Below are 60,948 nucleotides of genomic sequence, written 5' to 3' on the forward strand. Positions count from 1 at the left end.
ATAAAAAGCCGGTGTTTTAAAATGTGTTCACCTCTCCGTGCTCTTCTTATGGGACTGAACAATACTGTTACTGTGTAAGAAGTTTTAGATCTTAGCTAAATGGATACCACTGTACGCAAAGGAGAACAAGTCATGAATTAAATATGTAATGGCCAATTTCAGCAAATGAAATTGTTTTCCTCAGCATGCAAGATATTTAAGGCATTACTTTTACACTGAGAAGATGACATAATGAGAAAGGACATCAGGTGCTTGGCTCTAACAGCCTGCGGCAGCAGGATCACATTTCCAGGTCGTCATCTGCTGTTCGTGATTAAAACACCCTCACTTTCAATCCAAGTACATTTATTACGCTCGAACTTTAAAACTGTTCAGTCTTTGTTTCAGCACGGCATGTGCAGTCTTTTCCATGTCTCCGCTCTTCCCACCTCGTGCAAGATGGCAGGACCACCTCAATCTGAAGTCATTTGATGCTGACCCTTAACACCATTAAAGATCTTCAAGTAATCCGCTTTGATGTTTGGCAGTTGATGTAATTGTGCTGTTAGGAGGCTAAATCCTCAATTTCCTCAATCTAGTTAACATTTTTAGGAACCACTGTGACTGCGTTTGACAACAAAGACAAGACAAAAAACAGTTTGTTTACCATCCACAGACATATCCTGACCATGTCCAGCTTTCTGACTTTACTCATTTGTCAATCATGTTGGATTCGTAACTGATTCACCTTTGTCTCAATGTGGTTTGGATCAAACTATCGGGCTGGACCTGATGTCTGTGGCGAGACACACACATTTTATAACAGGAGAGGTTTACTTGAAGTCAAGTCACTTCTCTATGCAGCTGCTCAACTGTGTGTCTTTTTTTCTGATCCTATGTAGACCTGTGCAGATGGGCTGCTTGTTTGTACAGCTGTCTAATTGAGCAACAGTGCAGCTGCCACTGCAACTGTCTCCAAACTGGAGAATTGATTGGGATCTTGTAATGATCAGGCTTCACTGTCTGCAGGAGCACAACACTCACCTCCTCAATTCCTCTTATCTGAGGAAGAGTTTAGGCTCAGAAACAACCGGCTGCTCAGTTTATACTCATCAAATACATAAAGCAGTGAAAATGTAAGATATCTCAGGAGCATTTGGGCGGGGGGGTTATCCACAGTGGTGCAAATAGTACAAAATATCAGGAATATATGACCCACATGAACAGCGACTTTAAAGTAAAATGTGAGAAAAAAGTAGTGTTAAATAACACAGGGAGGCAGCAAATCTCATGTCACACATTTAATACAAAAGACTTCACTTGAGTGGTGGTTTAAATGTCTTGTCTCTGCCGATAGCAGGTTTAACAGGTTAAAGTACTTTTTTTTGCATTTGCATCACCATAAATACTATGCATAACTCTTACTTATAATGGATGACAGCACTGCAGAGGTCAGGCTGAGTAAAAAGTAACTTTTTCAGGTGGCCGTGCACGCTAAGGAAAACACGCACACACATCGATTACATGCTTCTAAGGCGTCTGCAGACTGGAGAAAGTCTAAAAAGGTCAAAACTCCAGCAACACGTAGTAGTAGTGTATTGGACAACCTTATTGTGAAAGCATTTAATCAGGCTCCTCACATGACACGTTACCAGATGAAGACAAGAGGAAAGACGAAAACCAAAACAACAGCATTGCAAGGAAATCCACTTCTGTGGCAGCCAGCACAGCTTTTTTTTTTTTCAATGTGTTTTCAGCTCTGAGGGGCCCTTATTTGTCTAATGCACAAACCGAGAAGGTTGTAAAGCTTGTTAAGAAGGTTGCATACTCTCCTGTTTTCACCTTTTTACTTAACTTTACCTTCTTTTAACTTTTTCTCATCATCTGATGGCCCCGACACAACCAAACACTAATGCGTGGATGAATATGTTAATATAGAGAATTATACCCAATTTCACGTGTGAATGACAAATGTGACCATGAGAAGCTGAAGCACTTTAGGAGCAGCCCTTGGTTGCACAGTCTAAATATAGGCTCAAGGTTGCACATGAAAAGAAGTCAAAACAATGTCTTAAAGAGCTCGCACCAGTGAACTGGCTGTAAGTACATAAGCATGCTGTTCAGTGAGCCTGATTATGTGTTTCGTCAGGCCGTGTCCATTTTTGGGGGACGTAAATGAAGTCCCCCATAATGTAAATCATTAAGCCATGGTTCAGGATGCCAGCTGTGATTGCTCTGCATTTTCTTTTAAATAGGAAGTTGGTTTGCTTGATATGCTGGAGAATTTATAAAATGGACTATAAAGAACAGGATTCATTCAGAAAACTGTCCTTAACCTGGAGAAGAAAAGATTTTTTGCTTTAAAGGTGTGCTTTAACAACTTCTTTCACTTTCACCACAAAGATTCTGCGAGTACAACACGTGCGGACAATAAATGATAAAGCAGTTTTCTGAGCATCTGAACATCCTGAGACGCAGCCGCCGAGCTGTCTCAGAATCACCAGAGACATGATGCAGCTGAGCGTTATTCCTCTGCCTTTTTAATATTACTGCCTGATAATATTCATGCTTTGTTTGGAAACTTGTATGGGTCAAAATTTTATACACGCAGACCTATATGTGTAACTTATGCCAATGTAACATAATAAACATGCATAATTTTGTATTTAGCACTATAGGCATTTTTTTTTTCAAATCTGTAATTGCATGAAATGTTTAATAGTTTACTGACATCAGGAAATAAAAGTCTAACCAGTTTCATTTAAATGCTTATTTTACAGGATCTGCCAGTAGAGAGCAACAGAGTGCACTTTCCAAATCTCTAGACAACCAAAAGATCCCTAAAAATGTTTCACTTGTGGTAAAAAGTTGGCCAACTGAAATACATTATCTAAATATTTGGGCTACACTCCCAAAGTGACATAATAACTGGTCTGGAGAGATTCTCACTTCCTATTCTGATTTGATGTCCTAAAAACTAAAATAGTTTGTTAAGAAAACATGAACATTATCCTGGAAAATTAATCATTTTGGCGCCTCCTAGTGGAAGAATCGTGGAATAAATCTTTAGAGTCAAACGCACAGTCTTTCAGCAGATATCAGGCACTTACACAAAGTAATGTCGAGCATGAAATCAGTTGCAGTAAACCCATATGGCCCAAGTGGAGCAATTCTCAGTTCTGTTTTAACGTCTTTTACACACTTTACAAAGCCTCCAAAAAGTAATCTCTGCAAGGCTACACTTCCCATTTGAAATGATAAATCTTATGTCATAATAATCAAATTACTGACATGACTGGACAGAAATTCATTTTCATTCATCGGTATTCTAGACCAACTTTAAACTTATCTCGAAAGATAAACATAAGTGTCAGACTATGTTTTTAACTTATTTTTTTTTTGCCTGTTTTCTTTTGCTTACAGGAGCCGCCTCTAATGTTATGGTGTGTTGTCACTTTAGTGTCGTCACTGTGAGATAAATCATTGCTTGAGGGGCGTGTAAGTATGTAATGCCGTTATGAAAACTAATGAAATGAATTACGAAATAAAATTTCACAACAATTTTGCTAGCTGGTCTATTATTCAGAAACCGGTGATTGATTTAAGTGATTATTAACTCTGTGTTATTGTTGTTGTTTTAATTTACTTAATGCACCTTAGTGTCTCAATCCTTGAATATAACTTGGATATATCAGTTTTAAAAAGCTGCAAAATATCAATAAGGTTAGAGTAATGGAGGTTTCCTTGGTGTTACTGCCAGACTCACTGGCCACTTCATTAGGTACACTTGTTCAACTGCTTGTTAATGAAAATATGTAATCAGCCAATCTCTTGGCAGCAAATCAGTTCCCCCAGGCATGCAGACATGGTCAAGATAACATGCTTAAGTACAAACTGAGAATCAAAATGAGGAAGAGAGGTTATTTAAGTGACTGAATGTGGCATGGTACAGAAACTGTTGATCTGCTGGGATTTTCCCACAAGGCCATCTACACGTCTACATGGTCTTAAAAAGAGAAAATATCTCTTTATATCCCCAGCTCTGGAGAAAAATGCCTTGTTGATCCCAGAGGTCAGAGGAGAATGGCCAGACTGTTTTGTGCAGACAGGAACAAGAAAATAAGCAACCGTTTCAGTCGAGGTACGCAGAAGAGCATCTCTGAACATGCAGCACCTCAAGCCTTGAAGCAGATGGGCTACAGCAGCAGAAGACCACATCGGCCTCTTCTGTCAGCTGAAAACAGTAAACTGAAGCTACGAACTGGACAACTGAAGATTGGAAAAATGTTGCCTGGTCTGATGGGATTGTGGTGGTGGTGTAATAGTGTCGGGGATTGCTGCTTGCCACACCTTGGCCCTGTTAGTAACATATAAGCATTGTTTAAGCGCCATTTTTACTGTATAGCCAGTATTATACACCACAGTGTACCCATGTTCTGATGGCTGCTTCCAGCAGGATAACACACCATGTCGCCAAGCTCAAATCATCTCAAACTCGTTTCTTAAACATGACAAGGAGTTCTCTGCGCTCAAACGGCCTCCACAGTCACCGGATCTCAATCAGCAGCAACCGTGAGATGTTATCATGCTAATGTGGACTAATATTTCTGAGGAATGTTTTCAGTACTTTGTTAAATCTGTAGCATGAAGAATGAAAGCACCTCTGACCCCAAAAGGGAGCTGTGGTATTAGCAAGGTGTGCCTAATAAAGTGGCCAGTGGTTGTGCTACCACGCTGAATGGAATCACATGATGTCTAAGATGAGTTAACTCGACAGATATAAAATGCAAAAAGGAATTTTGCTCCTTGAGCAGCGCACAGTCACTGACAACCTCAGGACTTTAGCATGTAGACAAAACACGCAGTTCAACAGTGAAGCAAACGTAAACAAATGACAGCCTCACTGTCCTACGATGTCCCGGCTAAAGCATGTGGCAGCACAAAGTACAATGGTGATAACTGAGAGCCAAACATGCATAAATAAGAGAAGTGTAAATAAGGTAAAGTAAACATGTCATCTCTTCATGAATAATGCAGCCACTGTTACTGACAGCTTATAAAGAACTGAGCATGATCTGTCACCGGATTCATTTATGTGCTCTCATCTGTCAAATCTCTGACATAGATTTATATAACACTTACATTCTTCACATTGCTTTTTTTTTCTTTTTTTATTGAGGCTGTAAACCATTTGAGGCTGGATTTTGTTTGTGGGCCATGCCTTAAGGAAACTGAGCAAACTCTTATAATATGCTGCACAAAAAAAGCTCCAAAAAGCAATTGATGGTTTTAATATTGAATCTGTGATAGAGTGTAAAACAGCCATGTTCTAGCATTATAGCATTTTGTGGCTCTGTGACAGCTTTTAGCCTGTTGAAGCTCACTGTCATCAAAGGCAACACAGACTGAGCTATGTTAAAGGGGAACGCTGCCAATTTTACACATAGAACGAAATTTACTTGTCATGGGGAGGACTATTATGAGTATGTGTCAGGGCCTTTCCTAAGGCTAAGAAAACACGTGTGAAGCCAAGTTTATCTGAGAGTATTTTTTAATAAAGTTTGCAGTCGGCACACTCAAAGGCACCCAGTTTAAATGATGGGTGTGTATAGGGAAATGTTTCTACTGAAAGGATGCTATTGGTGGTGTATAGGAAATGTTGTCTTCTTCTTATGATGTACTGCAAGCCCACCAACTTAGCGCAACTGCTAATACTTTTATTGTCTGCGTCTTGCTTATTTTCAGCTGAACAGTGTCAGTTCATTGGACTCTGGCTACTGCCCTCCTTCTTAGTCTTCACGTGCAACAAATCTCCACTGAAACATTTGTTATTTAGAGCAGCACATCTCGTCTAAATTTAGCTATCCACTTATAAACACTGCACATAAGTAAACAATGATTTTTTTCTTCTTTTTTTGCAGGCCCTCCGTCTGAAGCAAGAGGTTGTCAGCGGTGATTAAATGCGAAGAAACTAAATATAAAAATGTTTTAGCTTTTGAGGACAGACTAACACACTAACTGACAGCTCTTCCTCCTCATTCTTCAAATTTTTTAGTTATCATTTTCATGCAGATGGCAGAAACGTTCCTTTAATACTGCTGTAGTAGTTACTAGAAATGGTGAGTATTTGTTCAATCACAGAAGAACGTATATTGCACTTTCTTAAAAGATGTCTTCACTCTTTTACTGACGGACTTCAGCAAGAGTTTGATGTAAAAGCCGGCATTGAGATATATTAATTCAATCATCCAATCACCTGAAAAGTGATTTTTGAAAGTGCCACTTTTTTATTGTACATGTTCCATATTTATCCATCTGTCCATGTACCCATTTAAGAGTATTTTCGGACATATTTGTGCTGCTAGCAGTAGGTTGCCTCCAGTTCAAAAAGAAACCAAAGTACAACAAAAGATAAATAAATCTAAACATACCACAGACTGGAAGCGCTGAAAGTCGTCACCAGAAGCACAAAGACGATCAGATAGTTCAAAGGGCAAGAAGCGGGACTATGAATACACAAAGGGATTGATTAGATAAAAGACACATGTAACAAGGAAAGCTGAAAGGAAAAACACAAAGGCAGGAAGTAAAACAATGCGGATGAAAGATGAGGGAATTTCAAAATAAAAGAGAAAGGCTAAACCTTGAAACTGAGACAAAATGAGTTTAAACATATGCTATGATAAAACTGAGTCAGAATACGTAAATAATAATAAAAAAGGGTGTAAAAAACTCTGTACTCTGGATTAACAGTAAGGCTGTGTGGATTCTATAAGAAGCCCCTAGCTGCTCATCTCTCTAATGAAGAGCACCCAGCATGCACTGAGGTCTGTTTTTTGGCCAGAACCATACATCTGGGTGACAGCCGTACGTTCAGAGCTGTCTCAAAAGCTGAAGTCAAAGCTTATGACACAAGGCAGACTGTTTACTGTTTTATATCATACCCTTATGCAGTAGCTTCATACCCTTATTCAGTAGCTGAATAATGATTAAAAACATTAAGCATCATGGGTTTATGCTATTATTAGGATTTGCAGGGGCAACATAGGAAAGGGGCTTGTCTGCTAATTGAAAGGTCGATGGTTTGATCCCCGGCTTCTTTAGCCTATGTGTCACAGTATCCTTGGGTAAGATACTGTACCACGAGTTGCCCCCAGTGCATCTGATATCCCTGTCTTAGTGTTAGTTACCAACATTGTAACTGACCAGTGACATTGTCTTAGCATTTGGTTAGCATCAGCCAAGAGGTTAGCTAATGCTCTCAAAAAATGATCACTAGCAAACCATCATGGGTAAGCTAAAATTGGCTAACTTGATAATATATATATATATATTTTATTTTTTAATAAAGAAAACATGTAAATACTCCCCCTCCCACACACGCACACACACACACACACACACACACACACACACACAGCAAAGTTATGACATCACAACAACATGATTGGTCAGTTAAGTTGCGATGTTGATCCTGGACCAACATTATTACGATGATGTAGGAACAAAGCCAACACGAGGGCATCAGATACACCATGTCGGCAACATAATTAGGCATAGAAAAAAGCACTTTGGTGAATGAAATGCTCAAATTGAGTAGAAAATGTCCTACACAAGTACCAGACCATATTATGGTCATGATATTCTTGTGTCGGGTGCCTTTAAGTACTTGAGTATTTTAAAGTTATTTAATAGAAATATTAAAGAAGGAATACACACAAAGCCTGAGAGACAGAAGAGGGAATGATTTGAAAGCCATTAGAAATCTGACTCTTCAGACCAACAGGCACAGTCACTACATTATATGACCTGTTGCAAATACACATTTCCATGCAGGGCATTGCAATTTTGCTGCTTTTCTGAATTCAGAGGAACTAGGCCACGCTCAGTGGGAGGTCGTGGGGTCACAGGCCTTTCGCGCTACCCTGAGGTATTGTTCTCTTTGAGGTTTCAGGATGAAGCAGACATTTGTTGCATATTTTTTTTTGTTTTTGCTTTTTAGTCCCTAAATATGCTTTGCTGCTGAGTTAGTGAAGCTTGCCAAAGAGGTGAGCGAATGAGTTTCACAAAATAAAACAGCTCATCAGGAACAAATATTGCCAAAAGTGTAAAATGTGAGAATAAAAGAATAAACATAAAAACATATTTGGATTTATTTTTTTAAGCAACACAATAAATTCTTTAAAGTTGTGATAGTTGGTCTTACTTTTTAAAAAATTATTTTAAACTACGTGGCACAATGTGTATCATATTAACCAAAAATGTAAAAAATCTCATGGTCGCTTAACATTTCATTATCAGCAACAACGTCAGTGTGATAATCTCTCATTACAGAGCCTTTTAATGAATTTAGATATGCATTAGTGTGTTTTGAGTGTGTTTTCAGACAGATTTGCATAGACTACAACTTCATTATGTGCATTCAAGCGTTTTAATAAAAGTTTTCCTGTGTATTAAAAATTGTAAATGTGTTTTCCCAGATTCAGCAGGGCGACATACTCATGCACAGCCACAGTATCTGCGGTTTGCATGTGCTACGTGCTTTGAATAAAGAAATGAAATAAATAAATAAATAAAGGTAAGGCTACCTGCAGCCAGCTCAGCGTTGGTTGGCCAGGGCTCTTTTTTCCTCTTTTCAAAGTTCCCACGGAAAGCAGAGGACCGCCCAGCGGCGCCGAGCGCACCTCTGATTGGCTGCGCGCAGCTCATTTGCATTAACGTCAGTAAAGGCTGTAGGTCAATCCTTGCGGGTGCTTTTATTGGATGTGCCGCTGTCAAGCAGTGCTGAAGAATTGGAAGGGCAAACGCCAGAAAAGGCAGAGAAAAGACAAACATTAAATCAGCATTATGTAGCTCGATCTTGCCTTACTTCCGCTCTCGACAACCTCAAATAATCCTGCCGTGCCCGATTTCGGATCTGAAACTTGTGGACACGGAGCGGTCCTTTTTTTTTTTTTTTTTTTTTTTTTGGGGAAAGATTTTTTTTCTCTCTCTCTCTCTCTCTGTGTGTGTCTCTCTCTCAGAGCGATCGCATTCTCCAGAGGTGGTACCTCACAACATTACTCTCTGACAGCCTTTACATCCTTTTTTCTTCTCTCCCTCCTCCTCCAGAATGACAGAAAATCGCGGAGCCTGCTAACACTCTTTACTGCACCCGGGTTTGGAGCTCTTATATCAGTCGGATCATCCTCAGCCGGCCAGCGGATGCCTGAATGGAGATTGCGAGCCATCCACCAAGATTTTTTCTCCGCGTCCTAAAATTGGTGATTTGGGGCTGATAAATGGAGTGTTGTGTCGGGCAGTATGCTTCACGAAGCTTGTTTGACACCGGAGCCACTGGCCAGAATAACGCTCTGCAGTGTGAATATTTCAGCCTGTTGATGATGAACCGCTCAGGACTGGAGCAAAGTGTCGTGAGAACCGGTTTATGGGCCCGTGTCTTGAGCTGAAGTGGGCAACCGGATTGTTGAAGAGAAGGAGAGGAGAGGACAGGGGAGAGAGAGAGAGAAGGCATCATTTTTGATGGCTCCGAGGTGGTGGTGGAGGACGACTACACATGAAACCTTGGCCGCAAAAAATGGATAAAACTATTGCATGAAAGCTGGCCGGGGAGGGGGGAACTGCATGGTGTGTCTTAGGCCTACTTGATAACACTGAAGTTGAAGGGGGGGGGGAGAAAAAAAATGAGAAAATGGTGATGTGGTACGAGGAAGGCGAGAAGAGGAGCCGGAGTGAGGGATAATAATAATAAAAAATAAAATAAATCCTCCATGGGGATCTGAGCAGCGGAAGAATAACGGAATCCAAGTTTTCGAGGACAAGACAGCTGCTTTGATTGAAGCTCTCCAATTAACTTCATGTGAAAAACAGAGGGAGGAAATCAGCTTCCTGGTCGGGGGTGGGGGTTAGAAAAATATATTATTCATGCCTTGTGTTAGAGCAATTGCAGAACCGGCTTTGCTGTGGCCTAGATGATATTTACATATATATTTATATATATGTAGCCTATATTTAAACAACAAAAAGTATGAACCTTAGGAGGAAGAGTGGACTTTAAGATTACAAAAAGAGGGCGAATGACACTCTTGTAGCCTCAAAGTAAAGCACTTGCGCAAAAAGGAAAAAAAAAGGCTGAAGTGGGTTGAAGCATGGGCTGTGCTTCAAGTATTCATATCTCTGATAGGGTGGTCTACCACAGTGGAAAAGAGTCCGAGGATTCCCACTCACCCCAGCAGACTAATACCACTCAGCATCAAGGAAATCCTGCCTCTGGACTACCCCTAAAACTCCCTAGCTGCAAGGTGAGGGACTCTACATTCATTTACATTTACACAGACACAGATCCACTATGTATGTATGTGTGTGAGAGAGTCAGTTGCTTGTGTATATGCATGTCTAAAGCTGTTCAACAAAAAACCTCTGCTCTATAAACTACAGTCTATTTACTTAAAAAAGGTTATTGAATAGAAATATTAAAGAAGGAATACACACAAATCCATGGAGACGGGAGAGGGGATGACTCTAAAGCCATTAGAAATCTGACTCTTCAGACCAACAGGCATAGTCACTACAATATATGACCTGTTGCAAATACACATTTCCATGCAGGGCATTGCAATTTTGCTGCTTTTCTGAATTCAGAGGAAATAGGCCACCCTCAGTGGAAGGTCATAGGGTCGAAAGCCCTTCGCGCTACCCTGAGGTATTGTTCTCTTTGAGGTTTCAGGATGACGCAAATATTTGTTGCACTCTTTTGTGTGTGTGTGTCTGTGTGTGTGTGTTAGTCCTTAAATATCTACTCTGAAGTGCTGGACTCGACAGATCTAAAAAATCTACGCACAAGGCAGCAACATGTGCTGTCAAACGTGCTTCTTTCAGCTGTTTTCAGCTGACTTAGCTCTGGCCTCTGTTTCACCTTTCCACCAGTTATGCTTTTCAGTAGGATGTCCTCTCTTGCGAAATCTTATTGTTGTCTAAACTTCATGCACAAAAACCTACACAAACAGCTATCAGTACCCACTTTGACCGTGCAGAGGGATCTTTGCGCTAGAAGTGGGGAAAGTGGGTAATGAGAAGGATGGCGGTAGGATTACACCAGAAAGTCTCTCATCGAAAGTGCTTCATCACTGGCAAAAAAAAGTAACAGTTCCATTTGTGTATTGGACCAATAATAATTACACTAAATATAACAAAACAGGCCGTGCCTGCTTCCACTCAGGGACTAAATAGGTGTTTCTAATCAGGATGATTGTTTTTGGCCTTTTTGTTGTGTAAGAGATTACACATGCACATAACAATTTCTGTTATTCAGATTAAGACGTGTGTTTTGGGGTCAGATAGGTGTAACTATCTGCAGCAAACTGAAACATAAAGATCCATGTTTTTATGTTTTTGTCCTGGTTAAAAGCGTAACCTCGTCAGCATAAAAACTTGAGCAATATAGAGTTGGGAGCTGTCATCGTGTCTCTGAAGAGTCCATTGGTGGCACATTTATGATGCAGTCAAAGCTGGGCTGTACTGTATTGTTTTGGTGTAGATCTGCAGGCGTCTGTAAGCACAAAGCGTTGGTTTAAAGAAGAAGAAGGTGGGATGTTGTGAATTTAGTAGTGCAGCAGTGTATCTGTGTGTTTATGGGAAAGTGTGCGCTTGTCCGACAGGCCGCGGGCTATCTGAGGGCCTCTGTCAAGCTGAATTTTGTGGCCAAATGTCACCCCAGGATGCAGTGAGAAGTCTGTGTGACAGATGCCCCCACGTCAAAACGCCCACTGTGACTCTGATTGAATTAGTTCCCTGATTGAGTTAGACTAATGGTATACAAATCTTCTTGTGCTGGAAATGTTAATTCCTGCTCTGTAAGGTGTCATTGCCGAGATCCGCCAAGCATTTTCTGAGCGAGCGGCCGGATTTATTTTTACCACAATGGACAGAAAAAGTATTTTTATGGTTGCTTTTCATTAAGAACCACACATGCGTTAGCTCGCCATGATGCATTCAAGCCTCGGGAATCCACACCACTTCTGCTTGTTGTAGCTTTTTTTTTTTTTTTTTTTTTTTTTTTTTTTAAGTGGGGGGTTCTCTTAAAAAAAATGACCAATAACAGACACCTGCAGCACTTTGATTTAATAAAGCAGTTTTTCAGGCAATATCATTGAAAAGCACTAATTTCTTGCATTTCATTCAGAAAATATTTGGAAAAATAGACCAAATGAGCAAGAAAACATTTATACTGTAAAATACATCCCTGAGATGATGAATGTTTCATATCATTTCATGTGATACAGCCCTATTTTATTTATTTATTTTTTTATAAGTACATTGGATTGACATATAAATCACTACAATTTAATGTCAAATACCTCTTCTGTTTTATTATTATATGTTCTGGGCTTCGGCTTTGAATCACTGTGATTCTGAACAGAACACACGCATTCGTGCCCTGAAGGATAATAATATTCTTCCAAATAAACACACAACTGGCAGTAAGTACAGCAGTGTACACGTTTAGCTCATTGCAAAACTGTGTTAGGCAAATGTGAAATCTGTGCTGTACCTCTGCTTACTTCGTTTTATATCTACATATGAGTGAGGGAGGCAGGATCAGAACATGTGCAGGCATCTACAGCGTGAGAAGGACTCAATAGAAGTTTGGGAGTGTGATGTGAGTTATTGTCAAGGGTACGTTACCATCTGGGCTGCTCTAGTGATGATAAGGCTCAAGTACAAGGTCCTGTGATAGTAGTGTGTGTGTGTGTGTGTGTGTGTGTGTGTGTGTGTGTGTGTGTGTGTGTGTGTGTGTGTGTGTGTGTGTGTGTGTGTGTGTGTGCGCACGCGCGCGCATGTGTTGGCCTAAACAGAGAGAAAGAGAGGCCTTAGCCAAACACAACATCATTTATCTGGCCTTGATTTTTCCAGTCTGATTGCCCCCCACGCAAGGAAATCAAGTAGCCCCCCCCCCCCAGAGCAACAAATGTAAAATCAGCTTTACGGTTACCTCTTAGTATGAATGAAAAAGGGCAGTAAAGGGTGCTAAGCTTACAAGTGTGTGGAAAGCAATGCCATCTTGCTTACTGCCTGATTCCAGCCTCTGCGTGCATTAGCATAAGTGGTATCACTCAGGCTATACCTCAGACTCCCCCCTCGTCATTTAACCCTCCCATCCCCGCGGGCGACCGGGCACACGGGGTTTTCTTTCCTGTCGGCTGAGAAACATTTAACTGCTGCTTATCTGAAACACCAACCTGATCCACCGCTGACCTGAGCACACTGTCTGCATTTGTCAGTATTCGCTCCCGTCGTTTCCATGCGAGCTCTCTATGGCCAAGTTTGTGTGTGTTTAGTCTAAGTTGAGAGTCATTGGGTAATTTATTCCAGAGGAGGGCAAAGGCTTCGCATGGTGATGAATTAATCCACTGTGCTTTTTCTGCTGCCTGAGAGGAAAGAGACTGATATCGGCTCCTTCTCTCTGTCTTTCATTTTGGCTATCAGACATGGACCTTTCCTTTTTTTTTTTTTTTTTTTTTTTTTTTCCAAATTATATACCTTTTACTTCTTAGGTGATACTCTTCAAATTCTCTCTGACTGCCTTCATTGCCAAAATCGCACACGACTGAATGCACAATAGTTGCTGGTCTCCCTCTGAGCAGCCTCAGAAGCGCCTGTGTTCAGTTGACTTCAGCATTCACGCTGTTTTCTTTGTCTTTACAGCTGCTGTATGGATCAAATGATGGATTGTGTTTATCCGTGTCTATCAAAGATGTCATGCGTATATGTACAGTGGTCTTTTATAGCCCAGAGCATGGCACTCCCCCCTGGCGTGCTGCCACAGCTGGCCGTTTGAATCCCACTGGGGCAAAGTTCCTGTGCTATAAAGCATTATTTAAACAAACAAAAACAAAACAAACTCGGTGATCAGTTAGATTTAGAGGTGCTGGTAAATGGGTTTGGTTACATCTGGACAGAGTCGGATGAGCAGTTTCTCCCTGTTTCCAGTCCCTGTGTCAAGATAAGCCAACCAGCCGTAGTTTCACATTTAACTGACAGATATGAAACTGAGCTCTTGGCAGGCGAGGACGCATACGTATTTCCCCCACATGTCAAGCTAACGTTTCTTTTTCTGCAGTAATTTTTCTTTTAAACTTTGGCATGAAAAAGGAAGATTGCAAGCTTCTTTAATAAGTTTATGTTATCTTTTATTCAAACAAAATGTCAGCTGCAGCGTCCCTGTGTTTCCCTTCCTGTCTGGAGTGCCTGCAAGGGCAGTAAGGGGGCAGCAAGGGGGAGATTTTTTTTTTTTGTTGTTGTTGTTTTTTTTTGCTATGTCATTTATCTCCACTAGCACATGAGCAGAAGGAGCTCAGAGGAGGCAAGATGGGGCACATGGCACAACCACACTCCTCTGGTTGATATATAGGGAGCTCTAGTGCTTATCAACCATGTTTGCATAGCGTTAGATATCCAAGAGTTCAGGGCCAACTGTACTACAGTATTCATACATTTTAATTCCCACAACCACTCTGTTCTTGAACATTAAGCAGCTCACAACACTTCATATAGTGTCACCCTGAGTGTTCGCTCCATGAAGAAATTAAATTAAGATAACATGATAAATCTCTTTGTCACCTTAGGTGTAGCTACAGTGAGTCTCTTCATCTCACAGGACTTGCTTACTTGTGGGGTGTATACTGGGTTACGTGTACTCGTGAAACAGACCCTCCCATTGTTTTTTTTGTTTTGTTGTTTGTTTGTTTTTTAAAAACTGGTCTTAACAAGCAAGGCCACATTCAAAGCTTGTTCTGCTCCCCCTCCAGGTTTAGAATTTAGTATCATAAGGTCGGCATGTGATAGTTTCATGAGATTACTGAAATGGTATTCTTCCAAAACGAGGCGCTACAAGTGTTTATGTTGCTGCAGCGCTCTCTGTTCGCTTTCAGGAGCTCACAGGAATGTAGATGTGAGTGGGCCCTGGTCCGCTGGTGGCCTTTCATGCTCCTCCTTGAATGCGCCTCTCCCAGCTTCTGGGCTTTCTAAGGTCTAAGCATCTGCACGGGCTATGCAGTCATGCCACTTGTTCTCCAAGCATCCAGACTTTTAGGCCTGGCTGGGCTGGAAACAGATTATTTTAGGATTGCTTTGGTCCGTTGACTGTTTAAGTGGCAACTATCACTGATGTCACTTGTCCTGATCGATCGATCGATCATATTTATTCGTGGGGATGGAGCAGAATGAGGCATCATCATTTCTTTTTCACTTAACCTTCCAATATTCGTAGTGTAGCATACCAGAATCCAAGTTATTTGACAACAATTGCGCAGTCAGACAAGGGTGTGGGGAAACAAATCAATACAGTATATTTTGTGTGGCAATATCACATTGATACACGTAAATCAAATATAGATATTTATTAAAGAAATTAAAATGTCTGTGAAGGTTCTCAGTCATTTTAAGAAATTAAAATACTCTGGGAATACTATGAATAACAGGGCTTATCTTATGTGTCACCATCCTGAGATGTTGTTAGCCGAGCAAATTTTGATCAAATCGGCTCTGTCGAAAAACTATCCAACACTGGAAACACTTAGCTTGACAAAACTACTCCCTAACTCAGAGAAAGTTAACGGCTCCGTCACATGAGTAGAAATGGGACAGCAGCCTGTTTGCATCTACAAAAAAAAAATAAAAAAAAATCGGTGACTGTCTGTTTATTGCGTTAAATTTTTTCACATTCCACAACAGATTGCAACTTTTGGTGACTAAGTGGTTGTCTGCAGATTGAGGGTGTTGTGCACTCATGACTGCTTTTGAGCCCAAGGCTATTGCTCATCTGGCCTGGTATGAGGCAACCTTTCTGCAAAACAGTTGCAATCTAACTTGGACTGACTGCAGTCACTCTCAGAGAGATTGTTGTTTAATTTTTAAATGCAGGCAGGTTTCCAACATCTTGCCATCAGAATCAGTTTTTATCAGTGAGCACAACTCGAAAGGACTTGAGTCAACTGGCCGGTAGCTGGTTGTCTTCTGGATATATTTTTATTGAACAGGAAGGCTGCTGAGCACAAATATGATAGTTCGATTTGAATTTCTGCTAAATTTCTCTATGTAAATTTTTGTCTATGTAGATGGGCAATAAATGGAAGATTTCTGACCATTTACACTGCAAATCACCAATTTGACCCCATTCAGTTGCAGACTGATATCTGACTGCTAGCAGACTGACTTTGTCTTATGGCAAAAGTTCCATCAGGATTTAGTTAATATGGTTGGCAATTTCATTTTGCAGCAAAGACAAAAAAAAAGCTGAAGTGACATAATGTTATCTTATTGGGTAAAACGGATAATGACCAACTACAGTATATGTTATTGCAAAATGTTAAAAATCACAATAATATGATATTGTCAGTGAAGTATACTCCCACCTATAAATAAAATAGGAGTATACTGAATGCACAAAGTATCTATGCTCGTCCTCACTGAGGCATGGCAGGGCAGGTGAAATAGTTTCTGCATGTTGTGGCAAACGTGAGCCTAATGATTGGAGTGCTGCATTTTAACTTGTGACACATTTTCAAACAGAAAACCATTTACAAGGATTTAAAGGACAGGTTTGACACTTTAAGGGTGCTGCTAGAGGTTTCTAAAGGTTACAAATTAACACATTATACGCTGTTTGCTTATTTGATTCAAAACCAAAGGGTCAAACCTGTGAGCTGTGGTTCTGTGGACTGTGTGATGGAGTATTTCTTGGCTTTGATCATTGACACAACTTTACCATTTATTTGAAATGCAACATGTTAACTGTTGAGCTTTAGAGGGGCGGCCAGACGACAGGCTACTTCTGGCTAGAGCCTGTCTTTATGTTATGTTAGACTAAATAGCTGTTTGTGAGGGGACTGATTACAGCCATCAACAGCTAGTCCATAAAGATTCCTTAAAGAGTCACAGTATTAGAAATACTCTTCTGTATATTTAAGGTTCTGTGCCGTCTCTCTTTTTGAACCTTATCTTGCCTAGTTTATTTGTTGGCTTGGTAGTGTTATCACCATTTTCTGCTTTGACCACCTTTTTTTGTTTTTTTTTCTTCATCTGAATGAATGTTTAGGATACTACACTACTGTCACGTGTGACCCTCTATATTACACATTAATCTCTTGGAGTCCCACTCCCACACCTATGAGCGATTATGAAAAGCACACAGTGTAAAAACACAGCATCATTGTTCTTCCAAAGGAAAAGTTCACCCCAGTGTCATCGGTCTTGGACAGCGTCCGTGTCCACAGGAGTGAATCTGCTCTGGAATGGAGCCTTTCGTAGTGATTGTGTCCTGATGTAACCACACACAGCACATCGTCTTAACAAAGCTAACAGCCATGTTAATAGCAACTGGTTACTGGAGTACTTTGGACATTTTCACGCTTCATCACACCGCTGTCTTCGCTGCCAGAATATACTGAAGAAACTGAAGGAAGGTTGCCTGTTGGAAGGTTTCCTTCTGGGGCAGGATATACAAAGCACCAAAATTTTTTTAGATTTAGTATTGAATTGTAAACCTGATGGGTATTTTATTGCAAAAACCTGGCAATTGATATAAAAATAATTTTACAATCAAAGTGCTCCAGAGGCACTGATTTCTTTCTGCTGCCCTTTTTTTTTTTTTTTCACTAAATAATTGTTGAGCTGACTAGATTTAAGGCAAAAAGGCCTTCAGCTTATGGTAAACACACAAGACACTCATTCACCTGCTGTGCACCCCATTAAAGTAGCGCTGCTCTCCTCCTCCTTTGTTTAAAGGGACATTAACTATGATGCAGAGCTCTCTGGAGTATATTCTGTCTTTTGCTCTTGAGATGCACTGTACCCTCAGTTGATATAGCCCTAACAGTGTCGGTGGGGCGGAGTGCAGATGGTGCACATTGTTTTTGCAGTGTCCATTGCGTGCTTGTGACAACACATGTAGGCTGGTGCAGAAATTCACTCCAACGCCCGACTAACTTTTTGGTTTTTATAGGCAAGTTCAAATCAGCGCACCCTCTTTTGACTAACTGATCCCGTCAAAGTCTTATTTGATTGTAACAGAGCTGTAGTAATCCAAACCATTCGACCGTGACATGCAAATAAAATTTGTAGCCAAGTTTCAAAAACATGGAGTGAGCCAGTCAGTATTGGTTAGCTCCACCGTAACACCCCCACCCCAGAGAAATTCAAGTCTAAGTTGTGGAAACTTTGATATGTCAAAACTGCCTTTTCTTCCTAAAGGTCAAGATGAATATACCCAAATATTAAAGTAATTTTTCCATTCTGATTCTCCTATCGAGTTGATCTAATTTTGCATGTCAGAGAAAGACACTTTGGCACAACCTTTGCTGGAACACTTGACAGTGGTTTTATGCTTCATATTATTTTTGCTTTGAGGTGATAAGGTTGATTCAAGATAGACGGTATTACTCCAGGCGCTTACCAGTTCGGTTTCAGAAAGCGTTTTTTTTTTTTTTTTTTTTTTAAACAGCGTTTGAAAACAGTCACTGAAACTACCTCTAAGACTGCCTGTTGGATGCTTTAGGAGAGTAGAAAATGATTCAGTGGAAACTATGAAAGGACACACCCTAATAAAAAGTCATTGATGACAGTGGAGCATGTTTGCATGGTTCTAATAGAAGTGACACAAGTGAAACATTCCTGCGTGACGTTCACGAGAACCCGTGCCATTTATCATACCTGTTGCACCTGCCTAATGACATTCCTCCACAGACTGCCTGTATTACTGTGTGCATTGTAACAAGAACAGCTGCTTATAGTTGTGAAATATTGTTCTAGATATTTCTGCTTCAACAAAGTCAGGAAGGTTGAAGAGCTGCAAGGCTGCCTTTCTACCTTAAGTGGCAACAAATTGTGTACAAGAAACCAATTTCTGCTTAACGTGTAGGGAAGAATAATCAGTCACATAAAGTTAAGAGAGATTTTGTGTTACCTTTTTGACTGGTTACCTAACAATATTGCGTCACATCACTCATTACCTACTATCAGTCATCTTGGGTGCGTAGGAAAATGGCAAGCCCTAGAAATACCTGCTAATCGCTAGAAAGAATTTTCTCTGTACACTTGTGTTGTCTTAAACAGTTTCTGTTTAATGATACGATGCATTTACAAATACCTTTTTTTTTATTTACCAGTAATATTGGATGAGGTGAAATGGGTTTTGTGCAGAATGCACTTTCAAGATGGAAAAGGGTGCATTAGATGTACTAAATCCTCTCTAAATGTAAATGACATCAAAATAAAATAAACGGCACATATGCTGGAGATTAAATTGCAATCTCCAGTTCTCCATTTAAATCAGTATTGAGTGTATGTAAGTATAAACATTTTAAAATCTTTCCTTTTATAATGTCCTCCTAAAGAAAGCAGTTGAAACGCCAGCGTTAGTACACAAGAAGAAAAAACCTGCTCAGGTTTCAATGATACAAGCAGCTGAAAAGTTATGGTTATAATTTAAATACCACCAGTGAAATATCTGACATCCACCTGAATTGATTAGGTCTGAATTTCGAGAATTAACCAGTTGAAAATGTTTCCAGTGATGTGGTCATAAAACCATCAGTGTAACTTTGTACTGAACATTGGGGGGTCAATATCTCTGTGTAAATAAATAAATAAATCTGGGTAAATTCCCAGATGATTAAACATGCAACTATTTTGCTGGTAATACCTGAAATGAGTAAAGAAAATCAATAGCCTATTTATGCAAGATAATTCATAATTTTATTGGGGAGGTTATATTGGTTGGGTCTGATTATTGGGGGGGGTCATAACCCCTCTAACCCCCCTGGAAATTACGCCCCTGCGTGAAACCCAGATAATTTAGACTTTTATTAGGAGTAGAGCTTCTTTTAATGGTCCTTACAGTAGTAATTAAAATATGCACAAAGGGAAACATGATTTCTAAAATAATTCAATAACAATATTAGTTTTCTTCAGACGGGAAGTTGCTGTCGGTCTATTTAACTTTTTTTTCCCCCCTCTCTGTATTTGCATATTTTCTAAGAGTACACTGGGCCGCATGTCTTTGTGTTTCTTACAAACTCCCTTTAATGTTTCTGTTGGCATGCAGTCATCCTTATTCAGCGTTTTGTGTCTCTGTGTGTATGTTTGTCTGTGATTCCAGTATAGTTTGTGTGCCAAGCCCCAGCTCATGTCGCTCACTAATCCCTCATGCAACAGTGACATCAGTGGTCCTGTTTTAGCAGGCGAAGAAGACGGAGGGGGGTCCGGTGATTATCTAATGCTCTCCCAGCCATCTGAGGAGCCCAGGAGAACCACTTCTGATATTTTTACTAACATATAAGCTGTTTTGGAGGGCTAGAGTCAGGCAGAGTTACAGACGGAGCAGGAGTGCATGTTTTTTCTAATTCTAATCCGCTCTTTAGGCCATGGGGCCGGTGCGGTAATTAAGATTGCACTGTTGGGTATGGATCTGGCACGAAAGTTACTGTACACTAATGATTCCCGATTCTTATTTGTGGTGCCTGTTGTTTGGACTTGTTGTCATGTATTTGGCTGGACTCAGAAGGAGGAGGGGCTGACTGCTATGGAAAGGTTCCCGATAAGATTACAGCACGCTGTAGTGTCGCTGGACCGGGCAGCGTCCAACTTAGACTGTCCTTCTGCTTCACTGGCTTTACCTGGACTGAGAAGGAGGAATAAAAATAACACGCACCTGATCAATAGTTGCACATGGTTCACAGTAAAGATAACACACTGATGACAGGTGCTGTAAGTAGAGGATTTACAGTTGATAAATGATAGTGGGGTGAAAGGAAGAACGTGTAATAAAATTGAGGTGTTATTTAGGAAGAGTAGATGTGAACATAAGGGAAGGTAAAACAGGCCTGCAGTGTAGTTGTACTAGTGTTGAAGTAGGCCACTGGAAGAAGGGGAGGTTTTGGTTGCCCCAGAGCCCTGGATAGCTTAGGATTGACCAGGTCTTACAGGGATTTCATGGTAATCTGGATAAGGACAGAAATACCTTGAAGGTGAACGCTGGAGAAAGTGCTCAGCTTCTTGTGGGTCTGTCTTTAATTAATTGTCACGCACTGGTGGTAGATATACAAAAACATAATATTTAACATGTTTGGAAAAAATTAACAGGAGTTGTGCAGTTTGAAAGAAGCAGTTATTTATGAGGCAGGGAAGGTGTAATCAAATATGCCATTGTGTGAGATATGGAGTTTTACAACCTGAAATATTTCAAGTACTCTCAAGTTTGTTTGGTTTGTTTTTTTTAATTATTATTATTATTATTATTTTTTAAATATCTCCTATATAAATAAATGACCACGTTCACTCTTTGATCTTATACACTTTCTCCTCTTTAGTTTGTCGATGCTGCCTTTAAAGATCAGAACTTTAAAGTTGGATTGTGCTTGTGGTTCTGTAGGATCCTAAAAAAAAAACCCAGATGGTGTGTGGTTATAGTGTGAGCACACTTTGAACTTACGTTTATTCGGGCGATTTGAAATGATGGAACATGATTGGAAAATGGACATATTTAGAAAAATCCAGCCACAGGAGATGCATAAAAGTCGACCTGTGTCGATGTGATCTGTCTTTGCTGGCATGCAGTAGTATAGTAAACATCCATGAGAAGTGTTTCTCTCCAAGTTTCATGAATGCGACTCTTTTCTGCTCCTCATACAACCCTCATCACTTGGCCTGACGGAATGAGCTGCTGTTCAGCCAAGCCTCAGTTACTCTCCTTGGCGCTGTGTTGCACAGATCACATACAAACTTGGGCTGTGATGGATACAGCGAATGCATGCATGCAGGCAGTCCTGGGCACGTCGTGAAATGAGGGAATGCAGCATTCACTCTGACTTTGCAAAGACACTGTAAATGGCAGACATTGCACTGGACCAGCAGTTCACACAACCCCGGTGGGTTCTGGGAAATCTGAAGCATTGCTTGCAATGTGTGGAACACCAGTTAGAAACAGGGACAGGTCACCAAGGATGCAGTAACCTATCCGTTTTCTGCAAACTCTGTATTTTTAAACCACGGACGTCACTCAAAGGCGTTTGGGACTGAATTCCAGGACAAGTTCAGTCTCCTGTGTGTTTCTCAGTGTCTTCCCTCTGTGTGTGTGTGTGTGTGTGTGTGTGTGTGTGTGTGTGTGTGTGTCTGTGTGCACATTCCCGTATGCTTGAGTTTCCGCACTATCTGGTGAGGTAGGAGAGATGTCACTGCAGACAGAATAAAGGTCAGGGTGTATTCTGAAAGCACCCGCTCGAAAAACAATGAATGTGTGTGCGTGTGTGTGATTAGAAGTTTCAGGTTTTTTGGACAGCACGTGTAAGCAGTAATTCACAACACTGCAGGAAAAGCATTTCAGCTTTCAGGTTTTTAAAACTTGACGTCAAGCAGCATTTTCAGAATTTATTTAGACCACAGTCTTTAAATTCATGCCATCATGAATTCCCTCCACAGAGCAAATACTTACCTTTACTTACTGTAAATGTACCAAAGAAATTATCTAGCTGCTGCTAGCTTCCTTAGCTAACACTACAGATCAGGAAGAAAAGCTATTCTCACTCTCTCCTGTCAAATTATTCAACTGAATAATTTCACCACTTTTTAATAAGATGGTAGCAACGAGGGAAATACGAAAGTGGACAAGGGTACAAAATTTCGAGTGTTTGAGGGGGTGTGAAAAAATCTGTTTTGTATTGTGATTGCTGCATAACAGAAGTGATTTTCTGACAGATATGATGCTAGATGGCAAATTATTGACATAAAATATGGGGAGAGTGGCCCTAATATGTAGGAGGTGTGCACGAGGAATGTCATAACACCAGAAATGTAGTCGTTTGTATCAATATCAGTAGAACTGCATGACTGTCCCTCCCAAAACAAAGGGATTTATCTCACGTACTTAAACATAAAATACTTTATTATATATTCCATTATTATTTTACTCCTTTATTATTAAATAGTATTACAATGGACAGGGTTAGATCATTTTAAACTTGGGGGGGGGGGGGTCATTTCAAACATGTAAATATAAAAAATAATAACATTTATGGGAAAGTCATTTTAAGTAAATGAAAAAATTACTAGAATGGTGATACAGACCGTTTATTTAAAATGTTAACATTATATTTTGTTGACAGGACGCAGACTAAATTGTGAGGATGCTTGCTGGGTAGCCTATTGATGCTCCTTTGAGATATAACGTTAGCTACATGATGTAAGTTTAAGCATTTGTATAACATTAACAGCTGCTAGCATCTGAACTTACAGAAAATAGTTGATTTCACAACAGCAGTGTCAGCTGTCTCAAACAAAATGGTAACATGTAGGCAGGATAATACTGTGATGTCAAACTGAAACTCCTTCACCTCTTTGAACAGGTCTGGATGCCGGTCTTTCAGGTGTGTCGCTGAATTAGAAACATTCCTCCCTTTGTCTGAAAAGCATAATAGCATTGTTTTTAATATCGCTTTTTTGGAAATCGCTAATCAGTCAATTAATCTCCCTTATCATCAATGAGTCAGTGTGCCATCTTCCACATGTATGCTCCGTTACATTTAAATCATGAGTCGGATTCAGAGATGGAAGCGACGTCATTCTCAAGCTGACGCAGTTCCAGTAGTAAAAACAGAATAGCAAGAAATACAAGATCTATTTTACTCCGAGCTAGGTAGAGCCATTCATCCGTCACTAGCAGTCCAATGCAATGGTCATTTCTGTGTATGGCTTATTTAATGAGTCACACATGCACAAAAGCACAGGTTCCAGGTTTTACAGTTTTATGGGCACTGTGACACCCTTGTGACACAGTGTGACGTTTCTAAGTTGGAAATCAAAGCTTCTGCTTCAAATGGAAGGCAGCAGTTGTTTTTCCTTTGCTTGTGGTTATTTAGCATGTAAGGATAGATTAGACCACTTGTAGGCTTAAGCTGCACCCTTAATATCCAGAAGAGTTGCAACCTTGGCTCATATGCTTCATGTTATACTTGCACTATACGCTGTTATCATAAATGTCGACTCTGGTGACATCGTCCATTGAGAAATACTGTAATAGATTTGCAGTGATGTGGTGACCAGAGCTGTGGATTACTGTCGATTAGACTTGTAGTGAAGACCGCCTAAACCAAGACCAAGACAATACCAAGACCAGAGGGTATCGAGAACAAGACAAGACCAAAACCAAGACCAAAGTCGAGACGAGACCGAGACAAAAAAGTCTTTAAAGTGCAGCCAGATGCTGCTTCGTTTGCGGGCGTCAGGCATATTTATGTGTTTTTGCTATGCACTCGCACAGCCCTCCTCACCGCTGTCTACTGTCTCACTCACTTACTGAGAGGACAGACGCACGCTCCACTTGACTGTCGCGTCTCTCACCCTCTCTGTTTTTCACATAATGATATTATCCTATATCCTCGCATGTGATTGGTCACAATATGGAGGGATTGGAGCATAGCTGAGCCACTATGTGAGAGCTGAGCAGCGAAAGGAAATTAAGTGAGGAGCCTGCTCTCGCTCAATGGGAGTAGACTCTTCTGATTCACTACAAAGCACTCTCTAAGCACGGCTCTTAGAGCTGATGCTTTTGCGCATGACACATTATGGAACGTTACGTTGTGTGTCATACTGTTGACTCCAAATCTCCCGACCACTATGTCGATCTGAGACAGCAAGACCAAGACAGCGAGACCAAGACAAGACCGAGGGATCTGAGACCAAGACAAGACCAAGACCACGTAAAAGTGGTCTCGAGACATCCAACTCTACTGTCGATATTTGGTGACTTGTAGCAATCATGATTCAATAACCGTTGGTGAGGAAAGGCAGTATTCTCTGAGAGAGAATCATTTGAGGGTTTCTCTGGGGTCCTGACCCAAGACACCAGCAGCTTCATTTGGGTTCTGTGGATCAGGCCTATCCCTTGAGTGCTTAAAGATCTTGAGAGTTTGGAGGCTGGGTAAAAGTTGTAGTCTACAACTAGTTGCTAAGTTGTCTTTAGCTCATCTGGCCAAAAAAGACAGTGAAGTCATACCTGCCCACAATTCACAAGAGCAGCTAATCTCCCTGTTGTATTGATCATCTAATGGGTCATCACCCAAATTCTGCAAAATTTTGGTTTTGCAGTCTGTGAATTGTGATAGATTGTGAGGCAAATAAGCTGCTACGTCACTGAAGCTCTGGTTTAATATGGTGCAGATCACTGAGCAGCCACTGGGAAGGCCACTGAGATGGAGGGTGCGTTTGGCCTGCAGTAACATTTAGGTTCATGCCAAAGTAACATCCATATCAACCCAAGGATCCAAGATTTCCCAGCAGAACTTTGCATTTTAATGAGAATATCAATGTAATTTGCTTGGTCCACCAGTGTTTTTAACATCATGTCGTGTTTTTAATTTGCATATCTATTCTAAAGGTACAATTCTGTTGTTAGCTTAACCACAAGCTTCTGTAATTTCTCTTTTTCTCATGTTTTATAATCTTGAATGTAATGGTACTCACACAGTGGTATTCAAACAGTGACCTCATTTCCAGAGCCTTAAGTGATATGTAGTTTTTAAGATTTATGGGGTCCTTAGGAACTTTTTTGTAAAGCTCTTTGTGAGTTGCACATAATTTCACAAAGATATGTTCACTATTTTGGATAGTTGGAGACCATCTCTTATCACTTAATATGAGATTTTGATTATTTTAGGAAAATAAGATGGTGTAATTAAGATTTTTAAACAGTTTGCAGTGGAAAGAACTACATTAATCTGTTTATGATAACCTATTAAAGTAATGAATTATTATTTTTTTTAATGGAAAGAAGTTTAATAGTTACCCGTTTGTCCAAATAGCATGGTTTGACTCGCATTACATCTCACTGTGATGTAAATGTGAACCCTTTTTTTTCTGTTTTTCTTTATTTTCCTGCAAACAGATTTATTCTTAAAATTCACCAAGAGCCAATTAATGAATACTAATTATTAGTTGGAGGATGACCTTAAATTGGTTTCCATTCAAAGGTAGGAATAGTGAGAACTATCATCAGAAGAATAAAAAAGAGAGAGAAAAAATAAATCAGTTAATGTAAAATTTATATTCATTCACTGTGGCAGCTTATTCTGCCCTGTCATGAACACATAACTGAACAATTTGCATAGTAAATGCAAGATGCTTGCATTGTTAATCTCAACATTGCATATGAGTCACATCGTCATATATCTAAAGAATGGAAAGAAAATTAGTTCAATGTGATTGTTCACTTCATGTAGTGTGTGTGTGTACTTTGCTGGACATAGTTTTTGTTTCAGGCGATTGGTCTTTCCTCCGTGTGTGTTCTGCCAGACTGAGAAAGAGACAGAGAGAAATGGAGAGAAAGCATGGATGTTCTGGGACAAACCGATCCACAGTGGCCTAGTTTCCCTCACTCATGCCAGCGACTCAACTAAAGTCTTCTGCCTGGCTGACTGTGGGGTTGGTCACTGTGGATAAAACATGTGGACAGAGCCAGAATACACATCGACGTAGTTATTTTTCAGAAAGGATGGACTGTAATTACATTAGCACATTAGTTGCATTTGTGATTTTATTATTTGTCCTTTATTATCTTATTCAGTAGTTATTTTATTACTTTTTGAGCATAATAAGGCAATGAAGGACCAGATGGATGAATTGAAAAATTCATTTGTCTTTTATTTGAGATGTAATGTTGGATTAAGCTAGACTGATTTCCAAACTGCTTTCAACACACAATTTTATCCTAGAGTGCAAAGGGATGGATCCATGTGCCATAAATATGGCAACAAAAGAATTCACACTGTGGACAGTTTTTATCTGTTAACCTCTGCATGTACAAAAAGTATTTGCCCCCTTCCTAATTTCTATGAAATATGTCACACTCAATTGTTTCAGATCATACAACAATTTTTTAGACAATGATAACCTGAGTAAATATAAATATAAAATAAATATAAAATGCATTTATAAATTTTGATTTCATTTATTATGGGGGGGGGGCTAACCAAATTCCCCTGGGCTTACGTGAAAAGTAATCGTGCCCATGAATCATGAATTAACTGATTAACCTCTAAGAGCTCATCGACTCAGAACAACATCTAAAGAACTTCAAAAGCATACCAGCAAACCCACCTCTAAATGTCTCAATAAAAACAAGTTCTGCAAAGAAGAGTGGGACAAAATTCCTCCAACGTGATGTGAAAGACTCACTACCAGTTATCGCAAACGCTTGACTGCAGTTCTTTCTGCCAAGGGCAGAACCACCAGTTATCAGGTTTTGGGAGTAGTTACTTTTTCACACAGGGCCAGGTAGGTTTGGATAAATTTGAAAACATCACTTAAAAATGCGTTTTGCATTTACTTGGGTTATATTTGTCTAATATTAAAATTTGTTTGCTCTGAATTTTTTAAGTGTGACAAATGTGCAAAACACCAAAACATTGGGACAGGAGCAATTTTTTTTTCACAGCACTGTAGATGAAGACGCTATGTTTTCAGAAAAATTAAAGAAAGAGTGGAAGTTATAGCATCATACCAGTACTGAAGGCTTTTGACGAATTTTGAAGATTATGTATCATAATTTTCTTTTCTTTTTTCTCCACCACAGAATTGTTCACTGTTCACTATGTGCCCTACAGTATGGTGTGTTTCCCAGTTTTCTGAAGTAGTATAGGTGCAGCTTGTTGTGGAAGTTTATTGTTTATGGCTGTGGTTGTGTATTCGGGCTTGTTGTTGTGAGAAAAGAATTGATGAGTCATCTGACACTTTTCTGATCTGTCGTTTGTAGTTTGTTCACAAGGCGCCAATTTGGCTACGAACACTCACGCAGTACTCCCCGAGCTGTAGTGAAACTGTAAAAAAGTGCAACACAAGACCGTTTGTCTTCAAAGTAAAGGTTTTTACTTTACAATGTTTTGGTTGCAGCAGAACTTTTACTTTGAAAGCATTTCTCTAATTTTGTATGCTCATAAACAATCATAAGGAGGTTTTTGGTCCAGTACCCTCTTTGCAGCTGATTTCAGCTATCAAGCACTCATCAAACAGCTGGAGATTACATGTTAGGGGTTGCTGACCGGTATTTAGACCTGTGTGACTGATAGGCCTCAGATGTCATATCAGTGGGAACTATATGAATGGATACTGTACACGAATAAGTAAAGCTATTAATTTGCCTAACATGTCAGTCTCAAGAAAGTCTTTGAAATAGTCACAAAATAAGTGAATTTGTGTTCATGGACACCAATTACACTGAGCCACACACTGAAGGCATTAGGTGAATTTCTCATAAAATGTTATATGACAGCTTGTGAAATAGTGATGAAACTGTATCTATTCATTACTGAAAAATAATACGAATTGTACCACTTTTATTTTGACAGAGTAACAAAGTGTGCAGTAGGAGACAGGATGTGGTGATAAATCACTCATTATTTATTTAAGAGACCCTAGTTACCTTAGATTGGTTGACCACCATTCTCAATAAAAGATATGCTGCTGGAATGAGATAAACTAATGTGTTTTACGTTTCGATTTAGTTCAGCTGAATTTGTTAAAGGTTTTAAATATCGGCTTGGTAGTCGATTCATCTGAGCTGGATATGGTCGCAAGTTTGAAACTCCTCTGTTACTCTTGGTTTCGGGGCAGATCTATAGGCAGTGGCCACACATGAAAGTGAATTATTCTCTTTGAGGTAACACACCCAGCATGGGCAGCTAGAAATACTATCTGAGTGGCTCAGCATGTGGTGAGGTTGATGTGTCAGGCAGTGCCATTTAGCCCATCACTTAGCTGAGTGTGTGTCAGGGTTGGTGTGTCCGACTGTGTGTCTGTCTGGTACATAGTGTGCATCCACACCTGTGGCTGGGACTGCTGCCCTTAATCAGTACTAATCAAGTACATTGATTCATCTCCATTTGATTCACACTTTTAGACAGGAACATGCACGTACACATACACAAACACACGCATGACACCCCACCGCTAGTTGTGAGGCCCAACACTTCTAAGGAAGAAATCTGATCTCATTCTATGTTACTGTGCCATCAGCTAGGCATATCATATTCTACTTAACCACATGTAGAGAAGTTTTAAAAGGAATAAACTCCTGAACTGATGAAGTGGTTTGAGGGAGCGGTGAAACGAAGAGAGAGTGTTAGGCACATGTTAGCTGGAGAGGGCTTGTCAAAGCGAGGGATCTAGAGAATATGGAGTAGCCGTTTTTCTAAGAAGTACGAGCAGGGCAGGCATCCCAAGATTCCCTGCATCCTGGTCCCAGCTCTGGGGTGGAGGAAGCTGTTTACTCTTTCTACAGTATCTCTCACTGCTGACGTCGGCGCACCGAACAATGTCATCCAATTTCCTGTTTTTCACTTTAGTGGAAAGCCACTCTCCCAGTGTGTATGGTCTAGTCTGTGAGTGTGTATGTGTGTGTCTGAGACAGAAGAGCTGGTGGTCTGGAGGAGAGGAGGAGGAGATCTATAGGGCCGGATACACTGGAAGCAGGATATAGGGTCAGAAGCAGCTCCACTACGTAAATACATTAGGTGTATCAAAAGAAAGTGGCAGCGGGACTTGCCTTGTGAAATAGCTAGTTCTTGTAATATTTCAAGATCACAATCATGAGAGGGTCCATGCCAGGCTTCATGCTATGCTCTGGTAGGCACTCGGTGAGATAAGTTGGTGAGCTATTAGGAACTACTGGCCAATAGGGTTAGCCATGTGTTACATGTTATGAGACACATGGTTTATCTAATCATGTGATGGATATCCTGTTTTATACCCATCATGACCACCTACAGGTTCTTTTTGTGTTCCATTATCTTTACAAACATGACAAGAATTGTCTAATGACTAGTTAGCTATGGTAAAACAACAGCTTCCTGTGGTTTCACTTTGTAGTCCATTAAATGCTATTAAATCAGGAAATGTGTACTTTTTCCCATTAAAAGAATCAGTAAATAATATAAAATAAACTGGTTTTGACTATGGGCAAATTGTGAATTGACTTAGAAAAAATATATATAGGTTAGCTAGCCACGTATTTAGATTTAGCTAACAACATCACTAGCTACACCAAAGGCTTCCTAGTTTTCAGCATTCCTAAGACTGAGGGTGTTCAGGTTTTCCAGTTTTTGTATTTCATTTTGGATAGGTTGACTTAGTCATACAAGCCTAGAGACTAGTTAGTGAGTGGTTGCTGGCTGATGCTGGGTGAAATTGGTCACAGAGAGAATCCTGTACTGCAAAATACCTTGTAATTGCTTTAGTCACTAGCAGATTGCTGTAGTCTCCCGTAGTTTGCATAAAAGATGCTAAGTTGCTTGCTTACTGGCTAATAACCGAGCTGAAATAAAACTCAAAAAGACAAACCTTTACACAAATTGGAAACTAATTATATTTGTCTTCAGATTAAAAGATGCACCCTTTGGTGCTCAGCGCTACACTAAAAATGTTTCAAAGTCTATGGGAAAATAGCCCTTGGATTTCATCTTCATAAACACATTTGTCATGAGTGTATGGCCTCAGTCATTTATTTTGTTCAATCCAAGAAAGGAGAGTTATCTAGCATATTCTCAATGGCTAATGAATTGGAGTAATAGGTTATTAGCTAACGCGTGCGTGAATCCTCAGTGAATACATCAGGTTTCAAAACCCCAGGATGATAAGGCCAAAAATGCTCATCTCAAAAAAAGTGGCAAGGGTGGGGGGCATGTGTGACTGTGAAAACTGCTTGCTCATTGGCTAACAACTTATAGCATGGATCATCCTCATTTTTAGTGCAACCAAGATTGTCAAAGTAAGTATGATTTTATTTATTTTACCTTTTACCAAGAACCTGAACCCATAAACTCATCAGGAAATGTTTGGCACAAGTTGAGACAGAAAGCCAGTTTTCCGTAGATTTCTTTTAGCAACCACAGCTACAGCCATCTGGTGGTCTTCAGATAAAATATAGGTTTAAGGCATTTATGCGTTTCTCTTTATGCTATGGCATAATTTTTCGGACCCTACTTTTATATACGTCTGATCTCAAAGCTTCAAAACAGGATTTTGGGTGCCAGTGGGTGAAATCATGGTAGCTATCCGAGTAGGTGTCTATGGTTGACAGCTGAACGGCCTATTAAAAACAACTCACAGTAGGTGCTTGCGTATACACTGATCTGAGATCAGTTTGAAAGGATTGGGTATAAATGGTCACAGTGGTGGGGTGGTTTTTGAAAATGTGTTTTATTCATTGTATATTTTTCTTGCAATGTAGGTTTACCCATAGATTAAAACAAAGAAAAAAATCAGGGGTACTGCAGACTGTCTTAAATACTTCTCTAGATGACTGCAGATGCCTAGTAGCTCTCATGTTTGGTCATATTGGCCCAAACGAACAAAAAGGTGTGATATCACACGATATAACTTTCTTTGAAGTGGCCAGCCTGCAAAATGGCCTCTCAGTGAATGAAAAAACAGACGCAGTTCTGTGAATTTTAGTGAACTTTTTTTTAGGAACTTGTCAAAGTGGGTTAGAGGGCCTGAAGACTCCAAGTTCACCATGTGCCAACTGGTGTGTTGTAATTTGATTTTGCTCATGCTGGTATATCGACATAATGTGACCCGGGCTGAGTGTATCAGATTTTGGCCATGATGTTACTGATCTACATTAATTCAGCGTCTGTACTGAGCTGCTTTAGTCACTGTGTGCTGCTGACTCAGTGTTTGGTACCACTGCGTGCCTGGCTGAAAAATTACTCCAATAACTTTACAGATTGCCATACAAACTAAAAATATTGAGGGATAAGATTTGATCATGGTGCTTAAAGCTTAAATAACGGCTTATTTATGTGTTTATTTACTTGTGGTTTATACTTCAATAAAGCACAAATCGTGACAGCTTTCAAGGATAGTTCACTTTGTTTTTGTATTTATGGACAAAAAAAACCCCATTACCTATTCTTCAATATAACATCCCTTATTTCATGCTTACCCAGTGTAAATCCTAAATAGAATTTTTCTCAGATTACTGCAAAATAATTACTTATTGGTAATTAAAATAACCCCCCAGCTTTTTAAAAAATATTCTCTAACATTTGATTATAATGAGAACTTTTTTTTTATATTAATAAACAATATTTATGTGAAAGAAACACTTGAACCATTCACTTAGGTTTTGTTTTTTTGTCTAATAACTGTGTCTCTGAATCAGTCAGCAGGAATTTGTATTAAGATTTGTAGAGAGATGACATGATAATATCATCATGAAGGCCCCGTGTACACATGCATGCATGCGCACGCACACATGCAGGCACAGACTCTGACACAAACACAGATTTCCCAGTGTGACTGGTATAACGCGGCAGCATGTAGGGCGGGACATTGCTTACCTGGGCGCGCACACTGTGTCTGTACTGCCAGGCTGCCTGGCCTACATGCTCACTCACTTCCCCTGTTTTGTTTGCTCCTGGTTGAGGGCCAACATGATGTTTGCGGGATGCAAATGCTTGTCTGAATGATTCATTGCAGTGTGTGCGTTTGTGTACTGTACAGGAGAAGTATGTTGCCTGAAGAGGCTGGCAGACTGGTTCAGCTGTGTGCGTGTGCGTGTGTGTGTGACAAGGGCTGGCTCTGTGAGTTACACAATCTCAGCTGCAGTTGTATTTGTTGTATCGTTGTCAGTTGAAGACAAGTCTCCCGGGATGGTGAGACTCTGGTGTGTTACTGCTTGTGCTACGCCTCAGCTAGCTGGATACTTTATAGCCAAATGCTACACACTAAAGGAGTTGTGTATATAGTACTGCATGATTTATTGAAATATAGCATATGAGGCAGAAATTTAGTTTATACAATCCTAATGAGATTGAAAGTCAATATTTGGCATGATCACATTTATTCTTCAATACAGCCTGAACTCTCTTAGGGAGCTTTCTTGTCATTTCTTTAAGTAGTTGTCAGGAATAGTTCTCCACGCTTTCTGAAGGACATTCAAAGCTCTTCTTTGGATGTTGGCTGCCTTTTGTTCTCTTGTCTGTCAAGTAGGGCTGCCACGATTAGTCGACTAGTCACGATTACGTCGACTATCAAAATCGTCGACGACTGATTTAATAGTCGACGCGTCGTTTGAAGCTTTGTAAGATCACAAAAGACGCAGGAATAAGTAGTAGGATTTAAGAGTGTAATAACGGACTGAAACAGAAGATGGCAGCACTGCATGTACAAGGATGCCAGCTGCCGTTAAACCCCGAAGAAGAAGAAGTAGCTCTGTCCCAGAATTCATAGCGCAGCCCAGCTCAGTTTCCAACAATGGCGGCAGCTAGTTAGTTTTAATATTACTCTTATTATTCTTTCTGGGTTACAAAATAAACGTTTAACATATTTTCAGGCGAGAATGTAACTATGTAAACCTCAAATATCTGCTCAGTTTATCAAGACACCACATATTTTCAAAAGCGCTCCGACGTTTTCGGAGACGTCTGTTAACCACTAGCTCGATAGCTAGCCGGGGGAAAGGCTCACTAGAGCCCGTGAGAACACCGGACTCCCGGCAAATGGTTTTCAAACCCACCGCCGTCTTTCGCTACTCAGGTTAAACATACATAAGTCACTTAGATAACTTAAAAATGTTATTGTTTGGCTTTTTTTTTTAGTATTTTATTTGTTCCTGAGTAAATCGGTTTGCCTGAGATTAAAGTTATAGTTTTTACACAGCTGAATAAACGTCAAGCAGACAACTGGTTATCAGAAGTGTGAGATGCTCGAGAATATACTCCGGTGTCCCGTTATATTTTAGATGGCAAGGAGTTTATTAAACTGCACCGAAACAATCTGCAAATTTCATTAAAATTTAATAAACTATCATCTTGTCTTTATTTTTAGTTAGCACATACTTTAAACACTTAAAGCTGTAAGCTAATGATAGTTATATAAGAGCAGATGCTGCTGGTGCAATAAGCTGTACGTTTTACGTCCAATGGATGCATGATCTGATTAGTCGACTAATCGCAAAAATAATCGGTGACTAGTCGACTATCAAAATAATAGTTTGTGGCAGCCCTACTGTCAAGATGATCCCACACTGCTTCAATAATGTTGAGGTCCGTGCCCTGGGGAGGCCAATCCATGACTGACAGTGTTAAATTGTGTTTTTCTATCCAGGTATACTTTTACTGTATTGGCAGTGTTTTAGGGATCAGTGTCATGCTGAAAAGTTAAAATGTTGCCAATCAAAAGCTTTCCATATACTATTGGGTGTTGGATCAAAATCTGAATGTTCTTCATTCATAATTCAATCAGTTTTGACAAAATCTCCAACACCACTGACTGAAATGTGGTCTCAAACTATATTTACAGTGTACACTCATGTACTGTTATTCCTCTCTCCTGACCTTCTCTATACATGCTGATGTCAATTTGAACCAAAAATTTCTAATGTGGATTCATCACTCCATAAGAACTGTTGGCACTTATTTTCAGTTCAGTTCTTGTGTAATTTGGCATACCTGAGACTTTTCAGACTCCATGTTTCCCTTCCTTGAGAATGGCTTCTTGACAGCCATCCCTCCACTGAGACCATTTCTGATGAGACTTGTCCAGTTTCCCAGTTTCCTCTTTTACGGCTACACTACACACCATGTTTTCAGCTAATCGCTCACTTGTTGTTGAAAAATTGTATTTTATGGCTGTCAAATTTTTGACAGATTCAACTAAAGGAATGGGAACAAATTATGTATATTATTTCTAACCTAGGTTGCCTGTTATGTGTAGACCCAGCACTGCTTTATTGCTTGAGTTAGATGCCTTTTTAATGATTGAATAATTCATAGACCAGTGCTAAACTGCTTCAAAAACATAAAAACATTCCCCTGAAAATGGTCAGGTACAAAGACTGGACTGGAAATAAGTGAAAAAGCTGCCCGTGTCCAAAGAAAAAATTTGAAAGACCTTCAGAAAGTCTGGAGAACTATTGCTCGAGACCACTTTAAAAAAAATTACAAGAAAATCTGGCTTCTCTGAAACAAAATGTAAAGAAATGAGGGGTAATTTTTGCGCTGTACTGTGTACTTTACATGCATCTCAGTGTCATTTACCCAGCTGCAATCAAAACGAGAGAGAAAGTTTTGTTTCATTCTCATGGCAAAATGAAATGATTGAAGCAGAAGATGTTATTTGCATGTCATTTGATCTGGCACGAGGGCAAAGAAATCTAGCAACAAAATAAACTAGATGTTGTTGAGCTAAACCCTTCTAGAAGAGCATGGGTTTATGATGTTTCTATATGACCGTGCAAAAATGTAGCTGGACACTTCTTTATGTGTGCGCATACCACATCAGGCTATTTTGCCACCAGATCCTAGTTCATGTGAAAGATCAGATGATCACAGAGCATCACAGCGCTTGTAGCCTTTCTGGTCCCATACTTCTTGTTTGTGGTCAGCTACAACAAACAGCCTAGTGTCATGATGACGTCAGTTTGGCTACAACCCAGGGCTAATCAGCTTCTCCCCCCCCCCCCTCTTTGTTGTTTCATGGAGCTTTCAGAAGGCTTACAATTTAGCAAGAAGTGATTTACTGCAGCCCAGCACACTCTGAAATTCCTCTCTGTATTCCTCCTCACATGTGTAGATTGTTTACGGAGAAGAGGAATTCTAGAGGGATGGCGGTCCGCAAGGGGCTTGGTTGCTATGGTTACTAACCCCTGAGCTGGGTTCCATTTAGCAGGAAGGAAGCTAAATTATTTGCAGACAGAAATGAGAAAGCTCATGTAAGGAAAGTGTAATGAGTGAAAAACCTGTCAGTGTGATATTTGCCCTTTAAAAAAAGTTCTTTCAAGTCTCCTGTTTAGGAGAAATTGGAAGACTAAATTTCAAACATTTGTTTTAATTGAGTTGGTGATGAGAGAAGTATGCAGGTATGTAATACAAATTATGTAGAAACACAAGACAAGATTATGCAATTTAAAATTTTGGAGTGCAAAAAGGAAATGAATGTGTGCGAAACAATAGACAGGCCTGGGTTATAGAATAAAGGACTTTTTTTTTTCTTTTAAAAAGTATCTTGATTATTAATTAAGAAAAATCAAAATTGGTTAAAAGATATAGTGTGAATGTTAAAGAGGGTTAGAGTTAGTGTGATATTTCTAGTTGAACAGAAGTAAAATGTAGCGTCAACTGAAAATATTACTTGAGAAAATACTTGTTTATATTTCACTGCTGTCTTTAATGAGATGTCAGATAAGTACATTTTAACATGTTGCCATATCTGTTATATTTAATAGCTCATACTTTAATACCTTTTAGAAATTTTGTTAGATTTCCTTATAAAAGTTTTAAACTGATGAGAATGTGGTTCAGAAAAATGAGTTACTGTTGTTTTCTGGAGCTTAGCCTGTTTAAAATACAGGCTAAGCTCCTGATCTGTTGTTTTCATATGAAAAAGTATCAGCGAATGATTTTTCTTTTCTTTTTTTTATTCATGAGCCAAAATATAAGTGAAATCACCATTTAGGATCACTTGCAGTGTATTTCTTTGTCTGTGAATCAATAAAAAATTTATATTTACATATAGTATGTGATACATTCCTTTGGCATTACAGCAATTTTTTTTATCTTGGTTAAATATGCATGGTCAACTTGTAGCAATGAATATAGTTACTTATGTCAGTGCTTTCCTGCAATATTAAGGTCAGAAGAAAAGATAAAGGTGCGACATTTTGCTTAACTTTCTTATTTCTGGGAAATTACTGGGATCTATGGAACCATTTTAAACTGAAAGAGTGAAATGCTTTTTTTCTGATATTCTTCTAATGCCTGTATTCTTTTTGTTATCTTTCAGACCACATTAACAGAGGTGCAATTCGGACCAATGAAGTTATTTAAAGACCCACTTCAGGTATCGTAAAACAATAACTAACATGACTGACGCTCCTGTGCTTGAGTGTTTGAAGGCCTTCCGCGAACAACACGAGTGCTCCAGGGAAATATTCATGTCCATTCGTTAAGAAGCTTTTAGCTAAGTTGTAAAGCAAAACTTGGTGCGACTGTGAATATTTGGTGGAGTTGTTTTTTGCATTTTAGTATTTAAAAACTTTTGCTTGGAGTTTGGTGGAAATTCTTAAAGACCCCACAGCATGTCCCATGCAAAGATTCGAAAAAAGGAGAGATGGGGATTAAAACTGTTAATGGGCGTATTGTGTGCAGTACACCCCTGGGTTGTCAAGGCAACAAGGCCAAACATTTGTGACGACGAGCATACCATAATGAACAATGCACATTATGGAACAGCTGCACAGAGGGTCCATGGACCGGTTTCATTGCTGCAGACATTCTCAGATGTTCAGTGGGTCATTATACAGTTCGTGTGCGTTCCTTCGCCATGCGTCGCTGCTGTTGTATAAAACCTCAGAAACTTCAAGCTTTCAGCCATTTACGCAGTGTGGTGTGGTCTTTTTGTTTTTGTTTTTTCAGGGGTTTTGACATTTATTTTATTGTTTTTATTAGATTTTTTTTTAAGCAGAAATAAGAATTTACTGTCGTTCTACCCAGTAGAGCATACACGGATTATGAAAAGAGGATAAAGTGAAGTGGCTTCAGAAATGCCTTAAACCTGCATTTTTGCTAGTAGCTAGCAGGGGGCAACTCATCTGGTCCCAAAAAGTCATTGTACAGTTGTATAGAAGGTTTTACAGTCGCATGATGTATATCTGTCCGCCATCTTGGACGTATGACACTGTAGGATCTCCAGCCACATGGGCCTAGAGACTGATCATGACCCCTGATGGCGGACAGCTAGGGAATAATTTATGTTTGCCAGTTGGCAGAGAACCACCTATGATTGCTTTGGTTGCTAGCATGTTGCAATAGTTTGCATGGAAGACAATGATTTGTCTGCAAACACTTGCCAACTACTCTTCAGGCAGTAGTGAAACTGAAAAGTGTGACACAAACCTTTGAAACATGTTTGGTGCAGCGCTGAAGCACTATTTTTAATTTGAAGGCAAATATTTCCCATTTCAGGTTTCTATTTTTTGCTACTGCTCTGCTAGTGGTTAGCAAGTGTTTGCAAATAAGTCTGCATCTTTTATGCAAACTACAGGTGATCACAGAAATCTGCTAACAGCCAAAGCAATAAGATTGAGGTTTTTGGTGCTGCACCTAAGATGCAACTAAGTTTACCTAGCAACATTTAAGGAAACCACTTGCCAAAGAGTTGGGGAATACATAATTTTTCCCCTTTAACTGTTGGTTGCAATGACGCCATGCAGGAAATCTCTATAAGAAAGCGCTCAAAAAATGTATTGATGAAATAATGAAATGATATTCTCAGTTGCTAGTAAATCATGGCTCTGCATACAAAAGAATACAAGCTTAAGCTATGTATGCTTTAGGGTGTGGCTACAAGATCACAATGAACCTGCATTGTCCCCTGGCTTCTTAGTCAGAGTCACCCTGTGCTTGTCACACCCTCTTTTAAAAGGCCAAAACGGAGATGACAAAGGACTTATGTCGAACCCTCAGACATACCGCATGAATTAAAATAGACATTAGTTGCACAGCTGGGGCATAGCACGTAACATGGTGCATTTTTACAAAAATAAAATTGCAACAAATTCTCATAACAGTGATGGTTTGAAGGTGCTGGATATATTAGAAGTCGTGCATTGTAATGACATATATAAGTGCACAGACTGCTTCATTGTCTGATGCGCTCCACAGTGACCACAGTAGGAAAGCGAGGTAGAGAGATATCCCCTTCCTGTTTTTGTCACTCACAGCTGATCCTGTCATTCCCTCCTCCTCTCTGCTCCTCCTCTTTTCTCGCGGTCCACAGGATCTGGCCGGGCCCTCTGTTTTCAACAATGATGTTTTCTAGACTGAGTGATCAGACTCTGCCAAACCGCTCACTACCCCCTTCAAACTATTTTTTTCCCCTCTGGATGTCATTGTCTGTCTGCTACTTTCTCTTTCTGGTACATCTGACTCTTTGGAGCATGAGCAGGGTATCCTGATTTTCAGAAATTTTTTTCTTTAAATGTCCTTTAAGATTATAGATTTTATTTTTCCCTATCAGTTGTAACTGGTTTTTTCTATTATAAGCAAGGCATATCTGTCTAGGCCCAGCAAGAATCCCCTAAGCAGACCTTATCGTGGCCTATATTGCCCTGTTCCTCCAGCTCTGCAGGAATGTTGACTTTTCTACCAACATCCCAATGTGGAATTCTGATCTAATTCCCTGTGCGTACCGAACATAGCTCTAGGATTCAGAGGTGATGTATTTATGACCCGGACACTTAATGCCGCTTGTAGGAAAAATGCTCACATGAGGAATATGGCTTGGATTGGCAACACCTCTCTCAGACATAAGGACTCTGTGCTTCGAGCCTGAGGCTATGTTTTGCTACTTAAATAATACCATGCCAATTGTCAGCATGAATCAGAAAGACAACTGTCCAAACAGCCAATCCTCTATCCCCTCATTGTGTGGAGGACAGAGCTTCTACTTTTCTCAGCAAAATCAGGTCTTTGTATCCTAACTCAACCTTACAGGTGTGATGCAAACTTAAAACTGCAGAACAAGCTTTCTTTTCTTTACGTTCACACTGCTCCCTGCCAACAGTTGGAGATGACGTCTGTTTGAGAGGGTGACTCATGAATCTACTCTTAGTGCGGCACTGCTCTTGGAGGCAGGCCTAAAGCTCTGGTCCAGTATTTGCGCATGTAATGGGGTTATTTGAAAGTATGGTGGCAGAGGGAGAGAGAGAGCCTATTCTCAGGTTTGACGATAGCAGCAGCAGCAGCTCGTTGGGCCACAGCCTTGGCAGACTGGTGGAAAGGCCCACAGCCAGTGAAGGCCACCTGGATTAATTGTGCTATAGCTCATGGCAGCAGACAAGAAAATCTCATGCATCTGAGTACGAGCTGATCAATCAGGGCCTACCCACTGGAGGCCTGAGGTCACACTGCAGGCTGATTAGAATGACACATGCAAATGACCACAAATGCGACAGTGATGTTTTGACAATTCAGATCCCAAATCCCTGTAGCCATTTTTTTTTGCTACAGAACTGATGATATAGGGCCAGGGTACATCATTTGTGATTAATCTAATTTCCTTAATGGAATCACAACTTCAGAACGATTTGCACGGGAGTTCTCCAGGGTTGTGCAATAAATATTTTCAGATTCCTTTTAATAATGCAGCTACTCTGTAGTTGTCACACATCCAACCAGTAGAGCATAATTTCATAGACTCACTTTGTTAACAAAAGACTGATTATATGAATCAACAGAATCATTATCACAATTCTTTAGGTCAGATGTTTGAGTGCCACAGTAGATTTAGCCCATAGACTTTATATAATGGTATTGTCCTAATTACTCCCTTACTATTTGGATAATATCAATTACTAGTTAAAAAACAAACAAACAAACAAAACCAAAAAACCCCAATAATATTTGAATCCATCATGGCGTCACTCAATGGTTTTTGAAGTTCTGTTCCAAAACCTTGAGGGCGGCACTGTGGCTGGCACCACCTTACTTTTAGAACCAGGACTGACAGCCACTTTTCGGTCCTTAATGTTTCGTAAATGTAAGCCACGATGAATTTTACACAGCAGAGATGTTTAATAAGTGTCCGGCACTTTAATGTAGACTTATCATTTACCCACCGAAGGTTGCCACTTGCGTGCTTTTGTCTTTGTTGTCCATGCTAGCAAACTGAGTGTAAAATCTGTTTGCATACATCATTTCTTACTTAGGAGACTCTTTTAATGTGTTTCGTTTTTACCCCTCCTCATTTATTATTCCACTGGAATATTAACTGTGGTGCTAATAAATGTCTTTTATATTATGATATGTGCTTAGCCATGTCTCTTTTACAGGTACTTTTAGTTTTTGCCAAAGAGGATAGTCAGAGTAATGGCTTCTGCTGGGCATGCGAGAAGGCCAACTTCAGGTGCAGCATGGCGCGAACACCGGAGTCGGCTCTTGAATGCTTCTTGGAGAAGCATCATGACCTCGTCATCATTGACCACAGACATTCCAGACACTTTGACGCTGAAGCACTATGCCGGTAAGCAAGCTCTCCCATCATCTGTGCCCTTTCTTTGAGTGATGCGGTGTAGTGATCTGCAGCTTTTTTGTCCAGTATACCCGCACAGCTCTTTGCAGATGGTCTTGCCATTTTTTTTTTAAAGCTGGATGTGATTTAGCATTATTGGTGATATGAACATTGATAATTTTAAGCTGAGCTATCAGTGATTGACCAGTCAGGAGTTGAGTTTGCATTCAAATATCACTACCTCGTAAACTGTGACCATTTGTTCGGGCCATTACTTTCTGAGCCACTGACTTATTGCTATTTCAGCTGTTTATACCCAGTTTCCACTAGCTTCACATCATTTACACCTCTTTTTTTATCAACTTTTTCCATTACTTTTTTGTAGACTGTTTAGACATGCTTTGTAAATTGTTTTTACGCACTCTAGATCGTAGGACCTTAGAGCGAGATAAAGTTGTGCATATAAATTTACTTAATCACGCTGTGATTTTTGTTTTAACCAGCACAGCTGAAGTGAATTTGTTAGTGGCTGTCCTCTAAGGGCTGTGACTGAACAATTATGGAACTACTTTTCATGTGTTACAGTGCATTTGGTACAGCACTGGTGATTATGACTCTGTGTGGGGGTAAATGGCCAGCTCACTTTGGGTTCCCCGGCTACCACTGCATGGTACCTAGTGGAGTCATGTCACTGAGAAATGAACGGTGACTGCCTATACCACTCTCTATCTTTAGCCTCTGCTCAAACCAAAAACACATTGACAAACATTCATTTGCCCTGCCCAGCGTGTATGTTAACCCTATTCATTTTGGCCGATCCATATGTTCGGTGTACATGGGAACTAAAGGGCCTTTATGACCACTGGCTGGGGAAAACCACAGGCGGATGAGTGGCCCTGTACACTGCATTCTTTCAGAGGCCTCTGCCCGCTCACAGAGCTCCACCAGTGGGCTCTGCCTGCCTGCGAGAATCGGAGCGTGAAAAACTGAAAAATACATTGATTTGATGCCATGGGCTTTTCCACCAGCCTGCTCGCCAGCTAAAAGGCTCCCTCTGTTTACATTCAGGTCAATTAGAGCAGTCAACTCTTCAGAAAACACTGTGATAGTCGCCGTTGTGAAAAGGTATGTAATCTCTTTCTTCCTTTTTGTCACTGTTTGAAATGATTGAAAATGCTTGGCTTGGAGCAGGTCCGTGTAACCCTCTGATGTTCTTTAAACAACTGTTTGTCTTGTCGATGTTTCGGTGCTTACACGTGCTCTCCTTTTAAGGCCAGACAGAGAGGAAGCCTCTGTGATGCCACTGATCAATGCTGGCTTTAATAGGGTGAGTGACTCTGTCTTTAAATGTGTGTCTTCTACCGAATGCGTGCGTATTGATGTACTGATATGTTTTAATCTATCGGTATATAAGGCCGGAGTCCAGATTTGGACTGTGCATGAATTGCAAGTGGGATTTATTTTTTTGCCTTTTACCTGTGTTGCTCTGACTCTCAGAGATATGTGGAAAATGCCAATATGATGGCCTGCTACAATGAGCTGCTACAGTTGGAGCATGGAGAGGTGCGGGCACAGTTCAAATTGAGGTGAGTCACACCGTATCGGTGTGATGTCTGGTGTTGTAGTTAAATACACAGTGCCCTTATTTAAATGCTCGTGCACTGAGAGCAAGGCATCGGAAAGAACATGCTGACTTTCAATCCCAGTTTTAACTCCTGCTACATTTTTCTTGAAAGTTGATAAATGTTAAGCTACTTTTGCATTTCTTAACAATAATTCTGGTGCTGTTGTGTCTCTACACAAGGGCTGGCAATGCTATTTTCACAGCTCTAGAACAAAGCCAAGAGGCCATAGAGATCACTTCTGAAGATCAAGTTATTCAGGTGGGCTTTTGATAAACTTTTGCTTCTAGCTCAATTTTTGTCTCTCTCTCTCTTTCCCTGAACTTCCCCTCCTGTTTCTTCCTTTCACAATCTCTCCTGTTTAAGATCCTGTTTTCGTTCCTGTCATCTGAATGACCCATAATACTTTAGCCTGTGTTCTCATATTTACATATACAGTAGTATGTGTAGTATGTGCGAAGGTCTCGAGCTACCCCTCATTTGTTTATATTTTGATTCCAAGAATCCAGACTTTCTTGTATTTTTTTAAGTGCTCTTGAGCAGTAATTCTCCAGGGTTTTTGAAAGTTATGGATACACATACTGGACAACTCAACATCTAAAAAATTTAGATTATGTCTATAGGAACTTTGTTACTAGCAGCCTGTTGCAAAAAATAGATAATTTGTTCCAGTTTCTTTAAATTATTCTATGAAAAATGCTAAAGATTACATCATTTGACAGACATATTATTTTTGCACTAACAGGGTGATTCCCAAAGACCTATAAACCAAAGATTTGGCTTACCTTGGCATGGTGTGCAGTGTTTTCTTAGAAAAATTGAGGAAACTCAATAAGTAGAGGAGAAAGAAAGAAGCAGGCCTAAAAGAAAAGGCTACAGCAGATGGACAGTATCTAAAGGTCATGTCCTTTAGAAAAGGCAAAGACGAAATCTATTTTTCAAGGGGGTATTAATAAGTCATAAATAAACATATTATAATTATGATTATAAAAGGCCATTCTTAAAGGAGGGAAATGGGAGGAAAAAAATTAACCAAGAACTGGACTGAAAATCAGTGTTTATAGAGCGATCAATCAAAATTTGACATCTTTGATTCAACGTCAGTATGGGTGGAGGATGTCAGGAGGTACAACAGTCTGTGACTACAGCCATTTCAGTCGGTGGCGTTGGGATTCTTGTTAGACTTGCTGGATTTTGTTCCACCGTACCATATCATCTGCCATGGTCTGTCACAGTGAATAATGACAATGATGCCAAACACACTACCAGTGTAGTAAAAGCATACCTGGATAGAAAAACAGAATGGAGCGCTATCAGTCATGGATTGGTCTCCCCAGAGCCCAGATCTCAACATTGGATCCAAAGGGAGCCAACGTTCAAAGAAGAGCTTGGAATGTCCTACAAGAAGCCTGTAGAACTATTCCTGAAGACTATTTAAAGAAATGTCAAGAAAGTTTGCCCAAGAGTTCAGATTGTGTTGAAGGATAAAAGGTGGTCATACCAAATATTGACTTTCAGCCTCATTAGAACTGTATAAACTCTGTTTTTCCCTTTATATACTGTGTTTCCATGTATGTTTGCACAGGTTTCAATAAATTGCTCCACCTGTTTCACTTTTTCCTGGCAAAATATAAAGAAATTGGGGTTGCTCACTTTTGCATCTTGTATCAGTAGAGGTAGTGGTCTTAACTCATGGTCCATCTTTTAAACAGCAGACAACAGTCTCTTGTTGCCTCTCCTTGACAGTATGTGAATCCTGCCTACGAGTCCATTATGGGCTACCAACAAGGCGAGCTAATAGGGAAGGAAATAATAGAAGTGCCTAAAAGTGAGAAGAATAAGCCTGATCTCCTTGAAACGATAAACTCCTGCATACGCAAAGGAAAGGTAAAGTGCATTTATCAAATCATTTTATCGTTCGCATCTCACATTTCAGGTCATACACGTTTTTTTAAATTTAGTTTACTTCATCACAGACTTAATTTCATCAGGTAATATGTGAGGAGCTTTTTTTCTGATTGGTTATACATATACAGTTTTGGCATGTCATGTGTGTGCTGTAAGTCTGCACCACTGGTCATCCAGTACCTCCGTTTCATGTGCATAAGAGCAGCGGTTGATGTGCTGTAATCTCACTACACAGAGAGCGAAGGTCAGTCGCAGACAGGCTAACAGCAGGAAGGGTCTTTTCAAGCTACTAAGGTAGTCTGTGGGGAGGGGGTGACATGAAACAAGAGCACTGGACTCCAGGAGCGTGCCCCTTCCCCATTAAAGCAAGTGGCTGCCATCTGAAATACACTGACCTACCTCCTACCTCCCCCCCAATCTGCAGCGCAAACACCAACCGAGCTCCACACCTATTTATCGGATGTTTTCAAGTCTTATATTTTCAGTTTTTGTGATAAATAGTTAAATAATTGGTCACATGACTTATTTTTATGTTTTCCAGGAATGGCAGGGGATTTACTATGCCAAAAAGAAGAATGGAGACAGCATTCAGCAAAATGTGAAGATCACACCTGTAATTGGGCAGGGAGGGTGAGTGGGTGTTTTGGAAATCTTGCTCCTGTAGTCTGATTTAATGTAAATGACCTGTTCAGCAACAGAATGATTACACTGTAATGATTATTCAGTTTAGGTTTCTCTTTTGTGTTAATATGCTTTTGTCTTTCACAGAAAAATCAGACACTATGTGTCTATCAACAGGCCTTTAAATGATAATAATAAGGTGAGATGTGTTTCTAGTTGTTAATGAAGAATGATGTGAGCTTTTTGCTTTTCATCATGTTGCTTTTCCACTATGTCCATGCAGACTGATAAATCCAGTGAACGTGTGCAGGCAGAGTCTCAGACAGGTGAGATCCATTAAATGTTGACCATATCCTCCGTCCAGTTAAAATTTGTGCCAGAATTCACACAAGGTTTCATGATTTCACGGCCAAGCTGCTGGTCATTAGAAAGATCAACATACAGTGCTTTTTTATTTTTATTTTTTTATTTTATAAGAATACATGCAGTTGGGAGCTTTGTGAAGTCAGACTTTGGAAATATTTTAGCAAATATATTGCACCATGCCAGCAAAAATTATTGCTTTCTATAATCACAACCCAAACTTTAAACCTTAGATTAACAGAGTGTGCAGTCCTGCTTTATCTAGCTGAGAAATATCTCACGAGGAATGAATTCTGTCTTTTTGTTTACCTTGAAAAGGTCATTCATATTTTCACTTTCTCTCAACTGGACTATTGTTTCTCGTTGTATTGTGGACTGAAGTGTAAGGCCAATTCACAGCTGCAACCGATATCAAAATGCAGCAGCTTGACTTCTGACAGGCAAACAAAACGGGGATCATATCGTTCCTGTGCTGGCGTCACCAGCTCACTGCGAAAAATTGATTTTGAAAATCTTCCTTCTTGTCTGGGAAGCCTTACAGCTACAAGTAAAAGTTGGTGAACTCTTTCAGATTACTGGAAAGTGCAAGTGACATTTAGCATGCAGACAAACGGGGGGAAAGTTCCTACTGTTGATAAATTCAAATAAAATTCAATGATAATTAATGAAATAAACAAACAAGAGGGTGCTATCCAAAAGCACTATATGTGTAGCTAAAACATGATGAGATCTTTTCCCCTGATAGACTACTGTTGATCTAAAATAGTTTACAACCCCGTCAACAAGCTACACCATAACACTGGGTGGAAATTTTCTTCATTGCCTTAAAAACACACACTTCTGTAGCATACTTGCATCTGGGAACAGTCCCCAGGAAATGCTCTGTTTATTCCTGCATGTTTGAGACTCTCACCTACGTTAGAAACTGTCAGAACGTGTTGTAGGATGGACTTCCACAACACACAAAATGTCTAAGAGTGATATTACTGTAAAACAGCTGTAACGTCTACTGTTGCTTTTCAGTTTTCTTCTAGCAGCATATTTGTTCTGACATAAACTGTATTAGATTTCACTTTCTTGGCTCTTTCTTTTTGTCCCACTTTGAATATTCAACTTTGCATATTCATCCATATAAAAATAAAAATAATTGCGAGAAACAAAACAACCATGGAACTTTTTTTTTTTTTTTTTTTTTTTTTTTTAAATAGATAAAAGTACAGATTTCTACATACTGAGACATTTCTTCCTCTAGCCAAAGATCAGTCATATTCCTGCCACATCTCAATTTTGTCTGCTTGCATTTGCTAATGAAAGGTGTTTTCTTCTCCCCAGACATACAATCCAGTAAGCACAAAGACCGGAGGAAAGGCTCTCTGGATGTAAGATCCACAACATCTCGAGGGAGCGATGGTGAGCGTGAAAGGAGACGGATGATGGAAACTCTGGCCGTTTCGTGTCAGCTTATGAAACATTCCCTATTGTCTGTTTACATCAATTGTTGATTGGATGCACACACAAACACACTAATTAGAAAGTGGTTGGGGAAAACTGCTGCCTACCTAACTTGTGCTTGAACTACACAACTTTCACAGTTTGCTGAAAATCAATGTGATTTTTTTTTTTGTCTTCTTCTTCCAGGGAGCTCACAGCGAAGGCACTCGTCAATGGCTCGTATCCACTCCATGACTATAGAGGCTCCCATCACTAAGGTGGGTACATTTCCTTCCTCATCATCCCTCTCAGCCTCCATCATATGATTAGCACTTTGTTTTGATGTTTTAGATCTCATGACCGAACTCTTGGATTATAAAAATTGCCACGACTGCCATGAGCACTTTTTGAAGAGCTACCAGCACTGAGTGTAGAGGTCACACACACTATGTTAAGAGTAGACAAGCTGATAAAATGCCAGATTTTATGCACAAGACACTAAAGCATGTTGGACGGGAATGACCTGCCGTTTTACTGGTTTATGCAGTTTGCAGGCTGGATAGTCGGAACAGAAAAAGTCCCCAGGGATGGGTCATATGACACACTGCAGTTCCTCTGCTGTATCATTTGACTGTGTAGTCAGTCCCTGTAGGCGTCATCCTCACCAGAATAAAGCGCTGATAGTACTGCGGGTACTGTGTGTGTTTATGTGTGTGTAAGCGAATTAACTGGAACTTCTGTTCTTGCGCATGTTTGCTGACCTCGCCCATAGGTGCCCATTGCTAAAGCCGCCTCAGCCTTCTGAGTAGAAATGAAAATATCTCTGCTTTTGAGCTCCTATTTAAATACTAATTTACTTAAAGAAACATTTTGATATTGTACTGTAATTAGTTACTGAGCAAGAGCAGGTCATACAGACATATGAAAAAGAGAGTACAACCTTGACAGAGGGTGTACTATGTATCAGGAGATAAAGAATTATCTGTTCCTCAGCAGGTTTTGAAATTTGGTAAACACAACCCCAGATGGAAAACAAAACGTGACATATTAGACGGTAGCAGTATTTATTTAACAAAAACTAAGCCAAAATGCAGAAGGTTGCATGTGAAAAACAAAACAAAAGAAAACCTACATGCATGCTTACTTCTTACACAGGAAGATTGAAGTCACAGTTTTGGCGGTTTACTGGTCTGGAGCATTCAGGTGTGCCAAAGATGAAAGACATCCGCAGTGATTGTAGAGAAGCAATTGTTGCTGCTGTGACATTACATTGTGTATTATAGCTAGAGGAGTGCACTGGTAATCTGCGAAACTGATGTTTGTTTGGTTTTTATTGTTGTTGTTTTATTTTTTTTTACAGAGGATACATTTACTTTTCACAAATAAACAAAATTTGTACATTTCCAAAGAGTCATCTAGCTGTATTTGTGACCCTTTTTTCTTTCCAATTTACACGTGTGTATGCCTGAAACTACAAGGGACAGAGCCTTTTTAGTCTGGCCCCAGAGGCTTTCAAATGGCCCAAATAAAGTGATGCTAGTTTAATGTGCATTGTTTGAAACACACTTTTATTGGAGAATTTATGATTATTTTTATTTTATTTGTACTTGGTTCAACGTACATGTCATTTATAATCATGTTTACAGGAGGGACTTTTACTTTTTACCTCTCCTCTTGTATATACTACATCATCAACATAATAATAATAATAATGACGATGATGATGATAATACTTATAATATTTCATTACACAGGTAATCAACATCATTAATGCAGCACAGGAAAGCAGTCCTATGCCTGTTGCTGAGGCCTTGGATCGGGTACTGGAGATCCTAAGGACCACTGAGCTCTACTCTCCACAGCTGGGAACCAAGGATGAAGATCCCCACACAAATGACCTTGTAGGCGGGCTGATGACGGTAAGTCGCAGATCCTTTAAGAAGTTTGAAACAACCTGTTTCCTCCATCTGCCAATGAATCAGTTCCTATATGACGACTCTTGAATAGCCAGGATGCCTGCACTATGAATGCCCACGATGTGGTAACGTAAAAGCACGCATTTTGGGAACGTCCTTGAATGTGGCCCTCGTATTTTTGCAAATATATCAATTCGTATTTTGGGAGACGGTAAGAGAGCGGGAGGCAAAAAGCGACTCACAGACAGCAATGGTGAAGAACAGAAGTAGAAAGAGTGCCAAGTTGGCAGTCTTGGCAACAACCCCAGAGGAAGTGTTAGATTGTCCTTTGTGCTCCTGTAGGCTGGAGAGGAAAGCCCACCCCACCCTTTCTTTCTCCCCCCGCTCCCTCCCTCTCTCTCTCTCTCTCTCTCTCTCTCTCTCGCTGCACACATGAACCTTTTCCTCTCGACTCCACAGGCCTGGAAACATCCTGTTCTTTGGATCCGATGAATAAGCATGGCTTTACTTATATATGTCCACTGCGGAAACACAAGAGCATAGAGGTGTTGGTCCTTCGCCAGAAAGATTTATTCTGCATAGGTGATAAAGCTAATGGAATCCGAAAACCATGAGGCGTCTGTGATTAGGAGATTATTTATACACAATCGTACTGGTTTATGAGGCGCCTAGCCGAATTTGTGCTTTGCTGAAATGATAGGTGTCCAGTTTGTTACGGTGAACGGGATGCTGGCTCTGAACTTAAACCGCCCAGTGAACATTAAGAGAGGAGCTGTCATCTTTCTGGGTGAAGAATTCTTAAAATAGCCAGCGTGTAGCAGAGGCAACGCCACCATGAGACAATGCTGGGGTCAAAGATGAGCCAGTCTCCTCTTCCTTTTTCACTTGTGAAGTAAACATTTCACTGTGTGACACACACCCATGGACTCACCAACACCCAGTAGATATATCTAGCATGAGAATGACTGGATGATAGAAGTCTGTAATTTTCATTGCTGGCGAGTTGGAGAAAGAACTTGAAAGTTGATGTTCATAATGTTATAGGTGAATTCTATTTTTTTTTTTTTTTTTTTTTTGTTAATTTGGTTATTTTCCATCAGTGTGTCGATTGTGCCTTTGTCGGCCATGCTGACTTTGGCTGACTTGTGAAATTTGAAATATAGTTGAGCAGAGACAGGAAGCCAACTATCTGCTACAAAGTGATGGGCAACAGGTGAACGGCTTTATATGTCGATAGGGCTCGAGGTGCTGTGGCTACTCAGGCTTTGCTTTGAGTTGCATGGCTGTCCTGTTAACGAGCAGGGAAAGCCAGCTGATCCGCATTGTGTCCAAAATGTCATGGCAGTCCATTCAAGAGCTATTTATAATATTTGTAAATTACCTTTCAAATTCTTAACACACAGTGTGTTCAGCACAGCTGGTACAAATCACAGTCCTAGCAGAGCCGGATCATTACGCTTCTCACCACGTGTTTGATTATTTGGGTGATGAAGTGTTACCCCACTGATAAGCTCCATTTGCTATCACAGCATGCATCAATGCCCAGAGGAAGACAAATGTCATGATGAAATCATTCGATGCAGATTATATGACCTGCGAACATAACTTATCACAGTGTTATTTCTGACTCGGTCAGTTCAGAAATATGTTTCTCTTTTGACTGCGTGTTGGTGTCATTAATAAGCTCAATTTGGCCATGTCATCCCTCTTTGTGCAAGTGGGGAAACTGGCGCGAACTGTCGGCTTAACATGGCCTTTAAAACTGTGTCACCACAGCACAGATGGAAGAACACTCATAAAGGCAGGAACAACAGGTCTATTTCTACATTTGTCATTTTTTCTTCTTTCTTTTTTGCACTCTCGCGTTACTTGAAATGCACTTCCTTAAAGAGCTGTTGAGACTAATCCAAAATCCAACCACCTGCTTCTTATTTAAATCACATTAAACGCAGGTGATAACTGAAGTTCATCTTTTGAACATGCGTTGCTGGGACTGCTGTTTTGGTTTAATGATTTATTGGCTTTTTAACTACCAAATTAAAATGACTCATAGGTTGTGTGTAGATAATATTACATTTTTAATTATTTTTTTTAATTTACTATTGACATGGAGATTCTTCCTGACTTGTGGCTCATTCATATGTCATTCATGCTGTTTTGTGAGTCGCTAAAAACATTTGTGATGGTTGAATCCAGATGTTCAGGCTGATCTGGCACAGATTTCTTTAAAGTCCGAGCTGGTGTGTGTGTGTGTGTGTGTGTGTGTGTGTGTGTGTGTGTGTGTGTGTGTGTGTGTGTGTGTGTGTGTGTGTGTGTGTGTGTGTGTGTGTGTGTGTTCCAAATGGCTTAATTTTCCAAAGATAACTTTTATATAACATCTAATGCAATTTTTTCAACTCTTTCTCTCTACCTGCAATCCCTAAAACACTTTGTTTCTGGTCTACAGGATGGTTTACGCAGGTTGTCAGGAAATGAATACATCTTTTCCACCAAACGTGAGTTTACATAATGCATAATGCAATTTTGACACAGAGTACAGATTTTTCATTACATTTTCTTTCCAGCTTCAGTGTATATTATATATTTTTGTACATTTTGTGTATTTTGTATCTTATATTGCTCAACTGCCTGCATCTTTTTTTTTTAAAAAAACATCCTAGTTCCCTTCCTCCCTTTCCTCTTCATTTGAATTCCTCCTTTGTCGTGTCTTCCTTTTCCTCACAGAGCCCCACCATCTCCCCAGTCACCTGACAACTCCTCTGTCGTTAAACGACATCCCCCCTCGAATCGCCCAGACCATGGAGAATGAGGACTCTTGGGACTTTGACATTTTCAACTTGGAGGCGGCGACCCTGAAACGGTGAGGCTGAACCTGTTTAATGCTGCAGGATTGATTTGTGTGTTTTTTGGGGGAAAAATAAAAAGAAGACTCACAATGACAGCTTGTGTTAAAGTTTCATGTTCAATCATCCCACAGGCCTCTGACCTACTTGGGCCTGAAGATCTTCTCCCGCTTTGGAGTCTGTGAGTTCCTAAACTGCCCTGAAGCCACTTTGCGCTCCTGGCTACAAGTCATTGAAGCGAACTACCACTCGAGTAACTCCTACCACAACTCTACCCATGCAGCTGATGTCCTGCATGCAACGGCCTATTTTCTCTGCAAGGAGAGGGTCAAGGTAAATTAATAATGTTAGTTTTAAAAAGTATATTACAAATTAAGCTCATATTTCCTAATTACTTGTATAATTTAGAATTAAAAACAATGTTCACTTATGGTTTATGTGAATTATCTTAGGTCAGAACCAGATGTTATAGATGGATAAAATAGTTATTTAAAGCTTCAGCAGTCTGCCCTACTTTTGTTTGCAAGAGTTCACCATTTCTGATTTTTGGACCCAGACCTCTACAAGTAACTAAATGCTGGAAGGTAACACAGCCAGACACAAGTCTCAACACAGTCTTGGGTGTCACTTGTCCTGTCTGAGTCTACTTTATCCTAAAAAGTCTTGGTTTTGTCCAAGTGTGTCAGTAGCTCAGTATTTGTTGGGTGATGTGCAGTGGCTAAAGCTGCTTACCAAACCGTCTATTTCTGAACTCAGTGGAGTGATCTTTCATTGGCTTAGCCCGTAAACAGTGTAGTTATATCACCAGAGTTAATAAATCCCTTGAAATCTGCAGGGTTAGCAGGTTTAAAATCTGTTATGTACTGTTGTATAGCATACTCTTTAAATGTCTTAAATATACCTCAAATCAAAAGTAGAACAAAGCTTTAAAAAAAACAAAAAAACAAAAACCAAGTGCTTTAAAGACTAAATGATTTTCGGTTTCTGGCTAGCATTAGACATGAAATGTGTATTATGATAAAAGAATACTGTGCAAAAGTCTTGAGCCACTCCTTGTTTCTTTCTGTTATGCTTCCAAGGAGTCAGACTTTCTTGTGTTATTATTTTATTATTATTATTTTATTTATATTTTTACAGCGGTCATATTTTACTCCACTTAACACTGACCTTTGAATCAGCCCAGCATAAAATGCATCTAGCTCAAGCAATGAACCAGCATTGTGTCCACATGTAACAGACAAGTCAGCAAGCAGTCTGTCACAAAAACAACATTTTTTCCCACTTCTTCAGTCGAATCTATGAAAAATGTCAAAGATAACTCAGTTTGATGGACATATAGCTTTTTCTCACCAACACGATGACTCCCAAAGAACTGTTTGCTGAAACTTGGCATTTATTCAGCATGGTGCAGTACATGTTCTTAAAAAATGTGAGGAAATTGGACAAGTGGGGGGCAAAAGAAGAAATGACAGCCCTAAAAACACTATATAGATGAACAGTTTTTGAAAGTCATGTCTTTAGGAAAGAGGAACAAATCCAGCAAACGATCTGAGAGATAAATCTGAATCCTCAGCTGATTCATTTCCTGCTCACTGAAGTCTCATCAGAAATGGTCTCAGTGGAAGGGTGGCTGTCAAGAAAGCTTTTCGTAAGGAAGGGAAACGGGGAGAAAATTACACCAGAACTGAAATGAAAATCAGTGACCACAGGTCTTAATAAATGATGAATCCAAATTGGAAAATTTTGGTTCAAATTGTTGTTGTTTGTACGGAGGAGGTCAGGAGAGAGGTACAACAATGAGTGTGAGCAGCCATCTATAAAACACGGTGGAGGTTCTCTCATAGTTTGGGGCTGCATCTCAACAAATGTTGTTGGGAATATAAAAAAAAACTGATGGAATTATAAAATCTGAAAATGCTGTCAGATCTACTATGCAAAACCAGCTGGAAACATTGGCTTCATTTTTAGCACACTGCCAGTGCAGTAAAAGCAAACCTGGATAGAAGAACGCACAGTGGAACAATATCAGTCATGGATTGGACTCCCCAGACCCCGGATCTCAACGTTATTAAAGCAGTGTGGGATCATCTTGACAGAGAACTGAACAAAGATGGAAATGTTTGTTATATAAATGTTATAATAGTAGAAGGTTATACTGTGCCAACTGTTAGTATAGCTTATCATTCACCTGATAACGATTAGGCTATTCAAATGCCAACCTTCAACTTCATTGGCTTCTACCAACAGCAAAGTCTGGATCCCATTGATGAGGTGGCCGCCCTGATTGCTGCTACCGTGCACGATGTGGACCACCCAGGCCGTACCAACAGCTTCCTTTGCAATGCAGGAAGCGAGCTGGCCATCCTCTATAATGACACAGCTGTACTAGAGAGTCACCATGCCGCACTGGCCTTCCAGATCACCACGAGAGATGATAAGTGCAACATCTTCAAAAACATAGAAAGGTAGGAGATTTATGATGTGGCCGTCTGTGCGCTTGCTTTTACTGCCAGTAGCTCTGTAAAACACCACAAGTTCCCCAAACATAAATGTATTAGGTGTCCAGACTTTAAGCTTTTTCCCTAATAACTGAGTTAAGAGGAAGAATTTTTAGGATGTAGCTACATTTGAAGCCTCAAGGCCTAAATTAGTTATCGTTTATACTAGACATCAAGCTGTCTAATCTGCTGTCACTGTGTGCTCAAAGGGCTAATATTTGCCACACAGCCTTTGCTTGCACAGAGTTGAAAAAACGATTACTACATTTCTATTTTGGGATGAATTATTTATTTCAGTTTAAGTGAATTTGCTGACTTTTGATCAGATAAACCATGATTCCAGGTATTTTATTTTACTGTTGTTTTTTTTTGTTTTTGTTTTTGTTTCTTCATGCTCTATAAAATCTTTAGATTTTGCAACATGTAAGGTCAGGCTCATTTATATTTAACATATGGAAGCACTTTGAGACACGCACATGATCTGAAGTATCATAGGACTTAAGTCTCCATACGCACTGATGAAAGTGATACTGTGTGTTTGTGTGCTGACAGCAGCCGGGTAGTAATGTGATTTGAGTCCCAAAACAGAATAGCTCACATTTGCTGGTCCCCTCCAAGGGAGAAGGTGAACAAAGCATTCATTCATGGCCACTGTCACTGTAGTGAAGGGGAAAACTGTTCACACGGGTTTCCAGGCTATTTACCACACTGTCATCTCACTCTCTGTTTTCACTTCTCCCCGTCTTTCTCTCCCTTACCCACGTGATTCCTGTCCACACTCTCTCTCAAGGAATGAATATCGAACATTACGACAGGCCATCATTGACATGGTGCTCGCAACTGAGATGACCAAACACTTTGAGCATGTCAACAAGTTTGTCAACAGCATCAACAAACCACTGGCTGCTCTGGAGGAGAATGGGGTGAGAATGAAATTGAAACACTCTTAAATGATTTTTAATATAGATTTCATACCTGTGAGGAAATATAATTTCCCTTTTTTCCCCTTTTCCCCCCCTAAATAAACCAGATAATGATACACCAACAGTAAGCGAGCCACAGTGTCTTCAGGGCTTAGGGAGATGATGATACTGGTGTTTGCTGTGGTACAGATGTCTTTGTGGGGGGAGAGTTTTGCAACTTGGTACCATCTTTCTCATCCCTGTGTGGAATGCTCAACACAGACATTTAAAAGCTGTATTTCTTTTTTAAGTGTAGGATTTTTAGAGGGCTTGTGCATTTGTGTCTGATGTAAAATGTGATGAAGGTCAGGTTTGGTTAATAAAAGAGTGCCTTGAGGGAAAAACATAATATCGTTTGACTGTAAGACAAAACACAAAGATCGGGAATAAAATAACTGTGCTAGGGGAAACAGATCTTCTTCTGCAGGTTGGTTTAACATTACTCTCAGTGAATTCAGTCTTGTAACATAAAGTACAACTCATATCATGTGACTTCATGAAGATTGCTGTGCTCATTTACATGGAAGTGTAACTCATAATTAAACGACTAGAAGACTAAACCCTATCAGCTGCCAGGGCTGCTCTTTGTAAAGACATATCAGGTTATTCGTGAAGTAGTTCACTTGTAAGGTGCTGTTGATTTTAACTAAAAACTTAAATTTGAGTTTATTTTGTGGTAAATGTTTGCTTTTTCTTTTCTTCTTTCTTTATATACAGGGAAACAACGATGAGGAATCTGTCAAAAGCATCTTGACATCCCCCGAGAATCGCATCCTTGTCAAGCGGATGCTGATTAAATGTGCAGACATATCCAATCCATGTAGGCCTCAGGAGCTCTGTATAGAATGGGCTGGACGAATCTCAGAGGAGTATTTTGCACAGGTGATTAGAGGGGGGAAACAAATAACATAGTGTTGAATGCGTGTGGAAATGGATCCAGCAGGAAGCAGCTGTAATGTGTTTACTGGGATTGATGACTCCTTGCGCTCTTATCTCTGATGCAGACTGACGAGGAGAAGAGACAAGGTCTACCGGTGGTCATGCCTGTGTTTGACAGAAACACTTGTAGCATCCCAAAGTCCCAGATTTCCTTCATAGACTACTTCATTACAGACATGTTTGATGCATGGGACGGTAAGTCTGCACAGCATGACATAAAAAGTACTTTTATATCTATATTTGTGTCAATTCCTATGCATGCACAGGATCAATATTCGTAGGAGGTTCAGTTATTCGCTGTAATGTGATTAGGTGGCATTTGTCTTTCACTGTCATAATAAAATTCTCAGTGTTATTAGATCACAGCAAACATACTCGGTGTTTGGTGCCATCAAACATGGCCTTTTGTTGCCTTGTAAAGAAATTAATCCAAAGGCTCATACTGTAGGCAGATACACTATAGATGTTATCATCCTGGTAAGCTTGCTAGTGTTGTCTAACTTGGATGGAATGGCACGCCCGTAGACTGTTAGGGAGCATCACATGCACATAGATGTCTTCTAATTAGTGCTAGCTCACAAATAAAATAGTCCTACATTTTCACACAGCCATGTTATTATCAGATAATCATTAAAAAAAATGCTGCAAAAGGCACCGAAACCACAAACACAGTTGAGAGGACTAGTTCAGTGACTTCAGTTGGTGACACAGCTTGCATTGGCTGCTGTAGCAGTAGCCATGCTCTATATCTGCTTGTATAACCAAGGGGTTATTCACTTGGGGTGGGCTGTGATGCTTCAATTGTTTAGAACCACTCTTAAGTGGCAATTAGGTTTGCTCTAAAGTCCAATCGTGCTCTTTTCTCCATGTCAAAGCCGACGGCCGACACACCATTTGGGGGCAGAGGAGGTTATTCATTCTCCATAATGTGCCCCAAACATACAGGGGACAAAGAAAATGGAGTTTATTCCTCACTTTCTGTAATGGTAAATTATTACTTATAAAGTGCTTTTCTACAAGCCTCATTCACCCTGTCATACAAGCACTTTTTTTTTCCCCTCCACCTAAGTGCTTTGTCTAACATTCATACATACACTCATACTCCAGTGCATGCATCAGGGGCAACGTTGAGTTCAGTACCTTGCCCGAGGATACTTCGACGTTCAGAGTGAAGTAGCCGGGGAATCGATCCACCGACCTTCCGACTGGTTTACGACCCGCGCTATCTAATTAAAGTTGGTGCCGACATACAACGCTAACTGATTTATCCCCCTGTAATTAGTTAGCATGCATGTGAGTGGAGGGATGACAGCTGAAGAGCCAAAATGGTGGATAACGTCAGTGTTATGTTTTCATTCTCTTTTCTGTTTTTTCTTGTGTGCCCGTGCACACACAGACACGTCTGTATTGCAAGTGTTGGTTATTTGTGCAGAAATGACATGAAACTATAGCGAGGCAGATTCAGTTTATTATGACTCTCATAATAATAATATTAATTTGATCCATCACTTTTATTGGGTATTCGGCCATTGGTAGAACCAAAGTGGCCGTCGGAGGAACTGCAGTTTTTGTCACGTTCTGCTGTCTTCATTTTTCAGCGCCAGGTGCTGCTGCTTGTTTTTATACTGTGACAGTGAGATAGAGATGTTTATTAAATATAAATGTGTCGTACTATCTTTGAAACAAAATGTAGTCTTTAAGCCCCATCTTGGTTTTTCTTCTCCCCAGCTTTTGCAGACCTCCCCAATCTTATGCAGCACTTGGACAACAACTTCAAGTATTGGAAAGGCCTGGATGAGAGGAAGCTGCACAGCCTGCGACCACCTCCCGAGTAGGTGCTGCAGTGTTTGTGCCCTGGGACTCTGTAATCTGAGGCAGACCTCTCTCTCTCTCTCTTGGCTGGGGGGGGTCTCTCTCCCTGCCAGCCCAGCCAGCCAAGGGGCTTCCTCGCCTTCACTCTCCTGCTTCCGTAGCACACCGAGCGTCCACATGTCCGTCCATACAGAGAACCACAGAAGGACTTCCTTCCTGACAGGCAGTTGCAGCTGTAATGCTGCGGGCTTTACGAGCCTGTCGTACGCGAACTGTGACAAACAGACACGGACACGCAGCATCCTTACGAACTTCTTGTGCCTCTCAGGCAATTGCAGTGTAGCTGGTCAAGTGACATGACTGAAAGAGGGTCATTACCGGTCTTCTGGCGAAGCACCCGTCCCTCCCCGATCGCCACGTGGGCACTCCTGTCTGCCTGTGAAGTTGCTGTTTGAGTAAAAACTGCTTGTTTACTGAAAAGACTCGATGGAAGCGTGGTCTGGATGAAAAAAGGTATCTTTTCAAACCAGGCCGTGAAATCACTTTTGACCTCCATTCCTGTGCTCGCAGCAAGGCAGGACTGCTCTTTCAACCCCCTGGAGGTCACACCATGAAAGAACACTCCACTGCTTTTCTTTGTTTTTTTTGTTTGTTTGTTTGTTTGTTTGTTTTTGTTTTGGGGCAATATTCACACGTGTCCGAGAGAAACCCAACCAAGTTGACACATAGCTGTCTTAGCAGACATGTGAGAGGAGATGCTTTCTTTATGGGTCGGGGGGGGTGGACCTTTCTCTTAGGCCACCGCTGAGAGACAAAAACCTCAACATCACAATCGTAGGTATCTAACTGCAGATGATTTGGTGTGTACATTTTTCTTAAGATGTTCCATATTTTCTATATAAAAATTCCTAAATGAATTAGTTGACGAGAACAAAATGAATTTATGAAGAGCAAGAAAAGCCAAAGCTAATGAAGACAAATACTACTATAACTCTCGAAAATTCACAATTATTATTCATATGAAGCATTACCATATTAAACTTTTGTTTTTAATTTTCTTATCAAAAGTACAGTACCAGTTTGAATGAACACTTTTGTATTGCACTGTAAACAATATTAGAAATGTCTACGTCTCAGTGATTTGTCCAGGGATGGGATGTTGCATTGGAGAATAAGCTGTTATTGTTGATCATCGGGAGTTTGCGTGCGTGCGTGTGTGTGTGTGTGTGTGTGTGTGCGCGTGTGGGTGTGTTTTGGTTGTTGCTGCGAGTGCGTGGGTGTATTCATTGTTGCAACAATCCCTTGCTCTTGGTTTAATGCTGTAAACCGCTTGACATTTGACAACAGCAGAAATATGTGAAAACATTTTGGACTTGAAAAATTTTGTCTCCCAGAAATTTTTGTATCTGGTTTATCCTACTGAAAAGACTGCCTTATTTTATACAATATTTATACAGTACATCCCACTGTGCAACTGCAACAGACATCTGGAGTTTTTATTATGACATAGTCAGAAGGTTATGTTCAAGGAAATCTCAATATTTTTATAGACAATGAATTTTACACTGGATTTACAGCAAAAGAGATCAACCATTATAGCTATCTGAATACTTTTGAATGGGATGGTCACGCAGAGCATGTATACAGAGAACTAAATGGTTAAGAAGGATGTGGATCGCAGAGTTGTCTATCACTGTCTTTAAGCAGTCTCCTGAAGGCCAGCTTGTATTGATTTTCTTTTTCTTTTTTTTCTTCTTTCTTTCTTTTTTTTTTTTTTTTTTTTTTTTGGATCAAACATCATTCTATTTTGGCCACTTGTCCAACATCCTTCTGCACAGACCCAGGGAACAGCTTTTTGTTCAAGGTTGGATTCAGATTAGGATACTAATATATGTTAAAGATTGTCGCTTATTAAGAATATTTCCTCTTTAAACAGTATATTAAATGCCATAACAGCTAAGCAAATGGTGGTTAACAAGATGCGCTGACCACGATTATCGTTCTTTCTCTCAAATGACAGAAATGTACACGCAATCAGGGGATTTGTTTGTTCCTTCTGATACACATTGGTCTGAAGGCACGGGAAAAAAATTTAGAAACTATTCAATGAAAAATAAAATAATGTCAATTATATATTTAATGTCTATGATTCAATGCATTTTTCTTTTTGACTTGCTCGTTTATTTCACAGCCTGCAGTAAGACTCTGTGTCTGCCTCTTCAAGTTACTTCCATTAGTTTATTCTTTTCTTTTGACTTAGTTTAAATGAAAGGTTTTCAACGTTTTGTGGAGCATCTCAAACTACATGGCAGCCGGATAACACCCCGTGTGACACACTTCAATATAGTATAAACTAGTCAAAAAACAAACACAGTAAAATGTGACTGAGGCTGCTTTTTTTTCTGTGGCACTTTCTTTTTAATCTACAAACCCCAAGGAAAAATAAGACACATGTAAGATTCTTATTTTCATTTTCTTTTTGATCCTCCCACATATGATTAAAACGGGACTTTTTAACTCTGGTTTAAAGTACATACTCCTTAATTATTTTTTTTTAAGCTGCTTCATTGAGGTATTGGAGAAAGAAGACGGTCTTGCTGGTTGGTAGGAAATGGAAAATAAACAACAGTCTTCAGTGTTTACATCACTTAGCCGACCCATATATCCACCACAACCTCCTCCCTTCAAGGTTTTGCCTTGCTACAGACAATGTAGTTCAACTTCCAACTTCTTTCCCAGCACATGAGAGTCAATAAGTCACACTGCTGCTGCTAGAGATCCTTGTCAGCTAAATATAAACACAGGTCATTTAAAGTTCATCTCCTTCCTCTTTAACAGAGTGTTACAAACTGTTAATTTCTATAGAAACTGCTCATAACACACACTTAATCCATGCTGTTTGTGTGAACAGGTGAATATGTGTGGGTTGGATTTTTTCTGGGGGGGGCGGCTGCATTGAACATAGTCTCCAAGTCCTTAAAGGAAATGCATGAAGGCTG

The 60,948-nt window shown here is 40.0% G+C and overlaps 1 protein-coding gene across 1 annotated transcript; it reads left to right on the forward strand.

Moving 5' to 3' along the window:
• The first annotated feature begins 8,720 nt into the window (after positions 1 to 8,720).
• pde8a (phosphodiesterase 8A) lies at positions 8,721 to 60,103 on the forward strand. The gene is made up of 22 exons (XM_063472919.1): positions 8,721 to 10,280; positions 36,808 to 36,864; positions 40,856 to 41,046; positions 42,103 to 42,159; positions 42,307 to 42,361; positions 42,532 to 42,620; positions 42,839 to 42,917; positions 44,403 to 44,543; positions 45,106 to 45,194; positions 45,333 to 45,384; positions 45,469 to 45,511; positions 46,881 to 46,958; positions 47,187 to 47,257; positions 48,734 to 48,898; positions 51,342 to 51,390; positions 51,620 to 51,755; positions 51,873 to 52,071; positions 53,986 to 54,203; positions 55,027 to 55,159; positions 55,916 to 56,080; positions 56,203 to 56,332; positions 57,866 to 60,103. The coding sequence occupies exons 1-22, from the start codon at positions 10,128 to 10,130 to the stop codon at positions 57,970 to 57,972; spliced, it is 2,457 nt and encodes an 818-aa protein (XP_063328989.1). The 5' UTR covers positions 8,721 to 10,127; the 3' UTR covers positions 57,973 to 60,103.
• Positions 60,104 to 60,948: the final 845 nt, after the last annotated feature.

Source organism: Pelmatolapia mariae, linkage group LG1 (assembly GCF_036321145.2).
Source record: "Pelmatolapia mariae isolate MD_Pm_ZW linkage group LG1, Pm_UMD_F_2, whole genome shotgun sequence".
NCBI classification, from domain to species: domain Eukaryota; kingdom Metazoa; phylum Chordata; class Actinopteri; order Cichliformes; family Cichlidae; genus Pelmatolapia; species Pelmatolapia mariae.

Coding starts and splice junctions, on each gene's coding strand:
- pde8a (XM_063472919.1), top strand. CDS start 10,128: ATGGGCTGTGCTTCAAGTATTCATATCTCTGATAGGGTGGTCTACCAC. Junction 42,918..44,402: donor CTGAAGATCAAGTTATTCAG/GTGGGCTTTTGA, acceptor TCTCCTTGACAG/TATGTGAATCCTGCCTACGA. Junction 56,081..56,202: donor CAGAGGAGTATTTTGCACAG/GTGATTAGAGGG, acceptor TCTCTGATGCAG/ACTGACGAGGAGAAGAGACA.